The sequence below is a fragment of the Spermophilus citellus genome (genome assembly GCF_964194105.1).
Source record: "Spermophilus citellus genome assembly, chromosome: 9".
Classification (NCBI taxonomy): domain Eukaryota; kingdom Metazoa; phylum Chordata; class Mammalia; order Rodentia; family Sciuridae; genus Spermophilus; species Spermophilus citellus.
The window spans coordinates 9,587,074-9,650,117 of record NC_138191.1 but is presented as its reverse complement, the minus strand read 5'-3'; the positions used below and the strand labels follow the sequence as shown (position 1 = coordinate 9,650,117).

Here is a 63,044-nt window from a genome sequence, read left to right as displayed (position 1 = left end):
CTGGTAGATTTGTTAAAACTAAGACATTAACATTAGCATCTGCTCAAAGTTTTCATCCAAGATATCATACTGCATTTAGTTTGTTTCTCTTTAGTCTTCTCTGATCTGTAAGAGTTTCTCCTCTTCGGTTTTCATGACCTTGATAATTGCAAACAGTATTGGCCAGATGTTGTAAAATGTCCATCATTTCAGGTTAGTCTGATGTTTCTTTCATGATTGGTTGGAAGGAAGAGTGCCATATGCAAACCCTCCCATCCATCATTTCAGAAGCCCGTCACACCCACAAGACTTACCACTGGTAAACTTCATGTCTTGGATTAGATTTCTGTAACAAAGATGTAGTCTTGTTTTCTTGTTTTTAATATATTCATAATTTATTTATATCTGGGAGGACTAATACATATTTATTTTCTACTTTGGGTTTTTCCTGGGTATTATACCATCTGTAAGTCACCTTTTCGCCTGACCATATGAGTGACTAACTTCTCTGTCTCTGTTTATCCATTTCCCTAATTTTCCCGTGCACACTGATTCCCCAAGCCTTGGCCTGAATTCAGCTCTACAGTCATCTCTATCCCTGTTATAACACTATGTGAGAAACTTTCTATAGGAATTGAAACGATAGTGTTAACTAAATTGTTTTTCTCTATATGGATGTAACTAGAGCGGGAAGACCAATTCCAGGATTTTTTTGCTCTCCATATCTGTGAAATGAAAACTTCACAGAGTCATTGTGAAGATTAAATGAGGAATTCAGTGAAGATCACAGAAGAAACATTTAACAATCATGAGCTGCTAGTACCACTAGAACTAGATCATCATCACAGATGAGCTCAGTAGCTCCAGGAAACACTGTGTAATGTGTAATATACCTGAAGGTGCTGATCACTTTCATCTGCTTCTTAGATTACTAAATCTTCAAACTTTCCAGGTCTTGATCCTAATAAATTTTGGCTTTTGGGGGGAAGGAATCCACAAAATTTTAAAAATATTTTGCTTGACTTAATAATAGTTGTATTAATTATGGAGTACATCGAAACATCTCAATACATGAATGCATTGTGGCATTTAAAAATTAGATTAATTAATATATTGATGGGCTGGGGTTATAGCTCAGTGATGGAGCACTTACTAGCACATGTGAGGCACTGAGTTCGATGCTCAGCACCACATAAAAATGTATTTATTTATAAAAATAAATAAATAAAGATATTGTGTCCATCTACAACTAAAAAATATTTTTAAAAAGAAAAAAAATAAAATATTCAAAATATATTCATCACCTCACATATTTATAGTTTTCTTTCTTGTTTATTTATCTATTTATTTTTACTGTGGATTAAACCCAGGGAGGCTTTTCAGCACTATGTTATTGACTTACAATAGCGGTTAAAATTTCACATTTGGCCATGGTGAATAGTATTATTTGGGGAAAACTTTTTTATTGAGTAAAACTAGTAAATATAGATTTTGAAAAACATCATCTATTTTGAAATATCTGAGAGCCATCAAGACAGTGAGGGATTAGAGGTCCATGATTCAAGAAAGGAAAGAAGTCCTGAGGTAAAGCCTGGCATCCGGAACCACATTTCTTCATTTACAGGAATCTGGGAATTCCAAAAGCATAGCAGAGAGGGACGAGACTGAGCAGAACTTTCTGCAGAGCCATGGGACCCAGGAGAAAATAACTAGAATGTGGAGCCTACATAGAAGACACACAATGGTCAATACATTCAGTATGAGGTTGCAACCCTAAAACCTTATATCCTCAATCCCTAGGCCCTAGGACTAAGGTGAATCATCAGTAGAAAAATAAATAATAAATAAAGCAGCCCTAATAAGTGATTAAAAATCCAAATTTGAATAATTTCACTTCCCTATCTGATGAAAAGCAACAAGCATTGCTAGTCACCCACCCTGAAAGGCTGATCAATTGAAAGGACAAATAAATAAAAAAAATAAATATTTACTCTTTGCTGCATTTAAATTCTGTTTAGATTTTTAAATTAACGTAGAACAAAAATTTAAATATCTAACAACCATAAGACATAGTCAGAAGAAGGAAAAATGGAATTAAAAGTGTTCTGTCATTGAGCTAGCAGGAAGTCAGGAAGCACTAAAATATAAATGTCTATTAAAATTTAACATGTAGGATTGTGTAAAACTTTCTAAGATGGCCAATTAAAATGCTAAAAGATCATGAAATCAACAAGTTAAGAAATGAGAAGATGCTGTAGTTAGGAATACTTAATCCGAAATAGGCAGAACAGGGTCAGAAAAAGAGGGATAAAATAGCAAAATGGTAGATGGCAAGTTAATTAGTTAGTTAATTAATTAATTTATTTATTTATTCTGGGGATTGATCCTAAAGGTGCTTAACTACTTACCCACATCCTCAGCCCTTTTAATTTGCTTATTAATTGATTGATTTTTTTTTTTGAGACAAGTTCTCACTAAGTTGCTCAGCCTCCTTAGTCACTGGCACTATATGTGTGCAACACCACACCCATCCAGAGTAGATGGTAGATTTAAAACCAAATATATCAGTAATTTCATTAATGACAATTTCATTAATTGTCTAAGTGAATAGAAAGCAACATACCTATATTATGCTTACAAGTGACAAAATCAGAGTTTTGTAAATTAAAGAGATGGAAAAAGATATACTTCAAAAACACTAGAAACCTGTATGGATGCACTTATTTTAGATAATCACCATATTGGCAAGTAAGCATTATTCAAGTTAAACCAATAAGTGCATCACAAGGAAGATAGAGCATTTCTAAACATGTGTGCATGTGATGATGCATTCTCTAAGTTATAAAACAAAACTATGGTGCACAAAGAGGTGTATTAAAATCCACAATTTTGGTGCATAATTTTTAATAGACTTCTGTGAACAACAAAGTATAAATAAGATTTAAACATTTTTAATAAACATTACCTAATGAAACATCTGGAATTCAAAACTCTTAAAACCGAAAAGTATACATTCTTTTTAAGTAAACATGGGACATTCATTGTCAAACTCTGTTTGTGAAGCAACATGCACTTCAGATAGCTAAAAGTAAACAAAATGTTTCCCTGGCACAATTAAGTTAAAAATCAGTGATTAAAAAATGCAACCAGAAAATTCCCCCATGTCTAGAAATTCTGAAATACAAATTCTGAATACCTAATGTGTCAAAAACAGACGTTATAAGAAACATCAAGCTGACAAAGGCAAACCAGCACATCAGACTTTCTGATATGCACTAGTGCCCTGCTTCAAGGAAGTTTTTAGCATTAAAGCACATATGGGAAACTAATGGCTGAAAATAAGTTACTTAAGCAACTGCATCAAAAAATTAGGAAAAAAGAATACAAAAGCAAATTAAACTCAAGGAAAGTAGGAGGAAGAAAATAACAAAGAAAATGATAAGATCATAGAAACAACCAACAAAACCAAAAGTTATTTCTTTTGAAAACTTTATGAGTCTATACACCCTTGTCAGGATAAGACAGAAAAAAAAAAAAAAAAGAACAAGAGTTAAAGTTCACTGGGAGTGTGACTCAGTGGTGGGTGTTTGCCCAGCATGCACAAGGCCCTGCGTAATTCAATCCCCAGAACCACACACACAAAAAAATAAAAACATAGAGAATGAGAACAAATTTTCAATACCAGATGGAAGGGAAAATAATTATTAATACAGTAATAATAGAAAGAGATGAAGAAGCTGTTAGCAATGAATTAGGCACATTGAATAACTCATACAACAAAACACTTAGAAAACACAATGTACCAAACTTACATAATCATAAGAATTGTAAAATAGATATCTAAGTGATGAAATCTACGATTGATACCATCTTAAAATAGACGGTTTTTGATTATTTTTAATTATGATTATTGTTTGAAACTACGAGAACTATTATTTGATCAAAATCCATGATCACTGGATGCAATGTCATGAGATTGTCAGCTGGGCTAACATCCGAAGCTTCTGGACTTCTTGTACTTATTCCAAATGGGAGAGAAGACATGACGAGGGTTGACAGATTTCCTGATAAGACCTGTCAAAAGAATGACCAAAAATTAGCTCTACATGAGTGATGTATATGGCCACATTCATGGTGCAAAATGACAACTATTGTCATATTGTTAGTCACAATGACAAAATGTGGAAACAGCCCAACTATAAATGAATTGATAAACAAAATGTGGGCAATGATACATGTAATGAGATGTTATTGGGCCTTAAGAAGGAAGGAAACTCTGGCACCTTCTATGACATGGATGAAACTTGAGGACACATTGCTAAGTCAAACAGGCCAGGGGCAAAAAGACAGATATTTCATGATTCTGTGTATACGAGGCACAGAGAAAATACAAACTCGCAGAGATGGAAGGTGCAGCGGTCACTAGCAGGGCCTCGGGAAGGGAAGGAATAGCAGGTTTTTGTTCTTTGTTGATGTTGTTTTTAGGAGACGTGAGTTTCCGTTTTGTAAAAGGAAAGATCCTGGAGTTGGATGCCGGTAAGGGCGCGAGTGGACTTTTAAAAAACGGTAAAGATGGTACATTCGACGTTATGTGGATTTTACCACATTAAATAATAATAATAATAATAATAATAATAATAATAATAATAATAATAATGGCTCCACACAGAAGATGAGAGTTAAGAGGGGAATGCTGGTGGAAAGATAGAGACAAGTGTGCGCTAGACAGATGGAATGGTGGGAGGAGTGAGAGGGTGCAGGGCAAAGAACACTTAGTAAAAACTTACCGATGCCGCCAAAACCACAGGGCAAGGCCCAGTGCAATGACCAGACAGAGCACCATCACCGTCAAAATGATCACAGCAATGGAAACGGAGCCTCCTGCCAATTGGGAGAGGACATGAGATGGTACTTCACATCTCATCCCGGCACCCCTGATTTTCCTTCAGCCAGCTCCCATGTGCCTCATTCTCTTTCTCCTCCTCCCTTTCTTTTCCTCTTTCCCTTTTTCTCCTTCCTCCTCTCCCTCTCCGTCCCCATCACACCACCCTTCTCCAGTCCCTCTGTGCTTGAGCACCCCCTCCCCCATCTCCAGCCTGGGTCTCACTCTTACCACCCCAGTGGAGGACGAGGTCCTGTCCCCCTAGGCTGCTGTGCTTCACCCTGCAGGCCAGGCCAGCCACCTCCCCAGCTGCCACATCCAGGGTTGCTTGGAGATGCCACGTCCCATCACCATTGGGCAGGAAGTCACCTCTCTGAGTGCCCTGATGCTCCTGGTCACCTCGCATCCACATCACCCACACAGGCTTTGGGTAGAAGCCAGACACATGGCACACCAGCAGCAGACGGCCAGGCCCAGGGCTGGGGCCACTGGACAGCCAGGCCTCAGGCTTCACTGGGACAGAAAGGGGTACGGATGGTGTCACATTATGATACTAACCCATAGCACAGGGACTGAGAAACTCACGAGTTTGGGCCTAGGAGAGGTGGTAGAAAGTGAAACAGAGCGGCACTAACCTTGCCTCTGCAGATCTGCCTTCCCCACCTCAAGAACACCCAGGAGAAACCGGGGGCAGGTTTCATACAGCAGCTTCTTCACAATGTGGAAGATGTCTCCATAAGGTCTGAGCAGGGCGCATACGAGCTGTGCCCTGCTGCCCCCTTCTGGAGCAGGCACACACGAAGAGTTCCTGAAGCTCACAAAGTCCAGGCCTCCTAAAGCACCCCTTAAGAAGCTCAGGATGGCTCCCCCTGGGTGCAGCTCACAGCCTGCTATGCCCTGGATCTCAAAGGGGTCTGTGCAGAAGAAAAACAGATAAAATTTACAAACAAGAAATAAAAAGATAATAGGGAGGACCAAGGATTTTTGGATTTGGGTGAGGACAGAAGCCTGGAATCCAAGATAATGAACCAAAGTTGTTACACCATTCACACACTTTCAAAAAGTGGAGCCATGGAAAGAGGGTTGCTTGTTGGAAATGGATCAAGAGCGTAGTAGAATGTGTGGTGGGTAAGAGGGCACAGGAGAGGCAGACGACAAGGAAGAATACCATGGGGTCACCAAAATAGCATTCTAGAGAGAAGCAGAGGGTCATGTGGACCGAAAGTCGAAGGGATGGATAAAAAGAAGAGCCACACTTTAGGTCACTCAAGCAGCCAGTAGCAAAGTAAGGATCCAGTTTCATGGGAAATAAACAAGGGACTGGTCACAAAGTAGCTGCCTTCAACTATCACAAATGCAGAAGCAGCCAGAGTTGGGGCCCCTTTGTGGAGGTGTGGAGGGAGCCTGCTCTATAGAAGAGTGTGCTCATAACTGGGCAAAGAAGGGAAAAGAAGAAAGGGCCAGAGGGAGCATTTCCCTCAACCAAGAGAAAACTAGTAACTGAGAAGCCGCCAGGTCTGAGAATGGGACTTACATTCCAACTGGAACTCATGGACGTGGGCCCGCATTTCTCGAATGAATGCAAAGGTATAGACCCGGAATAGCTCCACCAAATCAGATATCTCCACATCACTGAAATTGCCCTTCGACCAGGGCTTCAGGAATATGGCAGTGTCTGCGACACTATTCCAACCATGAATCTGCAGGTCATCCAACCAGCCTGAACCGTGATATTGTATCCAGGTGCTGTTGACAAAGGATGAGATTTGGATGAGGTGGAATGAGATTGGCTCCTGGGAGGCTGTGAAGAAAGGAAGGAAAGAGAGTGAAGAGAAAGGGAGAGGCAGGAGGGAAAGAGACATCATGCAGCAAACAAAATCCCAGGGTCTGCAGAAACATAACGCTTGGCACATTTGAGAGCCCCCAGGGCCTCAGGCGGCAGCCCCACCTCCAGCAGGTGGAAGAGGGCCAGAGTCAAGAGGGGGCAGGACCTCAGAGTACATGTGCACCTGGGCAAGGCACCCTGCTTTCAACCAGGTCCTCTGCACCAGTTTATGCCACAGTCATGCTTACCTCCCTGATTGTCCCCACCTGGGTAGAGAACTGCTAATACAAGTAGCAGCAGCATGTCACTGAGGGAGGACTTCTGGCTTTCGGCTGATGTTTGAACTCTCATTTCGGAAACCCTGTTGTTTCTCAGCACTCTGTAGTGACTTCCTCTCTTCCAACTGACAAATCTCTTCCTCAGACAAACTGTGTACCAGAGAATTAAAAGTGCCTCCTACTCCACCTCTCATTTCCCCTGCCACCCGGACTTCTAAGCTTTCTCGTACCTCCCTGACTTCCTTCATCTGACCTCAGAAGAGCCCCTGTGAGATTTTGAAACACAATTTCCCTACCTCCCTGAACCTTATGCCCACCTTATTAAATAAGAGGGTAGTACTAAATAATTGCTCAGATTCCAATCTGTGAGGATTCTTTCAGTTTCTCCCTTCAATTCACCCCCCTCCCTTCCCTTCTCAATATTCTCAGTGTCTCCTTTTTCTTAATTGGTCCTCTTTGTCTGGTGTCCCGACCTCATACTCAAGTTTGGTTCTGTGTGTGTGTGTGTGGGGGGGGATGTGTGTGTGTGTTCCTCTGTCTGTGTTGATAGTCACTTACCTAAAGGAAAAACATTTTAAAAACCTCCTAAATCCCAGATTCAAACATGATAAATGCCGCAGTTTATAGTTCAAACAAAATTATCTAATACCATACAATTTTTGAGGGTAAAAATGGCATTTGGTGCTGTACTACTTTCTTCAAGGTCCCTCCTGACCTTTGGAGTAACAAATGTTCATGAGACAAGCAGAACTCTAAGAGCTAAAGTCAAAAATAGCATTTTGAATAACATTCTAGAAGTAGTAGGGTCTTTTCCTTTTGCAATAATTCACAACCTCTGTGACATTTAGGACTTTTCTGTCACCATATAAGTCATTACTATAGGTAGAAGTAACCTGCCACATTTTTCCTCAGTATTTCTTAGATGTTTGTTCTGAGGTGTTAACTCCTACCTTATCTTTGCATGCCTTTGGAAAGTCTTGTCAATATGCTTAAAATATACTGAATGAAAAATAGAGATCCTAAACAACATCTTGGTTTAAGGATGATTTTTAGATTTTTACTAATGAGGAAAAAATACAAATTCATATAGATCTTCACATCATCTTGGAGAGGCATGGTGGAAACCAATTCCAAGTATCAAGGTTTGTCTGCTGCTAACTGATTTTACTATGCAAAATAGGTAATGGACCTTTCTCTGTTCCCAGAAATGAAAGGCTCACAACAGTAGAAAAAAAAAAAAACAGCTTTCATCTACAATCCCCACTGCCTAATCAGAAAGTCATAACTGCAGTCCAAATGTCAGACTATGTATCTCTTAATGATATTCCCAGACTTAAATATATAATGTAATCTAGTCCACTGTTTAGATAAGAGGCACAGACAACAGCATGGAGTTAACATCAGCTGTCATTCACACAGCATTTTTTTTTTAACTTGGTAAGTGTTTCATTTACCCAAGATAGAACACCCAAGATTCAGCTTAATCTGTGTGCTGCAGTTTCACTTGCATGAGCAGAGCTTGGGAATACAGGGGCGAAAACTGGGAGGTGTGCAGACACATGGAATGGACACGTCCTCCTGCACCACCACCTACACTGATAGCCAAGAGGAAGCAGCAAAACTTGGCCCCAAGAGGATGCCTGGGGGATCAGAGATGAGAAGCCAGAGGCACCAGATACAGGGGGGTTCCGAGAGTTCTGCTCCCTGTACCAGGATGCTGTTAGAATTCTCTTCACAGGGCCAGAGCTTCCTGTCCAAGCCACACTCACTCCACGGTTGCTGTTACTGTGAATGTCTCAGCTTGGCTTTAAGCTTGGCTCCAGCTGCCAACAGATTCACTAGGACGAGAAGATGATACCAGACAGAAGAGCACTCAGTACTTCATTTTACAAAGGCAACTACACGCAGCACACGAGGACTCCTCTCTCCATGAATGACACTTTTGCCAAACAAAATCTGAGTAGGAACAAATTTTTCAAAATTTACATTCTTAACTCTCCTAGTCAGGGGAGTCTAGGACTTTAGGTAATACCTATATTAACAAAAATCATAAACAATAATTAAACGTGAAAATTTGCTGCCCTTTCCTCCAAATCCCCCAACAATAAATATCTTAAAATCCTGTTCTACAAGCAAAGAAGGAAAATGTCTTGAATCTAAAATAAAACTTATGCAGAGTTGAAGCCAATAAAGGGCCTTCCATAGAATTGCAAGGCAGTTGCATAAGCCTGCTGGTATCTAATGGTGTCCGAGACCAACACTGAGGTTCCCTGTACAGATTGAGTAGTGACCATAGCATCTAAGAAAGCTAAACTAAAAGCAAATGACTCATGAGATAACATTTTTTAAAAATTTGTGACTTAAACCAAGTAATAATATTCAACAATATGACATGTATGCTTTCAATATCATTTAACATGTTAGTTTATGACAGGTATATTTTAATCTCCTCACTCATTAATGTGCCAATTCATTTACTCATGCATTCAACTGAGATATATAGATATATATATATATATATATATATATATATATATATATATATATATATATTTATATACACATACCTGTATTCCTTTTTATTTCAAAATCTCTTTGGTTTAATCTTCTAATAGCTCTATTAAAGTAAAACTGACATATAAGGAACTATTTATAATTTGATGAGTTTAACATAAAAACTCTCAAAAAAACCTGTCAGAGCAAATTCCATGCAGTAAAATTATAAAATGCAAAATCATTATATAATAATCAATTGCCAGTTGGGGCTGTGGCTCTGTGTAAAGCGCTTGCCTAGCACATGTGAGGCCCTGGGTCTGATCCTAGGCACCACATAAAAATAAATAAATAAAATAAAGTCATTGTGTTCATCTACAACTAAAGAAAAAAATTTTTTAAAAAAATCAATTGCCTTTCTATATACTAATAATAAATCAGATAAAAAGAAAATTAAGAAAGTTATCCTATTTAGCATGAAAAATAATAAAATAATTAAGTATAAACTTAACCACCGAGGTGAAAAATAGGACATATTGAGGAAGTAAATTAAAAGAGAGAAAGATAAATGAAAAAAAATGCCCCATGTGCCTGCATTGGAAAATTTGATATTGTTAAAATATACATACTTACCCAAATAAATTTTCTAATTTTTGTTAATTTGATGTTATCCCCACCAAAATTCCAATGGCATTTTAAAAATGACCTGGAATTAGAAAAAAAATCCTAATATTGCTCATGAAACCACAAAAGTATAATTAAAGTGATATGAATAAAAGAATAAAATAGAGACATCATATTTTCTGATTTCAAAACGTAAAGACCCAGTAATTAAAGGTAACAAATAAGTCAATTAATCTAGCTGAATCATTCTACAATCTGTACATGTATTTAATTATATAATTATGTAAATGCATCTAATTATTTTCAGTTGTCAATTAAAAATTAAGATAATAAAAAGGTATGGCACTGGCATAAATACAGATATACAAATCCAAGGAGCTAAAGAGTAAGACCAGAAATAAAGCTACATGTATAGCATCAACTAATCTTTGACAAAAGAGTCATTGGCTTGATGTTGCCCAGCATCCGGGGGTTTTACAGGTTGTCAGTTAAGTGACCTATATTCAGTGATAATGCACCTGCCCCACCATTTAATTGGACACAGCTAGGTTTAAATACAGGTGAGTTGGACTGATTAGCAAACGCAAGGTTGTCTGGACTGATGGACCAAGGACCATTGTTGCTGTCCTTATAACAGGACCTCATTCTTGCAATTCACTTTCCTTTTAGCTGAATTTTACGCTTTACAAGAGTATACAGTGAGATTCTTCTCTCTGAATAATATGTGTACTTGAATAACAGATTACTTGGAGTTCATATTTTGGTGCCACTTTCTATTTTATTCTTTAAAGAATTTACAGTTGCTGATGAGGAAACTTCTGTAAACTGAGTTGTTACTGTTTTATAGGCATTTTATTTTTCCTTAGTTCCCAAGACACTTTTAGAAATAAACTTTATTCACATAACTAAGGAATACAATGTGATATGAAAGAATATATATTACAGTAAAAAGGATACTATAGTGAAGCAAATTAACATACCTATTATTTCATAGAGTATACCATTCAGAAACTGCTAAAATCTACTCATTTATGATGAACTCCATGTATAGTACAATTTTATCATCTTTTGCTTTATGTGTTTAGGATTCTTTTATATATACTGCTTTGTACAAGGTGTTTTAATCTGTGTAATTGTATCTTTTTAAAATTCTTAATTAAAAATTATAATAATTATCTACTAAACTTTTTCTGTCTTCTTTTGTCATAGAACATCTGTGGGTCAGATTCTGCAGTTTACAATATAGAGTGTGTGTGTGTGTGTGTGTGTGTGTGTGTGTGATAATTTCTCATCTATTCTTTTTTATTGATTTTTTTAAAAAAATGACAGTGGAATGCATTACAATTCTTATTACACGTATACAGCACAATTTTTCATATCTCTGATTGTATATAAAGTATGTTGACACCAATTCGTGTATTCATACATGTACTTTGGATAATGATGTCTATCACATTCCACTATACTTGCTAATCCCCTGCCCCCTCCCTTTTCCTCCCAGCTCTCTGCCCTATCTAGAATTCATCTATTTCTCCCATGTTCCCCCTCCCTACCCTAGTATGAGTCATCCTCCTTATATCAGAGAAAACATTCACCATTTGTTTTTTTTTTTTGGGGGGGGGGTTGACTAACTTCACTTAGCATTATCTTCTCCAACGCCATCCACTTACCCGCAAATGCCATGATTTCATCTAGTCTTAAAAAATAATTTTTTCCTCTACCTCTAATAGATTCCACTTTAATACTCCTCAGTTCTATATATCTCTTTATTGTTACCAGGATAGAGAACATCTTATCTGCTGTATTTTCTTTTAATTTCAATGATTATGTTTCCCATTTCCATGATTTAGTCCAGGTATTTTTTTCATATCAATTTTAATGTTATTTTGTTTCCATTTACTTCTGTTCCACACATTTTCTTCTTTTACATATGAAGGAAAATATGTGTCAGGCTCCATCAAATTATCTAAAACTGAATATCTGAGAACCAGAGAAGTTAAGAAATAGAAATTGAATCTTTAATTTGACATATTTTCCTGCAGTTTTCTTTCTTCACCCAAAACCAATTACCAATCCTTTCCTTTGGCTCTGTCTCTCCACGGCATCATTGGAACATGTAAATCGGTGTGTCCCAGGAATTCTTTTAACAAACCCAAATATCTGTCACAGGAAAAGAGGAATGTGATTTCTGCAATCTGTATTTGGGGTAAAAATGGGAGTTCATAACCCACTTGAATCTAATGTATGAAATATGATATGTCAAGAGCTTTGTAATGTTTTGAAAACAAACAAACAAAAAAACTTGTAAGAACTTGGTGGCTATTACCACCATAAGTCTTTCTCAGGGGTTTGGAGAACTATCAGGAAATGAATTCCAGGAATCCAAGTGATTCATAGAAGAATTATTTACCCCAGTAATCTCATCAAAGTCACTGAGTATTAACTACTACCATGCAGTCTTCAAAGCCAAAAATCATGGTGGTCACATGCCTGTAACCCTAGCAGCTCAGGGGGGTGAGGAAAGAGGATATCAAGTTAAAAGCCAGCCTCAGCAATTTAGCAAGGCACTTAGCAACTCAGTGACACCCTCTCTCTAAATAAAATATAAAAATATTTTTTTTTAATTTTGACCACAAATTAGAGAGCAAAAAAACAAAACAAAAACCTAAAATCTTTCCTCAACTTAATACTATGTTCCTATTCTCAACTTATGAATTCTCAAAGTTACTAAGAGTTGATTTCTTCAGAATCTGCATTGGAGAGATTTTCTGTTGGGTAGATTTTCCATTGAAATTAGAGAGTTCTGGGCTGGGGTTGTGGCTCAGTGGTAGAGTGCTCACCTAGCATGCATGAGGCACTGATTTCGATCCTTAGCACCACATAAATGTAAAATAAAGATATTGTGTCCTCCTAAAAAAAAACCTTAAGAATAAATATTAAAAAAAAGAAGTTAGAGAGTTCTTTCGAAACCTGCAATGTCTAATTGAGATAAAGTAATCTTGAGTGTTCCTCACTTTTTAAACTCATGCAAAAGAATTACTAGAATGTAAAAGATACCACAACACTGGTCCCACACTCATCAAAATTTTAAACAAGTCTAAAATATGAGAACAATAATCTAGTCAAAATCATACTACCAGAAGAGTGTATTTCACATTGCTAAAGACCATGTCAGAAATGCAGTGGTGAGTCCTATCTGATGGTGAGGGACTCCCTGTCAATCTGAATGTAGAAGAGCAATTGCCAGAGTCTGGGAAGGGCAGGGAAGTACATAAGTTTCGTAAACAGGTACCACGTTGCCCAAAGTGATCAGCAGATTCAAAGCGGTCCCCATTAAAATCCTTATTAAATGACATTTCATAGAAATACACAATTCTAAAATTCCTATGGAACCACAGGAGATACAGAATAACCAAAGAAATTCTAAGAAAGAAAAAAACAAAGTCAGAATCATCACATTTCCCAAATTAAAAATCACACTACAAACCTATAGAAATCAAAACAGTGTGATAATTGTATAAATTCAGAATAGAGAGCCCAAAATCAACCCAAAAATATATGGTAAACTAATTTTGTAATGGGGTCACAATGGGAAAAGTATCGTCTCTTGAATAAATAGTTCTGGCAAAACCAAATTCCCAACTGCTAAAGAATGAAACTGCATCCAGACACAAAACCTTAACACTCCTAAAGAAAAGAAGAGACACTTTTGATATTGGCCTAGACTTTTTTGGATATTACACCAAAGGTTCAGACTACAAAGACAAAATGAATGCATAATAACATATCAAACTGAGAAGTTTCTTACAGCAAAAGAAATAGTCTAGAAAATAAAAACATGCATTTTTTTTTTTTTTTTTTTTGGTACTGGGGATTGAACTCAGGGATACTTGGTCACTGAACCACATCCCCAGCCCTATTTTGTATTTTATTTAGAAACAGGGTCTCATTGAGTTGCTTAGTGCCTTGCTTTTTCTGAGGCTGGCTTTGAACTCTGGATCATCCTGCCTCAGCCTCCCAAACCGCTGGGATTACAGGCATGCACCACCACACCCAGCTAAAAACAGCAATCTTTTTATATTAGATACATATTTAATTTTGTTGGGAGCAAGGTTTTCAAGAAAAGATAATTTTCACTACTGTGGGAATATTGTATTATACAAGTGTTTAGTTTAATTGACTGAATTATGCGTAAGATGCATATAATTTTAAACATTGCAAATAAGTAGCCTGTTCCTAAGACATAAAATAGATAATTTTGGAAATAACTTTATTTAGTTTATATTTTGATGACTTAAGTCTGTAAGAGCATTGATCATACTGAAATTCATGATGCTTAAGATTTGTACATTTCAAATTCCAAAACTTGCTGGGTTGCTTTTACATGGTAGAAAGATTCTGTCTGGTTATACATTGGCCACTGTTGTTCTTTTTTTTTCTGAATTCTGTATTTGAACTAGGAATTAGCTAATTTTATGTACTAACAGAATTAAGCATGGAGTCAGATGAGGTTAGGATACTGGGGTTGCCACAGGTAGGAAACAGAAAAGTCAGTGTTTGCATGTACAGAACAAAAGACGCTCATGTATCTTTAATTAAAAAATTGTTGGAAAATGTATAAATAATTGAATAATAATGCAATAATAATTGATTAATAAAAATCCATTTTAGTATAGTTTCAATGACAGTTGTGCCCAGTTCAGTAGTACATTGTTGTGAAATCAGTCTCCAGAATTTCATCTTGTAAATCTAAATTTTAAATCCATTATGCAACTCCTTACCCTGGGGGATGGGAAATTGACCACATATAAATCAGCTCCCGAATCACTTAGTAGTTCGTGTTTTCAAGGTTTGAAGTCATGGTAAACATCAAGTTCCTAAAATTAGAGGGAGACAGAGAATTTTTCCCCCTCTATTCCATCTTCACCTCAATTTCCAATAATAATTGCGCAGGCTTGAAATATCTATTAACTGGAAGAATTTGTTATTTTATTTTGAGTCAGAGGAAGAAAAACATTTAAACATCAGAATTCAGTTTTGCATTGGTACTAAAGCAGGAAGGTAATAGATTTTCACAAGTTATATTTGCCTTGTTGTTAAAAACATTAGCTGTCTTTAAATCTACTTGTAAAAGTCAAATAGCTTGTATTATTCTAGAAATTGAAACCTAGTTTCACTTTCTGTTTATGTTAATAATATAATGATAATAATAAGATCTGTAATAAAAGCCCTACCTACTATAGGACAAGCACAACACTAGATTTTTAAGTTCATTATCACATTCAGTATTTGCAAAAATCCTCTGAAGAGAAAAACATCCGTATCTTTGTTTTGCAATGATGAAACTGATCTTCCTAGGTGACACAGCTGAAAAGGGACAAAGTGAGATTAGGCCCTTGGTTGGTCTGTCGTATTACAAAGTCTGTACTTGTAAGTTCCAGGCCGTGATGGCTAACAGCTATACTTCCTCAAAACATTACATCTGAGTACATTACTTTTAAAGATTTGTTTTGTGAAACTAAAATATATTCCCCTAGAGACATAGAGTCAAATTGCCGTGCTTTAAGTTCATTTCAAACAGCGCCTGTCTCTGTGGTATGTCACCAACTCAGGAAGCAAGCGGTCGTGCTCAATTTACATTCTCTTTACAAGATTTAGGAATTGATTTTTGCTTGATTTAATTTTAATTTTACAAAATATACATTGCAGTTGGACTTCCAGAGTGGCAGAGGAAAGAACAGGTTTCCTTTCCCCAAAACTCAGGGTTAAAACAGGATACAATTCTCAAAATAAGACATCTCAGAATTAAGGAATGAGTGAGGGCAACAACAAATTGAGAAGAGCTTGCTCAAAAATAACTACCAGAGCCCCCATAAGAACAGTGGGCACTTAACACAGGGAAGTTTGCATCCTTCCCCTGGCCAGATGATAAATCCAGCTGAGGTCTTGCTGGCATAGGAAGGGTAGATATAATTTGGAACTCCATAGAAAGGCCCCACACCCAGAGAACTTGTAGAAACAACAGCCACAGTGGTAAAAACCAAAGGTGGACATCACAGCTGCCAGAGGCTGCAGAACTGGACAAAGAAAAGAAATGCCAAGCGAGATTTAACAAAGACATCTGGGAGATGAGACACGCATAGTGGACTCTGATCCACTCCAACTTGTTTCTGGAGATCTGGAAGGCTGCACACTTATGACCAAAGGGGAAGAGTCATCTGCCCAATCTGATTGAACACAAAACCTTGCACAAAGAAAAAGTACAGCCCAGGACAGATTTGTCAACTACTCAAGCAGTATGTGCCGTAACCACATAGGCTTCCTCAGCAAGTACTTACTAGTTTAACTAACAAGGCACAGCCTCTGACAAATCATTGCCTACCACCTAGCTGCACTGACCTAGGAGTGGCTTCCTCGGAGCCTAGGTTAATAACTGGAAAAAAAAAAAAAAGTAAGAATGGAGGCAGGGAGGGAGAAACAAAGGAAGGAAGGAGGAAAATTATCTATCTTAAAAAATAAAAAAAAAAACTGATCAGGAACATCAGTGTCTATAAACCACATGGCCAGCAGAATCTACAAAACTGCTCCAAGCAAGTAACTTAAAAATAAAATATAAAATATAAAAGCAAACAAACAACAACCAAAGAAAAAAACACAAAAAGCATGCATGAGGCACTAATTTGGCTCCCCAAACACTGCAAAAAGAATCTCAAAAATTAAAATAAAAGGGAGAGAAGCAAAACAAAACAAACCAAAAAAAAGTAAATTCTTCGAAGAGTCTACTACTAGAAAAGAAAAAAAAATCATCAAAGAACAGATTAATTTAAAAACTTAAAGTATATACATCCATGGAGTTCTATTAGCACTTCCAAGGAATGGGTTACTGATATTCCCAGCAACCAGATTACTTATCACCATAAGCTTAATGGATATAAAGTCTGATACAAAGTGTACCTCTATTTATTCCTACCTGAATAAACTTAGAAAATACAAATCTAAGCTTCAGAGGCATAAAGCAGATCAGGAGTTGCAAATTGTTGGGTTGAGGGTGGTGGTGGTTTTGACTTACAAATGGGTTTGAAGGGTTGTAGAATTCTATCTTATTTGAAGTCTTGTTTACCTGGGCAAATATATTTGTTCAGATAAATTATGCACTTAAAATACATGTATTTTACCAAAAGGTATACAATAACACAGTTGATTTAATTTTTTTTCAAAGAAGGCAAAAAATGAAAAAGAAAATATTTCAAAGGACAAGAACAGATTGAAGCAGGAAACACTTCATATCAGACAGAGGGACACAGGCTCAGCTGCTTTTGCCCCTGCTAGTTCAGCACCTGTGTGTAACGCTTTCCTATTCAGTGCTGAGCAAATGCTAGTTGAATTAATGATTGAAACCTAAAGGGACAACAGTGTAGCCCAGGCTCTTTCAAAGAACACATTCTTACAGGAAATTTGTCTCCCCTATACCGTGGTTGCCACCATACCAACCCAACCCTGAGAAATTACTGTCTTGCTTCTTTTTCTTAACCATTTTGTGATACTAGTGGCCCATTACTTTTCACACCTGACTTGCATACGTCTATTTGTGTTTGGAACAAACTAGAAGCCATTACCTCCCCATATTTAATGTTTCAAGAGGAAAAGTTATATTTGTCCTTAAAGGTTTTAGGAGAAGACGAGGAAAGTTAAAGGAAGCTGGAATGTTGCAGCTAAATAACAAACACTTAAACAAAAGGGAAGCATCCACGATCCAACAGACACAGCTGTGTAAGAAAAGCATGAGGAAAAAAGAAAAAAAAGCTACCAACATCACCAATTAGTCCTGACATGGATATGGTAATTTTTTTTGTTCACTGTGTCTAGTTTTCCACTAAACACAACATGAGCATCTATTACATGTAGGAAAGGTACCTTGGTCATGGTCATTACCCACAAGGAGCTTAAAAATAAAAAGGAGAAGAAAGATATGCATGGCGGTGCTCAGGTAGGAAGTGAGGCCGGCACGCACAAAAGTCCAGTCCAGGAACTTGCTCAGCTCAGAGGTGGGAGAGGCTGCTTCCCAATCCTGGGTCAAGGAAGTGGCCTCAGGGCTTTGAAATTAAAGTGGGAATGGAAACAAGTGGCTGTCAGGCAGAAAGAGAAAGAACTCAAACGGAGGAGCATACAAACAGTGGCATCGCTAGGTTTTCCTAAGCCCCTGGGTTCTCAGGCTCTTGTTGCAATGGGGAGACGTCGTGAGGCATCTCACAGGATATTCTGACATGAGCTACAAGAGAACAAATGGGAGAAACCATAGATAAACTGGAGATCGTGACTGAGGATAAGGTGGAGTTGTCCAGAGAGAGAAGCTGAGCCATAACAGGGTAGATCTGGGATGAAAGGAAGGAACACAGACTCACCATCACTTCTTACGCCCTAATACAGGGATGATGAGAAGTATCACAGGTACTATCATTGCCAAGAGGACCAAGTTCACAGAAGTGTGGTGTCCTGTGGATATTAGAGACAGGGAAGGATGTTATCTTAAACCCACTGCTGATTCTCCTCCACCCATTGATTTCCTTACTTTCCTTGTGCATTGGGTATGAGCCACATCAGTCATTCTGTTTCAGCCACTCTGTTTCCACCCCTATCCAGGGAAGGATTCCTCATTTGCCCGGAAATCTCTTGGCTGTATGTGTCCCTTACATCTCAGTCTTCCATGTCTTGAATTACCGATGTTCATTTCTTCCTCACACCCCTCACCTACCTTACCAAAATGTCCACATGGCCACCGACTCTCCCTCCCAGTCTTACCCCAGTAGAGGATCATGTCCCGGCCTCCTAGACTGCTGTGCCTCACTCGACAAGACAGGCCAGATGCTTCCTCAGCTGCCACATCCAGGAGCACCCGAAGATACCACGTTCCATCAGCATTAGGAAGAATATCATCTTGCTTGGTGCCCACTTGCTCCTGCTCACCTCGAATCCACATAACCCAGATAGGTTTGGGGTAGAAACCAGAGACGTGACAAACCAGCAATAGTCGACCTGACTCAACGGTGGGGCGACTGGACAGCCAGGCCTCTGGTCTCACTGCAGAAAGCACAAAGGGGATTCAGATGTGGATGTTATGTACAGCCTAGGGACACACATCCACACCAATATGCACAGTTATCTATTTTCTTCCCCAATGGAAACTATCACCAAGTAACCCTTCTCCCTCTTGTCCCCTTCCTCGTCCTAAGTTCACATAGGGTGGCACTCAGACGAAGGTGCAGAACTGACCTTTTCTTTGGAGCTCCCTCTTTCCCGCATCTAGGAGACCCAAGAGGAATCGAGGGCAGGTGTTTCTGGTGAGATTGTACACTATTTCCTTGATGCCTTCATAGCGATTAAGGAGATCACAGATTTTCTGGGCTCTACTCCCACCCTCCGGAGCTGGCACCCATGATATGTTTTGGAAGCTCAGGAAATCTGATCCTTCAAAAGCGGCCTGGAAGAAGCCTTCTGGGCTCTCTGGAGAGTGTAACTCACAGCCGGCATTTGCTTGTATTTCAAAGGGATCTGGGGGAAGGGTAAAATGAGAAAAAGTTTGAACATGAAAACTAGAGCATTGAAATAATAATCTAAAGGCCTTATCAGCAAGTATGGTAAAAGGAAGGATGAGCCAAAGATATGTTCAGTTAGGAACAAGGGAGAGAAAAATGGCTGGGGATGGGAAAAGAGGAAAATATGAGATAAATAGATTGGCAGGAGATTGACCTTAGAAAAGTCTGGGAAAACAACAGGTGAGTCATGTAATGTTGGCTAGAAGTGAGGGGGAATTTTTATGAGGAAGATAGCAGTAGCATTTCACGATGCATGAAGTTGTCATAATCACTGTTGGACTATGGATGTAGATCTTTGAAGAAATCAGGGGAAGAGATCATATTTTAAGGAAGTCAAGCACAAAATGGACAAAGGTGTGCCTCTGGATTGTGGGCCACAGAGGGAGATCACAGGCAGAAGATTAAAAAAAATATATATAAGAAAAAATATTTTAAAATAACGAAAGTCTAAGAAATTTTAAAGAATCAATATTTAGGATAATCTCCTAAAAGATTTACTCATGCCAACTTTTATGGTGGAATGGGATAGTAGAAAATGGCCCTAGGATTAGAGAGTTAACCAGAAATAGATCAATCCTCTGAAGAATTCCCTTAGCTGTGTTGGATGAACTTACATTCGAAATGATATTGACTGGCATGGGTTTGAATCTGCTGAGTTAATCCGATGAAGTATTCACGGAATAGCAGCTCCAGGAATGCAAACTCCTTATTGCTGAAGTTGCCCTTGGACCAGGTGTGCAGGAATATTATTGTGCCTGATTCACTCTCCCAGCCATGAATCTGCAACTCATCCAGCCAACCTGAGCCTTGATGCTTTGCCCAAGATTGGTTGGCGAAGGATGAGATCTGGATGAGATGGAATGAGATCCGTTCCTGGACCACTGGGGATGGAAGAATGTCAAATAGTATAAGGCAAACATGAGTGGATAGCGGGATAGGGAGAAGATGGTAAGTGGTCCAGTTCCCGGAGAAAGAACCTTAGCCTTGACCTTCTTCATACACAGAGCAGCACGCCCTGTCACTGTCCTCCAAAAGAATAAAAGGGATACTCAGATTGTAAGCATCTTGGTATTAGAGTCCATCTTGGTATTAGAGCCCACCATGCTCCACCTGGATCCCTGAGCTGGGCATCTGGCAGGGAGGGTCTTACCATGTGCATTGTCACCGTCTGGGAGGAGGAGAGCCAACGATGCAAGGTACAGAAGCAACATTTCGTCTGCAGGTGTTTCCTTCTCTCTCTCAGCAAGACTGGTGGTCTTTGATGGCTGATGTCAACAAACCTCCCCTTCCATACCACTAGTCTGTCTTCCTCCTCTCACTCGTCATTTTCTGAACCAGTCACTGGTGGCAGCAAAGAAATCTAGATTTTGCCTCAACACTGAGCCTCCTACTCAATCTCTCATTTCCCCTCCTGCTCTGAGCTAAAGTTATGCCCTCTCTCTGAATTCCAGCGGTTCTCCTTTTCAGTAAGCCTCCATCATATTTCCTTCCTCATATGCCCTTGGACAAAGTAGTGTGTGGCACCCAAGGGTCACCTCAAACCTCCGAGTCTTGCATTCTATCTGTCAAATAAAAAGAAGAAACTGTATGGCTTCCTGCTTGTTTGAATGGGTCACAATGTTTCCCATTTCTGCTCTGAGCTAGGCCTCATGCTCCCTCCTGTCCTCTTCTCAACACTCCCTGCTTCTCCGTCCCTTTTCATTGTCCTCCCAGTTTTCTCTTTCCCATTTCACCCTTTATTCCTCCACAATTCTCATTTCTTGGTTTTCACTGGTTCTTTGATGAACTGGAGAGATCGAATCTCCATGGCTCCTAGGACTTCCCCATGCACTCTCCATTTTTTTTTTAAGAGATAAAATTGTAGCCTTTCAAAGTATAGAAGATCTGACTCATGAACTTTAACTCCAATTTCAAGTTCTTATCTCATGTGACTCTCTCATCCTTCCTGCAGCCCTTCAGAGCAAGGAGCTCCATCTCATTGCAAATGGGCAGGTTCTCCATATGGCATTGACAGATTTCCTAGCATAGGTCAAGGTCATAGATGAAAGAGACTTTGGGGACTCAGGCATCAAATGAAGCTGGCTTCCCTTCATATCCTTTCTTTATATTTTCCCATCTAATACACAAAGGACACTTACTTATTTTACTTGCCACTCAATGTGTCCTTGCCGTCCAGATACTAAAATGTGCTCTGAGTCATCACAGCCATGTGGTAGGTTGGACAATGGCATAGTTAAGTGATGGGACTCAAAGTGGGCAGTCGGTCTCTTTATCAAGTCACAGAGCGGAGTAGCAGATTTTGCTGGTCATCTGACAATGTAGTTGGCAGTTGTTTATGGGCATGACATGTGCTACTCTGGGACCTTGTATCGGAAATTTTAAAAAAATTAAATAAAAGAGATTTTTAAAGGTAGATAAGACTATGTAAGACTATAAATACATAAATAAGTCCTTCAATTGAGTTTAATCCATACATTCAGCCACCAAAAAGAGTTTCTCAATATATGATTAGTACCATCAATCACAGGCATGTGAACATACAGAGATTAACAATATAATTTGATATATCAAGGGACTTTAAACTACAGAAACACGTTTAAATCAAGAACTAAAATGTATAAAATTAATATATAGAATTCCCGAGACAAATCTGTTTTGATCAATATTTTCAAAAGAGGCATTTTGCCTGCCTAAACCGTCCATCATTTAAAATTCCGAAGAACATCCTGTATTTCAACCTGGGGGCTAACTACTGTGCAGTGTGTAATTGTGTTTGGGCAGGAAGCTACATGCATGGGAGACCATGAAAATCCATGTTTAAGTTACATTTTGTGACCTAACCAAATTGATTTTTTAAAAAGGCAGTATCTGTCAATGTTTGAATTTATTCAAGTTATTATGAGAGGTACTTAATGATTTGTCAGTAATACTGACTGGTTTATGTGTGTGGACACATGAAAACAAAATCATTGTGAGACCCAGGCAATACAATTATTATTATAATGTCCTTAAAATAATATCCACCAAATACAGGGATCTATTACTTAAAATCCCATTTGCAACATTGTTCTTCTTACAGTGTATTTCATTGTATGTGTTTATCCTGTAAAACATGATGTTTTCATATACATTATGTTTTACTTAGATTTTTCAACACTAATAATGAGGCTGGTTGTCACTCTCACAAACTCTCCCTATCATAGCTACAGATATTTGCAGTTCTATGAGCTACAAACTCCTTTAAGAACAATTTACAGTTGAAGCCCTACCCAAATCCCTCACCAATACCAGCTGTCATCTTGTCAATAGCAAGCAAGCTCTTTGTGGTTTTAGGAAGTGATAACAGATAAAATGCCATGCATATGTCACATTGATTTTCTCTGTGGGCCTTCAGGAGAAGCACAATCCTCCTCTTCCCTTATAATGGAGGTAGAGCCAGGAGACTGACCTTGTGAAATATCCCATCTGATCATCTTGACCTGAAGTACCATCTTCCAAACAGCAGACAAGAGACGAAGAAGGACTCCCAGTTCTACACAGAGTTTACATAATGAGAAACAAACTTCACTGTGTTCATCCTCTAAGACTCTAAAGTTTCTGTGTAGCTTCAACACAATTGAGCTAGACTGGCTAACATTATAGAGCCCTATAAACAGCAACCTTTGCAGAATTTAGAACCAGGTGAGATAAAGATAGCATGAGACAACTGCATCAAATTGCTATCTATTGCTTCAGATAGATATGCTGGAGGATTTCCCTTAAATGTGAAACCCAAGCAATCTTGCTTGTATTGAACCCTAAATGGAATGGTCGTACTCCCTGTGTATGGACTGGGTATGTTAAAGCCCCAATATCCAGTGTGGTTATGGAAGTAATCAAGTTTAAATGAGATCCTAACAGTGGGTCCTTGTCTTATATGATTAGTGCCCTTTTAAGAAGAGACACCAAAGAACTAGTGTTAACTCACTGTGTGTGTGTGTGTGTGTGTGTGTGTGTGTACCTACCAAAGGAATGACCATGTGAGCACACAGAAAGAAGGCAGCTGTCTACCAACCAGGAAGAGAACCTTAGCAGAAACTGAATCCAGAATCTTGATCTTGAACATCTAGTTTCCAGAACTGTGAAAAAATATAATTTCTGGTTTTTAAGCTACCTGGACTATTGCATTTTGTAATAGCAGCCCACACAGACTAACACACTCAGCTTTTGCAATGTCAGAAAATCCCTGATTCTGTCCACCTGACAGGCTATTCCTGTGAGTTTGAGCATGGAGAAGGAGAACAGGATGCACACTCTGGGAGCACCTTGGTTCCCAAGGTAAAGGGTGGAAAAAGGTATATATATATATATATATATATATATATATATATATATATATATACATACCAGTTTCTCTCATGGATTTACCAGTGAGGTAATTCACTCCATTTTCATAAGAGTCAAGGCTGAGAAAAGAAACAACAAATAATTGGGGAAAATTTCCCTCAAGGGAACAAACAGAGTCAGTACCCAGTTCACATGGCAATAACCCTTCAGTTACACAAAACTTGCAACCCTGCTCTCTTGGGAAACTTACCTCTCCTTTACTCCTCACAATTACCACATGGGCTCTCTCCAGTTCTAAAATCTGGTTTTTCCTCTCTGGCCTCATTGACACCCAGTTCTGCTCATATTAAGTGTGACACGGATTAGTGCCCGTGGTACCTTAACTGAGCACCACAAACCTGTGACATTTGAACTATGTTGAACCTGATCAGATCGATCTCATTTTTAAAATATTTCAATTGCTTTCATGAAGAAATTCTAGATTCCTAAGCATATGCCAAGTTTATTCAAAAAGGCTTTTATATATTAATTCCCCCAAAGGGAGAGAATTTATAGATCCAGGCACCTGAAATGTATATAAAATTCCATGGCAAGAGAAGAAAGCAGTTATATAGGCTCTCTGGGCACGCAAAACCCTAACTGGATAATCGGGAAAGAGGGGGACACCCTTCCATTAGAACTCAGCCTAAACCGAGGGTCTCCACTCCCACTGGACATCCCGCGCTCCTCCTCTGTCACAGCTCCCCAGGCTCCTTCCAGTGTCCTGCTGGTACTCAGGCCATGAGTGCTCACCTGTTCCCCTTTGCCTGATCTCCTATGTGACATCCCCCTAACTCTGCTCCAGTGGGTGACTTTTGCCTCCCCTTAGGACTCTGATGTCGTGACCCCATCCCTCACAGCCTCACACTCTGTTCTGTCAACCCCTTCTTCCCCAGAAGCAGAAGTTTTGCCCTCTGCTCACTTCCCTACTAGAGAAACCCACAATCACATGACCCTCTTGGGACCTTTCATTTCCCCTTCAGTCCTCCTTCAAGTTTTTCTCTCCGTTTCCTGGATTCTGGCAGCAGTGCCCATCTCTAGCCCATCTCTTCTTCCCTCTCAGATCTACAACAGTGTATAGGCCCCAACCTGAAAACTAGGGTGTACTCCTGCCTGGACCATTTAATAGCAGAATTAATTCCTCGCTGTAAGATGACTGTGTTGAAAGAACTCAATATTCTCTAATTCCATTTCAGCTTTACTATGCTTTTACTAGGTCTGTGTACCTATTTATTTCTGCTTACACAGTCTCTGTCTCTTCACTGTTTCCTCTTCCTCATTTATTTTCTGTGTTCTTATGTTGCAATCTATCCTTTATTTGAGTTTCCTGGACCTCCTTTTTGCCTAGGTACCCTACCCACTCAAGCTAAGCAAGGCTTCCATTCTGATTAAATTTGGAAACCTAAAGAATTATCTTATCTCTTGATCCTTAGATTTCTGTGATCCTTATATTTCTGTAAATATATGAACCACAGGCAAGACATTTTTTCTCATTGCAAGGTAGAAGATAAGCAAGCAAACAATTTAAAAGCTACAAAACACAAAGAAATACTAAGTAAATTATACTTTTAAAAATTATTTATACATGCATACAATACCCTCACAAGATAAAGAAATATGCAAGAAACAAAATACATTGAAAACTAGAGAGAAAAACAGAAAGCTAAGATTTGAATTTCCCAAGACATTGTTAAGAATCAATTCCCAGCAGCTTTGTCTACAATATCCACCTGATAAACGTGCAAGTTGAACAAGATTCTCTGTAATAACCTTGACAAAATTGGTTTAGGAAAAACCTGTCCATCTGGACAGAAAGATCACAAGGAATCTTGTGATTACCTTAAGCTCTATTTTGAATTTTTCAAAATTGTCCTTTCAAAACTTTTTAATCACAGGCTAACCCTCGCATGCTTTGGGAGCTTAAAAAAATAAATGCCTTAACTTTACTATGTACACATATGAATACACGACTGTAAATCTCCACATCATGTCCATCAACAACATTGGTATCCTAATCAGAATAAGATATTCTCCATGTTTGTATAAGTATGTCAAAATTGACTCTACTGTCATGTACAACTGAAAGAAACAAATGAAAATAAATAAATGAATAACTATAGCAGTATAAATCATAGCAACAACAAATTAGGGCTTTTCTTTGTGCCAGAAATTTAAGGGGAAAAAAAATGACAGAATCAGTAGTCCAAGTGAGAAAAAAACAAGAATTATGTCAAAATCCATAAGATTATACAGAATAGAAAGCCTATAAATTTTCGTATAATACTTTTATGTTGTCTTTGTTTAGAATTTTGTACTGGAGGTGTCCTATGTGGCATGATATGGGATCTGATAACACCAATATTAGACAAGGGTACAAAGAAAAATGAGTGACGGAATCCAAGCAGCATAGTTATGGGGAAAAGCTGTGGGAAAATGTGGTTTGATCAAGGCACCTGTCCAAAAACAGAAGCCAAGATAAGAAGCCAAGTAGAGCTTATCTGAGAAAGCAGGTGAGGTGCCTGGAAACTGCAGATGGGTAGCAATCACTACTGCTGAGTGATAATGTGCAGGTTGGCATCTCTTGCCTCAAACTACTTTGCATGAGCCTGAGTCTGTGGTATCTTACTTCTTTGGCTGCATTGTGGTTTTTAGATACTGCCCAGCATTTACCAGGAGAAAGGTCTCTAAATTTCTGCATCTATTATAGTGTCAGAAAGTCACAACATCACGGAAAGTTCTCTCACTTCTCTTTCACATCAGAGGAACAATGTTTATGCTGTTGAGGTACATTTCATTTAGTGAGTTTCAAATGTTTTAAGGATCTCTTGTGAAACACGATAAAGGGGGAAAAATTCTCTGTGTTCTGCACCTTTGTTGTCATAGAAACTATCACCAAGTGAAATTTAATACCACAATGGTCATAAGAAAGAAGAAAGGCAAATTTCTGATTTTTTTCTTAAGAAAAGCAAAAAAAAAAAAAACAAATTGCAGAAGTAAATATTGAGTTCATTATTTTGCATATTTCCTGCAAAGGCTTTCTTTATACTTTATGGAAATAGGGCTCAAATATTATTTAACTTGAGGAAGAAGAAATGTTTTATTATTTTTCAAATAAACAAGATTTCAATTTAAAAAATAAATGTCTTAAAATATCCAGTCCAAGAAATTAGCAATAAGAAATTGCTCCAAGCTGCTAATAGCATTGTGTCATTCATCAGAAGCAAACACAAAATGACTTTCCAAGGATTCACAATTAGTGCAATCTTATTTTTTTAATATAACAATCTTTACTTTGCAAAGTTTCATTATGCACAAATTTCAGTTGTCATAGCTTAGTTCAATAAAACCAGTCCCCAAACAGTGTGGCTCAAATTTCAGTTGCCCCAGTATGTAACTGTTAGAAATAGCACAATGTACAAATTTTACTATTAGCTCTTTAGTCTATGAATGATTACGGAAATAACAAATGCACACATAACTGGTGATCATGTGCATCCCTATTTTAAAGTTTTCAGGTGACGATTGTTTTGTTCTCTGCAAAGATAACAAACCATGGAGTTGTGTTGCCTCCTTGTATCTCAGTAATAAATATGTGTGACATCTTCCAGGAATGAATAATACAACATAGATTAAAGTGCAGAAAAATGATGATATTAGAAGTGAGATTTTTAATAAAATATAAAATAAGTTTATAAACTTCATAATATTAAAGAAGTTTAGAATAAGTAGCTTACTATAGGAATGCTGATAGTGCCACTGTTTGAGATATGAACTAGAGGAACTTAGTAAAAGCAAACACATCAACCTAAATGAGGAAAGTGTAAAGATATCCAAATGAAGAAATGCTGGAAGACATCTTCACCTTAAAGGAATTCTCAGAGAGTCCCCAGCAATGAAAGCTCAAAGCACAATCTATTAGAAGCTGACCCACACTTAGAATGGGGCACAATGTTACATTTTGAGAGACACCATATTCACATAACTTTTAATACAGTATATTGTTCAATTGCTCTATTTTATTATTAGTTGCTAATTTCTTATTGTGCCTAATTTATAAGTTAAAACTTACCACAGGGATGTGTATATACAAAGAGGCATAGTCTACACAGGGTTCTCTATTGTCTGCAGTTTCAGGAAGCTGGAGGTCTTAGAATGCTTCCCCCATTGTGAAAGGAGACTGGTTGTATCTTGAAGTTTCAGAATCAGCATTGCAGAATATCACAGGTTGAATTCTGAGTAACATAATGGTATTCACTTGACATCTTTATCATATACTCAACTCAATATTTATTATATTTTTTAGTAAAATACAATGTTTTATGGAGATGAAAAAAGTAATATTATTCTTGTGCGGTTCTTTTAAAAACTATATTGAGATAGACTTTTACATTATTTTACTACCATTTTTTTTACCTTTATTTCACTTATTTGTTTTTATATGGTGCTGAGGATGGAATCCTGGATCTCGCACCTGCAAGGCAAGCACTCTACCGCTCAGCCGCAACACCAGCCCCTAATTTGTTTAAAACTAAAGTGCTCAGATAAAAAAATGTAAATACCATATTTTTAAAAAGCATTTCAGACCCTGTCATTATATTTTTCATGAGTGGTGGCATTGTTTATCCCTGAATCCTCAAATCAGTTTCTGCCATATTCATTGCTTGTAATTTGTATATCAGTGATTTATACAATTGAAAAATATACAAAATGTCTCAATGTGGAAAGATAAGCATTTAGTGAAACACAAATTAATAATAAAGACCTGTTTTTCTTGGCATAAATTTTAATCAATATCAGTAGATTCAAGTGTAAATATTCAACATCTCTTACCTTAGTTAAAATTCTTTAATTCATCATAGCGGTGACCATCCTAATTATTTCATTTTGTATAACATATCCTACATGTTATATTACCTGCTATTAATGTTAGTCTTCTATACAAATGCTCTGCCAAGATGTTATCATAATTTGCTGAGATATATGCTCAAAGAGGACAATACTACACATTTTCTTGGATGATGCACTGAATGTTTGACCTTGTTCTGACAATAACTGAATCACCCATTGCCGCAGCCCGGCTGGCTGGGCAAAATAGCTGAGGGGGGGGGGTGACGAGGAACTTGTGAAGGTTGATACAGCAGGAGTGGGAGCCGTTTATTGTAGGACAGGAGGGGTATTTATACATTCCACACAGCTTATCTTAATTAACATAAACTAGATACAGCACTCAACCAATAAGGAATCTCCACACTTAATGGCTCCCTGGCGTCACTTCACAAACCACTCCCTCTGGCAAAATGTCAGGCGCCATCTTGACTTGTTTACAGACCCTAACAACCCATACTGTTTCTACTCTCACATGTCTATATTTTCACCTACTTAATATACGTTAAAAATGCATAAATAATTTGGGACCTAGAATAATGTTATCTTCCTCTTTATTCATTTAGGGCACTGGGAAACCAGAATTACTTTACCATTTTCAGAGATTAAGATAATTTGAAACTATGCTGTAATCTCTGCAAAGATTACTCTCCTGCTTTACATTTACACTTAATTTTTTTTTTAAAGAGAGAGTGAGAGAGGGGAGAGAGAGAGAGAGAGAGAGAGAGAGAGAGAGAGAATTTTTAATATTTATTTTTTAGTTCTCGGCGGACACAACATCTTTGTTGGTATGTGGTGCTGAGGATTGAACCCGGGCCACACGCATGCCAGGCGAGCGCGCTACCGCTTGAGCCACATCCCCAGCCCTACATTTACACTTAAAATGTAAACCTTTAAGTTCCCAACTTGAAGTGAGAGCTCCAATTAGATCTTTGAAAATTTACAAATCTGCTGAAAACTTTGCTGCTCAGTATCATAAGCTGCCTCTCATGGAATCTGTGGTTACCTCTAGGGGTAAAGTAATCCCCAGGACAGGGTTTATCTCCATGAATTTCTTCTCCCTGACATTGGTCTAGTAACTCATCTCTCCTTTGTTGGTTCTTCAATGGCTTGAGGCAGATTTTATTTTATATTCTTCTTGATTTTCCTAATTTCCTTGATAAGATTCAAAGTACACAGTCTATTTCTGAAGGCAGAATCCCTCTTATTTCATTTTTTTATTAGTAGAATTTGCCACCCTTCTATGTATGAAGCCAAAATGTTTATGTCAGAAATTTAAGAAATAATGAAGCTAATATAAAAAAATTGAGACTATCTAGTAGGACATGACTATTGAGCATCTGCACAAGGCACATATATTCAAGTTTAGTCTCTTCACAAGTCTCTTTCTTGACCCTGAAGCCAGTTCAAAATAGTATGAAGGAGAAATAAATCTGGGACATCTCATCTAGCTGCATATCTGGTCTGGCATAAAAGTCAAGGAAAAACTGTCCCTAATTGTTTTGCTACTTAATGTTTTAAAAGAATCTGTGGCTAAGAGATCTCTGGTCCCATACTAGAATCTTTGCCTCAGCCACTCCTGCTGAAGCAGTCTAGATGATGTCCATTGTTTATAGAATCCCACACATTTTGACCTGGTGAACTGTGTTTTCAATACTGACTCTATTTCTGAAGGCTTTGCATTTATTTAAGGTCCGGCAAGTATACCCCCTTACTTCCTTCTGTAAGAACACTTTCGCTCTAGTGGATGCTTGAGTTAGCCATCTATAACCTCTCTTCAAGACACACATGCTCCGTTTCCAAAGCTTCAGGGGATTTTCACTGCTGCCTGCTCAAAATGTGTCCTCTGCAACACTTGCCTTCTGTGGAAGGGAGCTAGTTTTTATAAGGAAACATCTCCCAACCACCATAGGTCCTGAAGGGAGGAGGTCCTGGACTCTACCCTTTCCCATTGCCCATGAATCTTGGAAGGAGAACGTAAACAGTGAAGCTCTGGGTAACAGTGGGTGGCAGAGGAAGAAGATCACAGTGAACTATGGTTGAGTTCTGAGCTTTCATCCCTTCCCAGTAACTATAAGTTTCGGACATTTTTCCTGACTGCCCAAACCGATACATTCTGCTTCAGTCTCTGATGACTAATTCACTCTCACTGTACCCTATCAGAGCCCCTCTGTAACCAGTGGCCATTTTTCTATGCAGAAAGTGAGCCCCTACAGAGCCAAATTGATTGACTCTGCTGCAGAATAAAGGAAAGCTTTCTGACCTGTTCAAGTTCTGCTTCTGTCCCCGTTATTTGTGTTTTCATAATGGTGCCAAAATTGTGTTGGTTATTTTTGCTTCCACAAACTTCATGCTTAGTAATGCAGGCTTTTATTCTAAATGCAACTATGCAGGATTCTCAATTTATTACATAGGTTTGTAAGCACCCTTAAAAGTTTTATGTTGAAGATATCCTCCATAATTAAAAGTGATGGTTGGATGCATGGATTAAAGTAATCCATCCATTTAACAAATATTAACCACTTGCTAGGTACTCTGTTAGGTAAGGACACAGTATACTAACAATATAGAACTAAGGCCCCAAGTGAGTCACTAATGTCAAAACTCAGATTGGGAAAACATCAGTTAAATGTCATCAGTTTGGAAAATATTGTTTCAGCAGGATTTTTAAAACCTAGAGTCTATATGTCATAGTACTCAGCACACCAAGATGCATAGTTCTTGGTGTGTTTTTCTTGCCATGTAGACTGAATGTTCCTTTAATAAAGCAATTTCATCATCGACCACTGAATACTCTTAAGTGTAGCAAGACGCTTCACTCCAGGCATGTGCTAAGAAACCAGTTAGTGAGTAAATAAACATCAATCAAAGCAAAAAAGTGAAAACTTTTCTTTATATATGTCAATGTCCCTGTGGTTTCTGTGATGGCTACTGGCTTTTCTCTAAGAACAATGGAGAATTGGTGGTAGTTGATGTCATTGTACAGGAAAGCCACAGTTGGTTCTAAAAAAGTAAATAAAGCAGCCAACAATGAGTCAGAGATGTGAATGTGGTCAAATGGGGAAGAGAAAAAGTTAGGGAATAATTCAAAAGGGCAAGTAAACAGAGTAATAGAAAATGTTCAAGGCCCTGTGTTCCATCTCCAGACCTGCAAAAAAAAAAAAAAAAAAAGTCCCTGGAGGTAAGGTAGACTTTCAATCCCATGTGAAAATTGTTCCATAGCAGTTGAAATAGCAATTGCTATTTCACATGGGATTGAAAGTATGAATGGGATACAAGCAGGTGACTGATAGGACCTGAAAGCCTTAGAGGAGGGTCAGAACAGGTGGGGAAATGGAAAGCGGAGTAGGAGGCTCAGGGTTCTAGGAGGGAACAGATTTTCTTTGTTGCAAACAGAAGAGGTTTGTCTGATTGTTTGAGAAGGAAGTCAGAAAAGAGGTCTGTGGGATAGGTTTATTTAGAACAGGAACCAAAGACCATCTTTTCCAACAGAAAGAAGTAGCATCTGCAAGGGCCATGCTCTTTCTGCTACTTCCCTTGCTCGCTGCTCTCTTCCCAGACGGAGACAGTGAAGGTGGTGAGAATTAGGGCAACTGACCAATTGGATGTGTGTGTGTGTGTGTGTGTGTGTGTGTGTGTGTGTGTGTTGATGATGTTAGTTTCCCAGGCATATATTTGGAAAGAAAATTCTGGTCCCATTCTGAGTGTCTGTGACTCAAGGGCCCAGCCCTCTTCTGGAGGGTGCTGATAGAGCATGGGACCCTGTGGCAAGCCAATATCTGCTCAAATAACTATGGTTCACCCTTTCTCCCTATTCTGTCACTTTTCCCCCCAATTCTCTCTTCACCAATTTCTCATTACTCCTATTTTGTCTTTGCATAGGATTCAAAGAGTCTGTCTCCTTCCATGTCATCAAGATCATAATCTTTGACAACCATTCATGGGTACAAAATCTGTGCTCAGGTTGGTTGAGTGAGGTACAGACTCGTATCTGGAACAGCCAGGGCTAATACCATCATTTTCCTGTGTCCCTAATCCAAGGGCAACTTCAGTAAAGCGAGTTGATGTATTTGGAAAAGTTTTTCCAGGTAAACTTCATTAGATTTGTTCGGGCTGTTCACATTGGTCAATTACAATTCAAAGGTGAGTTCAGTTCCCTTGAGTGAGAGTGAGGAGGTGAGGGGGTAAGGAGTGTCTCTGAATGAGAGATTCCTCTAGAAAAGAGCCTACTCTCTTTCTGAATCTTACTCCATCCTATGCACCATAAAACTGCAATCCTACTTTTGAGCAGGTGCTATAGACCAGACCCTGAGTCTTCAAACCTTTCAGTCTTCTGCTACTTATAAACTGCTCTCTCATTGACAGCAAGCCTGATTTTTATTGTCTTTCCTTAAAGATATCCTTTGGTCACCCTTTTCCAAGGTCTCTGATCAGGCACCCTCAGCTTCCTCACTCTTCTGCTTGATTCTTTCACCTTGTCTTATCATAATCCCAGCCCTCTCACACTAAGTGCTCTCTCCCCCATACCATTCTCCTCTTCCTCATTTATTCTTCTCTTCCTCTACTTCCAACTCCTACCAATTTAGCTTTCCATGAACCTCTAATCAAGCAGAGCTTTGTCCCATTCCCTTAAACCTCCAAATCTTCTCCCTTTGGTTTCTATGGTCCTTTGCCTCCATTCATTCCATTTTCTCTTTTTTTTTTTTTTTTTTTTGCTTCCTTTTTTTTCTCTAATGAATTATTCTTCTTTCCCTGGACCCTTTGAGATACAGATGGCAGCTGGTTGTGAGCTGGGCTCTGCAGGGGACTTCATAGACTTCCTACAGATAGCTGTTCAAGGAACTGATTTCTGGAGCTTCCAAAATGAGTCATGGTTATCATCTCCAAAGGATGGAAGAAAGTCCTGGTATTTCTGCAGACTACTCAATCAGAACCAAGCCATCACATACAGTGACACCTGTCCACTTTTCACCTTGTCTTCTTAAATGTGAAGCAGTCCCATCTCCAGAGGCAACCTAAGTTCTGTATCCTCTCCCTAAGAATTTTCTATTCTCAAATCAAATCAAAGATAAGAAGTAGACAAGAGAGGGAGAAGACAATAATGAGTGACATTTCCAGGAGATTGTCTACCTAGGCTGATGTGGAGCTGTGAACCTCTAAATCTATATTAGGATCCTTGTCTAAATATCTTTTCTGTCCTCTGCAGTGAAACCCGAGGCCAGGCTGACCAGAGGCCCCAGTTCTAGGCCTGGACATCTGTTGCTGGTGTGCCATGTCTCTGGCTTATACCCAGTGCCCTTGTGGGTGATGTGATCATGAGGTGAGCAGGGCATTCAGAAAAGTGACTTCTTATCCAACACTGGGATATTGTATCTCAGAGCAGCCTTGTATTTGGGAGCTGAGGAAGTGGCAGGCCTAATCTGATATCTAACCAGGTGGAGAGTGCTAGGATTCTATTCCATTCAGAGTTAAAATTTGAATTTTAAAGTTCTAGAAGTCGGGTCAGAATGAATCCTTCCAGTTGACATTGTGCATGCGTCCACAGCTGATCAGGAAGCAGAGACAAATCACAAGTGTTTCACAAGGAGAACCGAGGGATGTCATCACCACAAGGTGTTCAGTTAGACAGCAGTCTAGGAGGGCAAGGTCTCATCCGGTATTGGGATGGTAAGATCTGGGACCCAACTGAAGATGGAGGGAGGTGATCCTATAGCAAAGCATGAGGGCCAGCTAAGAAATTTGAGATTTTAAGAAATTCTAGGCCCCCAAAGAGAGAAATTGGTTAATCCAATTTAAAGTTTAAAATGAGGGATCTGTAGATGCAGAAAAAAATTGTGGGATAGATGGATTCATCTCTGAAGACGTATGAGAAAAAATAGAAAGAAAGCAGATTGGTGAGACAGACAAACAAAAGAAGCCAAGTTTAATTCAGTAATACAGAGAGTAAATGGTAAATCAGGAGATGGATATAAAGCATCCTTGGCGCTCACTTGAATCTGCAGAACATCATAGTTGCCTGGGCTTGATCTTCCTGGCAATAATGGTGGCTCTGGCTCTTGCATTTTGTTTTGCTTCTGACAGGCCTTGCATTTTGGTTTAGGAAGTGCTGGTGAGTTCTTTGTATCCATCTTTCCTGTTAGTCCCTCCTCCCCACTGGTCTTTCCATCTTCTCTGTCTCTTAACTCACCTTTCCTTCTCCCAGCCCCATTCCTGCGTTCTCCTCTGTTCTTGCCTCCAATTTCTGAACTTCTGTTATTTAATCTGTTCTCCTTTGGTTCACTTTAGACACACTGGGAATTTCCCTGCAATGCTCTCCCCTCAAAGTGAGGACCCACATCCCAGGTGCTCATCACACACCTGAACACCTTGAGTGATAACATCCCTCGGCTCTCCTTGTGAAATACTTGTGATATGTCTCTGCTTCCTGATCAGTTGTGGACACATGCACAATGTCAACTGGAAGGGCTTATTCTGATCTGACTTCTGGAACTTTAAAATTCAAATTTTAACTCTGATTGGAATAGAATCCTAGCAGGCTCCACCTGGTGAGATTAATTAGTGAATCATTAGATGCATTGAAGATGTCAGGTCCACCAGAGGCCCTTCCTAATTCACAGTGGGAAGCAATTTGTCACCCATCTGAGATCTCCCTGTATTTCAACTATAGTTTAGTAACCATACTCCTCAATCCCTATCTTTTATGGCAGCTGTGCTTGTTCCTTCCCCCTTTGAATTTGTTAGAATTTTGGGAGCAGAGCACATGCTTTTTTAATATTCATAACCCTGGTGAAATGTTTATCCTTTATAAAAATCTGTGATGAACAGATTTGTGGATTTGTTATGTTCTTTCCTTTCTGATACCTGTGTTGTAGTTTGAGATATTTGATGCTTCTCTTATTAAGAGTGGCCAAAAGAATTCACAGACTATCTTGGTTATATAGCTTCTTCTCTGATCTCTGGGTAGAAGCACAAATTTGCTTCTTGCCACTTTTGTTATTCGTATTGAGAACTATTAGAGTGAAACTAATCCTATTAGTCTAAGGATTCCAAACTAAAAAAAAAAAAAAAAAAAAGCCACATGATAAGATGATGAAGGCCCTTGATATTCAGTGTGGCTCAGGGTCAAACACTATCATATCAGTGCTTGTTACAAATGTAGAATTTGAGGACTGACCTTAGATTTACTGAATTATTTAAAAAATGGTTAATGAGAGTGTTGCTCCTCAGAGTAGAAGTACTGCCATGGAAGAGGAATGTGTAAACACAGCATTTTCATTTTTCCCAGCAATTTTTTCCATACAGTTTGTTATGGTTTAGATAGGAGATGTCCCCCAAAAGGTCATGTGTGAGGCGATGAAAGGATTTTTTAAGGTGAAATAATTAGGTCATAAGAAACTTAACTCATAATAGGTGCATTATTTCACCTATTATTAACTGGGGGGGGGGGTAACTGTAGGCAAGTACGCGGTGGCTGGAGGAGATAGGTCACTAGGAGATGTGCCTTTAGGTTTATGTTTTGTCACGGATGAGCAAAACTTCTCTCTCTCTCTCTCTCTCTCTCTCTCTCTCTCTCTCTCTCTCTCTCTCTCTTCCCTTCCTGATTGCTGTGTCCTAAGTGGTTTTCCTCCTCCATACCTTTCCATCCTGATGGTCTGCTTCACTCTGGGCCCAGAGCATGGGCACCAGCCATCTATAGACTGAGACCCCTTAGACCATGAGGGCCAAATAAACCTCCTCTAAAATTGTCCTTGTCCTAGTGGGAAAAAAAAAAAAAAAAAAAAATCTGACACATTTACTGTAAACACTGGGTTAGTGACATGAACCATGTTCCTAAACCAATAGAGGGCCAGGTTCCAGTGAGTTCCTCCTGTTCATAATAATTTTGTTGACCAATGAATATATAACCTTATTTTATATGTATTTGGTTCAAACCTTCTTATTTAATATATATGCTTAGGAATATTTTATCATAAGCAGTATTTCTTTATACTGAAATATTATATGTGAAGTGTCTGATCTGAATAATGTGTTTGTGAATTTCTTTGAGCTTCATTCTCACTGAAATGATGAATATCATACTTAAAAATTCTTTTGTCATCTCAAAAAATAACATATTTGTTGCTTGCTCTTCCATAATAGCATTATACACATTATTTTATAAAGTAGCCTCCACCTACAACTTGGAAAATTTCCTCTTTTCCCAATGTACTGTCTTGCTGATTCATTAATATCAAACTCACAGCCATCAGCATTACAACTGTAACACAGGTTACCTAAGACACTTATTTATTCTTTAAGTTATATCACAGCATTTTTGAGTTTAAGAACAGTAGATAGCACTTCTGTAGTATGTTTTCGGGTCATTTTAACTGGTAAAATCTGTAACAAAGAGCACAAAAATGGCCAGGCATGGTGGTGCACATGTGTAATCCCAGTAGCTCAGGAGGCCGAGGCAGGAGGATTGTGAGTTCAAAGCCAGCCTCAAAAAAGTGAAGCAAGCACCAAGAAACTCAGTGAGACCCTGTCTCTAAATAAAATACAAAATAGGACTGGGGATGTGGCTCAGTGGTCGAGAGCCCCTGAGTTCAATCCCTGGTATCCTCCCCACCAAAAAAAAAAAAAAAAAAAAAAAAAAAAAGCACAAACATGTAGAAAACATGGCACTGAACAGACCATACAGATCTCTTTATGCTCATCCTATGATGAGGAATGAAACCAGAAGGCAGGGCATCGATTCTTGTAACTGTTGTAGGGAATGTGTCCTGCATGTGTCTCAAGTGTCTTAGCACTTGGCACAAATCCATGAATGACTGAAAGCATTGTGAGTATTGATTTGGAGCTACAAATGAATTTCATTGAATAGTCAAATTAAAAAATACAGAAATCTTGATTATGGAGGTTGATCAATGACCCCAAATGCCAGTATGAGTCAAGATATCCATGATTAAGTTCAATTTCTTAAGAATTCATAAATCGATTCAAGAGTTTTTAGGCACTTAATATAGACTTTTTTCTGCTGCAGGTACATATTGAGTATAAAGTAATGGAGAGATAAAAAGATCATCACTGGTTTCTGAGCTTGAAAATTTTGTCTAACAAATTTGATTTCCAGTTTGCTGGCAGAACAACTTACTTGAGTGAAACTTGGGGAAAGAGACTTAGCCTCATTTTGCTCAGGGAACTGAGAAGAGGGGGGCCCAGGGCAAAGGGAACATCCAGAGAGACCAGGCCTTATAAGACATTTTTCCATGGTTTTCCTCCTGAAAACTCCATCCATTTATTCATTTGTTATGGTTTGGATGTGAGGTGTCCCCCAAAAGTTTGCATGTGAGGCCATGCAAGATGGTTCAAGGGAGAAATGACTGGGTTGTGAAAGTCTTTATCCAATCAGTGAATTAAAAACTGAAGTGGTAGGGTGTGGTTGGAAGAGATGGGAATTAGGGCATGGATTTGGAGTATATATATTTGTATCTGGTGAGAGGAGTTTCTCTGTCCACTTTCTAATCACATGTGAGCTGTTTCCCTCTGCCACACTCTTCTGCCCTGTTGTTCAGTCTCACCTCTACCCCAGAGGAATGGAGCCAGCCTTCTATGGAATAAGACCTCTGAAACTGTGAGCCCTCCAATAAACTTTTCCTCCCCTAAAATTGTTCTGGTCAGATCCTTTAATCACAGCAGCACAAAGCTGACTAAGACATCATTCATCACACATCTGGCTTTTACTATTTGTAAGACAAACATTCACTGAGTAGTTCCAGAATGTAGGAAAACTTTTGAAAAATGAAGTTGTGATGAGAGAAGAGGAAAACGTGAAAAATATGGGATGTGGGAGGGAGAGCAAACAGTGGCACACTTCAGTCTTTCTGCTTAGAATAGACATGGCTGGTTTCAATCTGCCCGGCTTCCAAGTCTGTTTGCCATGTTTATATTGCAGCCATTAGTTTGGTTGGTTGAATGCACTCAACTGCAGCAATCAGCCAAGGGCTCATGAGAACCCATCCTTAAGAAAGTGGTAGGCTAAAGAATGGACTGGAAACCTGTAATGTAATATAATAATTATATAATTCTTACTTATTTTGTTCAGAGGGATGAGTCTGGGTATGCACCTGTTCCAAGGTGGCTCATTTTATGAGAAGCCTGATTCTTGTGTTTGTTGGTAAGGAGGAAAAGAGTCTTTTTTTATAATACTGATTGTTAACATGTGATATCCAAAGCTAGAAACAGTTCCAATTATTTTATCAGCACCAGAGGAGTGAGCCTGTTGTTGAAATCATACAGCCAAAAAGGGCAGAGACAACAGACTCACAGAAGAGTTCATGTTAAACTATATCAAAGGCTGAATGACCCATGTACTTCTCAGTCAGGTCGGTCAGTCCATTTCCTTTATTTTTTCAGCTCATTAAATATGTGTCCTCTTGTGGGTAACTGGAAGGATCCTGCCTAAGGTAAAAAGACATCAGGGGACTCAGTTGATTTCTATTTTCATCTGCAGCTTCCTTTTACTTCCCTCTTTCTCTTCCTCTCCTCCTGAGATTGGCTTTTCTTGAATATTGATTTTTTTTTCCTCACAAGTGTCCTTGTCCTTTTAAACATGGATACTGTTTTGATTTTATTCCTGGCATTTGGATCAGTCTCTCTCCTTCACTCTTCATGCATTTTTGTCAAAATATTTACCAGAAATCAAAGTGGTGGTTGTAGTGCTAGAGAAGAGTGATTTGGAAATGTACCTAGATTTTCATTCTTTTATTTAGTATTTAAAAATTTAGGAAGCAAAATTATGTATTCTCTCAAGGATTTCATGAGAGTGAAAAGAAAAATCTAGCACCAGTATTTAATAAACCGTGGCAGGTTGGCAGGTTATGGCAACAACACTTAGACAATCAACATGTAAGACATTTCCCCAAGGATGTCTGTGGTGTTCCATAACTAAATACTCAAGGTCACCCAAGGTGAACTGGGCTGGCATGAAATAATCACACAGAGACAGAGAACCTTTTTCTTTGGGTCCTGTGATAGCTTCTCTGATCTTAGGTGTCTGTGGAAAGAGAGAGAGGAGCACATGCCGAACCCTTTTATTGGGGAGAAGCCATTCAAATAAGGCAAGGGGTAGGATTACAAAGGAACAGGTGAGTGTAGCTCAACCCCAGCTGGTACACCTACACCTGAAGTCATGCCTTGCTGTCCGAGCTGGGACAATGCCCAGGTCACCACAAAGTGTAGTGATTGGTCAGAGCCTCCATGCTTCAGGACCAGAAGACATGGTCGGTCATTCAGAGCGCTCCCACAGATTTCCTCCAAACAAATTTTTAAAATTTATTCTCTGTTCATTCATTCATTCATTCATTCATCATGCATTCAGTTTTAATACTTTTGTAGCAAACATATTTATACAGTAATTCCAAAATGTAGGAAAAGCAGCCATAGCTCTGATATTGAAAATATATTTAATAATTTCTAACTGCAAACTACTTCCATATTTGGTGCTTAGATTTTATCATGTAGAGTTAAATTTCATAAAGTTTTATTGTCTTCCCCCCCCCCAGGGTTTTACTAAGTAATTTTCTGTAAAATCTCTAAAAAGTTGTTTCTTCCCTTCTCTATTGTTGAGCTTTATTAACATCAACATGGGGTAAATAGATTATAAATAATCTCCCTGATTACTATATAACAGAATAAATTATATAAAATATAATTATGTAATCATATAATCATATAAATAATATAGAGTGTGATAAATACAGAGAGTCTAAATTGAAGGATATTGTTACCTACCTTTCCTTGGGTCTCACCCTAAACTCCTCCCATTACCTGGCCCTGCCTGCCAAGGGGGCCAGCCCAAAGTAACCAGCTCCTCAAATGACCTGGCTCTGCAAAGGCCATATAAAACTCAGACCCTTGAGGTGGCCCACCACCATATTTCCCCCAAAGATATGCCCCTTGAGATATACCTCCATTTTCTTTTTTCTTTTTTTGTATTCTCTTTCATGTGCTTATATAAGTAATCTCTCTGATTATATATTCATGTTCATTTCCCTGCTTCACAACAGTGGGTTTTTGTTTAGAGAACAGAAATTTTCTGTAAGGAGAAAAAAGGATGAAACCTTCAGGTACAAAATATGAAGCAGGCTTGCCATGGCTGGCATGTAAACTTGCTGAGATTTCACAATTGGAAGGAGTTGGCTGTATCCTCAGAATTGCTGGGCAGGCTGGGGAAGTGGGGAAGTGAGTGAGGATTAAGCATCTTCATTTGTGAAGACATGTAAGGAGCTGGGTATTACACTCCACTCTTCCTTGCCCATCCCCTGCATATGTGATGGAAAGTACCTTGAACCTGTTGAAAGATGATATTTTAAAAATATGAACTTGTGTCGAATAATAAAAGAGTGTGTTTTAGTATTTGATATGTTTTTCTAATTTATGGACTAATTAGGTTTTAATTCTGCTCTAAACTATTTAATGAGATGAAGAGATTTCTTTGACATAAATACAGATTGCGACTGGATGGTTAGAGTACTGTTACTGTTAGCACAAAATGATCAAGTTGGGTGCAAACTTCACGGATCAGCACATCATTTATTCAGTGATAAAATCATGCATCTGGTGGACCCACTTTCCTGATGGAAAAATGAGCCACTGGTCAAAGGATAAATCTGTGTTCATATAAGTTACATTGAAAGGTGACTTAATTATTGACAGAGAATGTCAGTTTGGGCACTAAGGAAACAAGTTTGTGAGAATTTGAAATTTATTTTTACTGGGCAGTGTTTTTACTTGGGGAATAATGGAGGTCTGGGGTCAGCATTCACCTTTCCCTTCAGGGTCCCATTGTACTGTCACTGGGAAATAATTTATTTGGGGAAGCATCGATGCTTTGGCTTCCTCCCAGAGACTGCCATTTCAGGCTTGATGGATATCTCCCTCCCAGGGATTGTCTTGTCACTGGATGATTTTTGCTTCCTTTCCAGGGATTGTCTGTCATTAGGAAAGGCTGTATTGGGAAAGGATCAATGTTATCAATGTGTTCCTGCTTTCTCACTCTCTCTTCCCAGGCCAAACTAATTTGGGGTTTATCATTTTCCATATCCTGTAGGTACTGTCAGGTACCAGTGATGAGTTCTGCTTCCCCAAATGTTGAAGTTTGAACACCAAAGAAACGCCAAGGCAAGTGTAGCAAGCAAGTTTTATTTAAAGAATAGTAACACAGTAACTATTATTATATTATTATTATATTAACTATGTTACTATTAAAGAATAGTAACACAGACTTCTCCCAGGGGGAAGAAGGGGCCCTAGCTGATATCCTGGTATCTGAAGAATTGAGAGTATCCTGCCCCTTTCATACATTTTAGATTTTCTTTGTTCTCTTGCCCCCTTCCCCACTATCTCCCCCATCCTGCATAGGTGACTAGGCCCAGGAGATTCCCAAAAGGTGAGAAGCAGATGGGTTATAATAGTGGAGTGATCCCGCAGTAAGGGAGTGGCACCCAGGAAGCAGTAATTACAACACCTACAACTCCCTGCAGAGAAGAATAATTCCTGGGACAGGTTACCCTAGCAACAGGTTGAAGCAGGAGCAGGGGGAAGTGTCGCGACCCCCTTGCCCGCAAGGAAGACGCAACACCGGGAATCTTCTTACAGCTGTTTATTCAAGCTCTCGAGAGTTCTTCTAATCTCCCAGAAGCCCCTCCCAGCCTTAATAAAGTATCCAAACACCCAATGCGAAGCTGCCACGTGGAGCTTTCTCGTAGGGTGTCAAAGAACCATGTGCCAACTCTCCCAAAGAAGGAGTTGTTTATCACAGACCACCACAAGGCCAGCGCCATCTTGTAATGGCGACCACAGTCCGCAGAAGCGGCTCGCCACAGTTCCCCCTTTCGTTTACTAAAAACAAAACAGGCAAGAGTAGAGGTGAATCGCCATTACTCATACGAAGCCTTCAACCAGGAACCTCATCAGACCCAAGCAGGTCAGGACGTTCCCACATGACCGTTATTGGCTGAATATGAAAACAGACACCACAAAGCTGTTAAGGCCCTGTGAGCTGGCCTCCTTGACGTGCATACAAATCAGGGCTGGATCCAAGCCCTGGGGGCCGGGGGGAATCCACTGCCAGCAGTTTTTTCCTTCTGTTTATAGCACGTCAAAGGGAATCAAGTAGCCCCTGTCTTAGGTCGTTCACTGCCCTTACATTGCTTACCCGTCTTTGGGGAGGCCCCATTCCCCTGTCTTAGGTTGCAGTGCAAGCGTGAAAGTTGCCCGTCTCTGGGTACTACAAGATCAGCTCGTTGTTGCCAAGGCGTTTAATGGTATCTACTCAGCCAGTCATGATTAGGTCTCTGAGGCTGAACTGTGGCTGTATAGAAATACAACGACAAACAAGTTGGCAACACCCTAAAAGAAAGGCACGGGTCATAGAGCGATAGAAAAGTACTAGCGTGGAAACCCATCTGTGTGCAATGGCAGTAAAGCCGGCAGAGTGCAAGGGCTTTCCAACACTAGGAGAATAACAAGGAAGGACATGTCGTTCCCAGTGCAATGTCCGTAAAACTTGGGGTGCAACGACCATGTCAAAGGTTTACTGTTTAATTTGTGCAAGCCAAACTTGAGGTGAGTTGCCAGTTTCCAAAGCTGCAAGTGCTTGTATAATCATAGCTTTATCGCGAGCATTGCGGGCCTTAAGGCGGCAGAGAAACCACAAGCAGAGAACCATACCGAAGCAACACATTGCGCCAAAAATGCCTACCCCCACCCACTCTTTAAAAAAGGAAAAGGCAGAAGATATCCAATCAGTGAATTGACCCAACGTTATGGGATCAACGTGAGTACTATTCAAGACAGCTATCTGGGTTAGTTGAGACTGGATCATGTCTTCCGCTGCCATGGACCAATTTCCGGCCAAGTATTCTCCGATGATACGGGAGGCATTCCTGGAATCATTAAATCTGACAGAGGTTATGCATAAATGTGCACGTTGATCAACACAGCCCAAAAGCACCAAATCAGCCAATTCTTCTACCTGAGCTTGGAGTAAATCTATTCTTTGGTTGGCAGCTAAGATCCCTGACAAAATATGTTGATTAATTGCATTTTGGGACTCAAGTATCATAGAAGTTTGTTGAACAACTTGATTAACGGAGGCAGCAGTCTGCACTTGATTGGCCATGGCCACTCCGGCCGCGACCGCTGCAGCAGCAGATACCGCCACGGCTGTCACTATAGCAGCTGTGATTCCAAAATCCCTGCGGACTCTAAGTAGCTCAACAATGGGGAATTTATCAGGGTCCGCAATAACTGGGATTGGAACAAAGGTTGGAATTTTCATAACCACTGCTACAGCCGAAGAACCATCCCAACATTCAGATAAGAAACAATTAACATTAAAACAATCCAGCATTTCTGACGAGGTGTCATTAGCCAAAAGGAGTAAGAACGGAGATTGAACACAAACCGCTGCAGGGGGCAATGTGGCATTATCCAACAGAGAGTTGAACGAAACAGATGTGAGTCTACTACCTCGCTCACTCTCGTAAACAGTGCCAGAAACATTAGCCAACCAACTTTTGGCTCCCAGCAATTGAGCCAGTGCAGAAATATCAGCTGAAGCCCCCTTTGTGTTGGAAATCAGCCATTGAAACCAGGACCAACCCACTCCTGTAGAGGAGTTGGCACTGTTGCTAAAGTCATAAACATACCTCTTAAGAGAGGGGGAAAGGGAGAAACCTTTAGCAACTTGACGTTTCTCCCAAGAATAATCCTGACAAGGCGTGAATGTTGGGGGGAAACCAAGATTAGGGGTACAGTAAGGAGAAGCCTTAAAATGAGTGGCATAAGGAAGTCCACTAGAATATGGGGGCATTGGAATTAGTACCTCGGAGATACTAGCCAAGGTAGTTGTGGTTAAAGCAGAGCTATTTACGGAGGTTCCTGAGCCTGATTGTTCCCCTGAGACTACTTGGCCCAATACAGTACTGAGAATGCTCCCTGAGACTTGACTGGACTGCAATGGATTGTCCCAGTTAGTCAAATTCTTGGTCTTAAGACGGATACAATGAGCGTTCCCAAGGCTAAAACAAAACACTCCTGTGAGATTAACTTGAGATTGATTGTAAATGCGTTCCACGTCCCCTCTAGGAGAGGCACAGGGCGCAGACATCTCACACGAGGTAGAGAAAAGAGTGGGAAGGACACTGGAATTACCGTGAACCGGCATCGGCATTGGCCAAGCCCGTGCCACCGCCCACCATTGCATTGGTGTCGTCTGTGTCATCGGCATCAGCACCAGAGCCAGAGCACTCAGCAGAATGAAGATCCTCATCACGGGATTGCTGTGGTAATTCTTGTTGCTGAGTAGCTGGCGTCAGGACTCTTCTTGTCAGGCGTTCAGGGACCCACAATGGTTCCGTGCGATCCTGGGGAAAAACACATACGGATCCTCGTGCCCATGTCAGCACGGGGTCGGGGCCGTTCCATTGGCCCGTAAGAACATCTTTCCACTTAACATAGCCAATCACAGAGGGCTGAGGGAACACATGTCTATCGGCCGCAGAGCGACCATGAATATCCAAATTCAAAAAATTAATAGTAAAGAGAGCTAAGGACAAGCATTCTTTAGGAGTATGTCCAGCTCCTATTCCCCCTTTTTGTTTTTGTAAAGTTTCCTTTAAGGTGCGATGAGCACGCTCAACAATGCCTTGTCCTTGAGGATTGTAAGGCAGACCATGAGTAAGTTGCACTCCCATAGTAGAACAAAAGGACGTGAATTGTCTGCCAGTATAAGCAGGTCCATTGTCAGTCTTAAGGGACGTGGGCGCACCCCACGCCGCCCAGGCTTCCAGGCAATGAGTGATGACATTACGTGCCTTTTCTCCTGATAACGCAGAAGCATGAATAACTCCAGAGTACGTATCAACAGAAACATGGACATACTTGAGGTTACCAAAGTCAGGTATATGTGTCACATCCATTTGCCAGACAACCAGTGGCTTCAACCCCCGTGGGTTCACTCCATAAGTAGGGGGATGAAGAAATGTGACACAATGGGGACAGTGCAATACTATCTGCCGAGCATCTGCTCTAGAAATGGAAAAACGCCTGCGCAGTGTTAAAGCATTAACATGGAAATTTTGGTGAAACAATTTAGCCTCTTCTAAGGAGGAAGCCAAACAGATCAACTGACCTCGAGTGGCTGAGTCCGCACAGGCATTACCCTGTGATAATGGACCAGGGAGAGAGGTGTGAGCCCGGATGTGCATTGGATAAAAGGGAGCAGTGCGGCTACAGATAAGCTGTCGAAGCTGATTAAAGTAAGCAGATACATTACGGGCATCACTAATAGCTCCCACAGCCTCTAGGATTTTTAGTGCTTGCACCACATAGATGGAGTCCGAAATGAGATTAAAAGGAAAAGAACACTGTTTAAACACCTCAATAACAATTTGCAGTTCTACCCATTGTGGATTTCCAGGAGCAAATTGATGCTGGACAGGGGGAGAATCATTAATGACATAAGCTCCCATTCCAGACTTGGAACCATCAGTAAAAATATTAACAGCCCCCGGAATTGGACTGGATGAAGTTACTTTAGGGAAAATAATAGGATGTTCCTTAACAAAATGGAGTAACGGATGAGAAGGGTAATGATTATCAATATCCCCTTGAAACGAACAACATAGAATAGCCCAGTTATCCAGAGTAGCACACAAAACATTAAGTTGAGCTTTAGTATAGGGTATAATAAGAGAAGAAGGTGATTGTCCGAAAAATTGAATGCTTTGTTGAATCCCTTTAAGTGCTAATGCTGCAACAGCATCAGGATAATATTCTAAGGATTTTCCTGGGGATACATGTGGGTGTATCCATAGCAAAGGTCCATCTTGCCATAGTACTCCAGTAGGCTGCCGCATAGTGGCAAGCACACATAATTGAAAAGGTTTATCACTCTGGAGCCTGCATAAAGTGGCATGTTGTATAGCTTCTTCTACTGTCATAAGGGCCGCTCTAGCCTCTTTGGTGAGGCTACGAGGGGAAGTAAGATCTGGATCACCTTTAAGAGTAGCATACAAAGGCTGTAGTACAACATTAGAAATATGTAAATATCCTCGTATCCAATTAATATCTCCCAGCAGTTTCTGAAAATCATTTAGAGTTTGAAGATCCTGAGTTCGTATGGTGATTTTTTGTGGTTGTAATTTGTCATACCCAATTGTTGCTCCCAAATACTTAATAGAATCTCCTGTTTGAACCTTTTCAGGTGCTATATGCAGCCCACATTGTGCTAACAACTTCACGAGGTCGTCATAGGCCTCATGAACTGTTTGTTCTGATTTAGCAGCCAATAATACATCATCCATATAATGAATGATCTTGATGGAGGAGTACTTTTGTCTGAGGGGCACAAGTGTCTTTCCTACATACATCTGACACATTGTGGGACTATTAGCCATTCCCTGCGGCAACACTATCCACTCAAACCTTTGATCTGGTTCCTCGTGGTTACACGAGGGAAGGGTAAAGGCAAAACGCTGCGAGTCTTTAGGATGTAAAGGAATAGAAAAGAAACAGTCTTTAATGTCAATAACAATAATGTGCCAGCCTTGAGGAACAGAAGAGAGCAGAGGCAGCCCTCTCTGAATGGGCCCCATAGGTTGCATTTGAGCATTAACCGCTCGTAGATCATGCAGTAGGCGCCACTTCCCTGATTTTTTCCTAATGACAAATATGGGAGTATTCCATGGAGAAGTAGAGGGTTGGATGTGACCCAAGTCAAGTTGTTCTTTAACTAGAGCATGGGCTGCTGCCAGTTTAACCGAGGGAAGAGGCCACTGAGGCACCCAAACAGGCTCCTCGGTGAGCCATGTTATGGGTATTTGAGCCTCAGCGGCCCCTAGGAAAAACCCAGACCAAATCTGTCAAGCTTTTGATGACCTTGTACAGGATGCTTACGTCCCTGTAAATGTTTTCCTAGTCCTAAACCTGGCCTATACCCCATATTGTGCATAATTTGTTGGGACACTGGGGAATAGTCATTACTAAGAGTGAACCCCATGTCTTTCATCAGGTCACGGCCCCATAAAGAGATAGGTAAATTAAGTACATAAGGCTGAAAAGTACCATGATGTCCTTCCGGGTCCTTCCAGGAAAGATGTCTACAGCTAACCTGAGGAGCCTGGGCATATCCAAGTCCTCTCAGAGATTGATCAGAAGTCTGCACTGGCCATCCCTTAGACCAGTCCTTAAGTGCAATGATGCTACGATCTGCACCTGTATCAAGTAAGCCCACAATTGATTTACCTTCTATGCTTAATTCCAAAGTAGGGCGATTACTCATATCTAGTGACAAATAAGCACAATTCCCTCCGGTGGTACCAATCTCATTCCCTGTCCGTGACTTTGAGTCTGCAGGGAAATGATCATGTAAACTAGGCAAAACCAGTAATTGAGCAATCCGATCTCCTGGGGAGATGGACACAATGCCTTTTGGAGCTTCCACCATAACCTTTACTATCCCTACAGTATCAGGACTTATGACTCCAGGGAAAACATGAAGACCTTGCAAAATGGAAGATGCACGTCCAATTAGCAAACCTACAGTGCCAGGTGGTAGAGGCCCTTTGAACTCAGTTTCCACCAATTGGACTCCCATCTTAGGTGTTAACACGAGTCTGGAGGTGGAACAGAGGTCCAATCCCGCGGCACCTGTAGTGGCTCTCCGCGTTTCATGGGATGGCGTAGAGATGGCCATGTCTCGGGTTCGGGTGTGACATTCTCCACTGCCCCATATATTTGCGGGCCCTGGGGTCGGGGGCCCCGTCGGCCGTTTTTTGGCCCAGCTGAAATAAGCTGTCCATGGATGTCCCTCACTGATGTACACTCTTTTGCCCAATGCTTCCCCCTTTTGCACCTTGGACACAATCCCGGTGATCGAAGGCCAGTGGAAGGGCCACCGTGAGGAGGTCCAGTAAAATTGACATTTTTGGGACACTCACGTCTGATATGACCGGGTTGACCACAATGGAAGCATGTTCTGGCGGCAGGATTGCCCCCTTTTGCAATCCGAAGGACAGCAGCTGCAAGACCTGCATTAGTTAAAGGCCCTCCAATCTCTCTACACACTTTCATCCATACTTCTATGCCTTTGTTCTTATAAGGAGCGATTGCTGCTTTACATTCCTTGGTGCATTGCTCAAAGACCAATTGCTTAACAAGGGGCATGGCTCTATCAGGATCCCCAAAAATCTTTCCAGCAGCATCCACCATCCTTGCTACGAAATCTGAAAAGGGTTCTGTAGGGCCTTGTAAAATCTTGGTCAAATTACCAGACACTTCTCCTCTATTTGGAAGTGACTTCCATGCCCGAATGCAAATGTTATTAATTTGATCATATACCTCAGGAGGGAATCCTGTCTGTTGATTAGCAAATCTACCTTGCCCCAAAAGCATGTCCTTATCCCAATGAGGATGTCCTGCTGCATGGTTTTGGGCGGCCTGCTCTATTGCGCCCTCTAGCATAAATGCTCTCCAGTCCAAATACTTGCCCGGAGAAACACAAGCCCGAACAAGGCTAGCCCAATCAGAGGGAGTCATACAGAATCTAGACAGACTCTCCACCTGAGTTAATGTGAAGGCGGCATCCACCCCATAAGTGCGTACAGACTCTGCCAGGGTCTTCACAATTTTGAAATCTAAAGGCTCCGAAAATCTTCCCCTATTCTCATCCTGAAAAACTGGATAAGCAAGACCCATCTCAGCGTTAACAGCCTTCCATGTTTGAGCATGGAAAGCCCTCCCCGAAACACCCCCACCATACGGCGGTGGGTCCGGAGGATCACATTTCTTGAGCCCCGGTCTATCTTCATTCCCTTCTCCAGCAGCTAAACTCCCTAGCTGGCGAGACAGCCTCCCAAGCTCCTCCTCCTCATCCTCCTCTTCTTCTGACCCGCTTCCACATGGGGGTGTGCGCAGCGCACTGAGATCTGGATACAAGCGTTTCCTCCCCTGCTTCTCGCTCCGCACGCTCCCATCCTCCCGAGATACCTCACCTTTTGTCAGAGATAATCGTCTCCTCCCCTGTTTCACGCTCCGCACACTCCCATCCTCCTGAGATATCGCACTGCCTGCTGTCTCCGATTTCTCCTCATGTAACTTTTCTAAAACCTCCTGTCCTTTAGCAAGTGCGTCATGACATCTGCCATCTGTGAGGCAACTACGGACTATCTTCCAAAGGGGAATCACCCCACCCTCCAATATGCCCTGCTCACAAGCAAAGTCAAGATCCTTGCCCAATTTATCCCAACAAGGCATAGTAAGGCTGCCCGAATATGCAAACCACGGTGCAGCAACATCTACTTTCTGCAAAAATCTCTGTAAGATACTATGTTTCACTTTCAGGCCTTTGGAACGTAACAGGCCGTCTAGTGCCAGAAGAAGCGGGCTTGAAGATGTGACACCCATGACACAGCAACAGAACAGATACAGAGGACAAAACGAAAGTACACAGAAACAAAAGAAAAGTACACAGTGCAGCTGCAATAAAATATGAGGCTCTCTCTGTCTTTGTAGAGGAGCTGACTCCGCTTTGATTGCGGGTCCCACTAACCGGGACTATCAGGTCCCGCCCACTGGGACTATCGGGTCCCACTCACCGGGACTGTCGGGTCCCACCCACGGGACTGTCGGGTCCCACTCACCGGGACTATGGGGTCCCACTTACCGGGACTGTTCAGTGCACCACCTCTGACGACTTGCAAGTTTTGATTTTCCCGGGTCTCGGCACCACTTGTCGCGACCCCCTTGCCCGCAAGGAAGACGCAACACCGGGAATCTTCTTACAGCTGTTTATTCAAGCTCTCGAGAGTTCTTCTAATCTCCCAGAAGCCCCTCCCAGCCTTAATAAAGTATCCAAACACCCAATGCGAAGCTGCCACGTGGAGCTTTCTCGTAGGGTGTCAAAGAACCATGTGCCAACTCTCCCAAAGAAGGAGTTGTTTATCACAGACCACCACAAGGCCAGCGCCATCTTGTAATGGCGACCACAGTCCGCAGAAGCGGCTCGCCACAGGGAAGGGCTTTGGAAGAAGGAGGAGGGAAAGGGCACTTGATTTTCTTTCCAAATAGCCTCCACCTTTGGATCAGACCCAATTGTTTATAACATATATTGACCATCTTTTTGTCCCTGGGACTCAGGACTTAGCTTTGTAAATATGAAATTTAACAGATCATTGCATAGACAAAGGACACACTGAGTAATATTAATAAGAAGACATCTAAGAAATGGATTTGGAATCATAAAAATGAAGTTGGTAAATATGCACACACTTTTATGGTACTTTTGTGTATATACAATACACTATATATACAATATATACAATATTTTATGCTATATATACATATATACTATATACAATTTTTTTTTAGAAAGAGAGAGAGAGAATTTTTTAATATTTATTTTTTAGTTTTCAGTGGACACAACATCTTTTTATTTTATTTTTATGTGGTGCTGAGGATCGAACCCAGCGCCCCGTACATGCCAGGTAAACACGCTACCACTTGAGCCACATCCCCAGCCCCATAATATTATATATACAATATTTTACACCATATACGCAATATTATATATAATATATACACATGTGTATAATATATATTAATATACAATATTTTATTTATGTAAATATGTATATAATACAAACATTTTAAAATTTAAATTAATAGGAAAAAGAGAAAACACCTAAAAAATTACAAAATGAACAAAGTATGTGTGCAAACCTTTCACAGATGATAAGCATATGAATGATACTCAAACCCACTAGCAATTCAAGGAAATCAAATTAAAACAAAATAGCTCAGCGATACAGCACGCTTTCCTCATATGTGTGAGGCACTGGGTTCGATTCCTAGAACCACATATAAATAAGCAAATAAAATAAAGATCCATCAACAACTAAAAAATATTTTTTAAAAAATTAAAATAAAGTATCTTTTTTTGGTGGAAGTTGGGTACTAGGAATTGAACACACAACTGAGCCATATCCCTAGCACTATTTTGTATTTTATTTAGAGACAAGGTCTCACTGAGTTGCCTAGGGCCTAGCATTTGCTGAGGCTGGCTTTAAACTCACAATTTTCCTGCTTCAGCCTCCTGAGCCACTAGGATTTCAGGATTGCACCACCACACAGCACCAAAGTATCATTTTATATTACCTACGTGGCAAAATCAGAAAGCTGGAGGGTCTGCGGGCAAGGGGCATAAGAGGAAATCTCTCTGATCTGATGGTGGTGAAGTGATTCTGGAGAGCTTGTGGCAGTGTCTCATCTAAGTATGTACATGTTGACCTTGCAATTCCAATTCTGAACATATCTGCCAAAAATATTTACACAGTTTCATGAGGAAATATACCTAATGGTGTTTATCATTGCAACTGAATGATACTAAGGTGTTAGAAACACAAGATATTCACTCCTATGGGAACACATTCATAAAATGTGGTGATGTTCCACTGTGGGATCCTATGTGGAAGGTAGATACAGGTGAGACATTGAGTGATATGGGAAGGTCTTTAAGGAGAGTCCTGAATGAAATGCATTGTGCATGAAAGAGTATATTTCTCTTTTTGCAGTTAAAGTTGTACACAAAAAGCAATACTGTAACTTAGAATAACACATAGAATAGAAAGATAATACATTAATGAATTAAAATGTGGAGAAAGTAAAATGGGGATAAAGAAATCAATTGACACATTAAATAGTTTGATCAATCAAATAGAGGAAGCCCTATCATCCTAAATGATATCTATAAGCCACCGATGGAGAATGATTAGCTCAGAAATCTGCACTTAAGGCCTCAAAGACAGAATGCAACACAACAAAAATAAGAAGATAGTTACACTTTATAGAATAGAGACTGAAGTAGGATAAGGTTTTGCACCATGTGTATGTTCTCAGGGGAAAAAAATCATAAAAAATGTGCAAATTTGTTTTAAAAAATTAGATTCTAAATACAGAATAAAGACATCTGCAACACCAAAACTGCATGAAACTCCAGGGTTTTTAAGATTATTATTGAAGATGGTAGAGTGGGATAAATTTTTATATTTTACCATGTGGTGGCAATAGAGATTATAACAAACTTTTAACATTCTTGTTATATAACTTAAAAATTCAGTTTTAGGCTCTTAATTCTTCATGTAGCCAACATATCCATGCTTGGATTTACCATACCTTATAGTTATTTTTTTAAATTGTAAATGGACACAATATCTTTATTTTATTTATTTTTTATGTGGTGCCAGGGATGGAACCCAGTGCCTCACACATGATAGGCAAGTGCTCTACCACTGAGCCACAACCCCAACCCAAATTTATAGTTCTTAAAGTAATTTAAAATTACTTACAAAAATTCACATAATATTAAAAATATACCAATGATAATATAAAAAAGAGAATTCAGGAGAAAATATGGTCAGTAAAATAAAAACATAACTAGAGGAACCTAACTTAGCATCTGACAGCCATCTTAAATGTTAGCCGCCATCTTATGAGATAAGTTTCGCTTTCCCATCCTTTGAGCTTCTGAGAAATCTGAAGTAACTTGAGACAGCACCTGTTTCCCCCACTCCCATTAGTGACCTACCCCATGGTACTATAACCCTAAGCCAATCCCATGCTATTCCTACCTGCTTAGCTCTGACACAGAGGCTCCTGAGCCTTTCCCATAGTGCCACAACTATATCTCTGAACCCCTACCCCACAAAAGCTTAGCACTCGAACATTTGGAGGGGGGATCCTCTCCACTCCATAGAGGGATGGCCTTTATTTGTCAGCTTTGACAAATAAACCTTGTGTGGATCTCTGCCTGGTCTCCACCCTTCATTTCTCATCCACCTGTCTCTGGCTTTCTCACTTTCCTTTCAATAACAAAAAAGGCCCAATATTCTATATGTTGGCTACATGTGAGTCACGAATTATTAGAGGATCATAAGAAGATTAAGGTAAGTTCAGCTACATAAGCAGAATCCAGAAGAAACAGATGATGAGTTGTTCAGAAAAAATACAGCTTCCTGGTCCTGAGGCCACAAGGAGATTTCTACCATCAGTTTTTATACAGGAGAAATTATTTGATGCAGTGAACCACATTCTTAAGAAAGTTATTTCAGTAAATTTTATGAGGTTTATAGGCTTGTGTGTTACTGTTTCTTAAATAAGATGATCATATCAACCTGAAGCAAACATTGGGAAAAGTGACTATAGCACACAACAAGACCTGGCTGGTATACAGCTCTCTCATGTTATGGCAAATTTAAGGATAGATCTTATGTTATTTAAAGGAATCTATAAACTACAAATTACCTGTATGATAAACTTAAATTTTTTTGACCAACAGGAACATTATATGTTATATATTTAACATGTACATATTTTAGACAGAGAAAGTATTTAAAACAGGTATGAACCCCACAATGAAAATAAAATGACCTGAAAAACAAAAACAAAAACATCCATTGGTCTTTGAGCTATTATATCCAAATTGCACATTCATGTGAAACTTGCTCCAACTTTATAGGTATAAATGGATAGATGGCTTGGAATATGGGCTGATATGGCAGAGAATATTGGAATGTTTTCCACTTGCTCTAGAATAAATCCTTTCCACCCACTCTTATTAGCTGAGCAGATTAAAACTACACTTCTCAGTTTACTCAAAAAGAGAAAATCTTTCAGCTAGCTGTGCTCATGTGACTGCAGTCTGGTCCAAGGAGTGTATGATTCCTGCAAATTGCTCTGAAGCTGTGGGAGGTGGCTGTGCTCATAACTTTTCTACTTATTGCTGGTTGAAAGGGATTTTCTTGGAAGAGACTCTGTAAACATCTCCAAGCATGAGAAGACCTTCAGAATGAGGACCAACCATGGTGAAATGGGAAAAAAACCCAAAACGATCAACATAAAAATTTTCCCCAAACAAAAGGGAAAATTGGGAACCAAGTTCCTGAGACAATGAAATACTCTACCAACCCTTTCTTACCTACTTCCTGTATTTTTACATAAATTACAATTTTTAGAAGATACCACTAGTTTGAATGTTCTGTAACATGCAGCTGAACCTAATGCTAAGAAATCCAGAATGTCTGACTTCTCACAACTCAATTTTTCTAAGCTTGTTATCTCTGTGTATAACACATCTATTCATAAAGAAGAAAAATTTACACAAACATTGCTGTTTCATGACATCTCCATCATTCATGAATAGGCTTGAAATTTTGGAACATTCATCTATTCCTCAAAAGGAACAAATAGATATTTCAAGAATTCTGAAGACTATTCTTTTATTTCTGTCCCTCAGAAGGCAAGAAAAAAATACAGCTTCTCATAAAGAAAATGATTCTAATAGAGATAGAGTGTTCCAGGGGGATCTGGTTGAAGACACTTAAAGTCAGCTATGATAAAGTTCCTGAAAAGAACCTTGAGAGGCGACTGCTCATGCTTTACAGAGACTCTAAACCTTCCAAATATGCCATTATCATATGGTGAGACAGAATAGGACTGCCTTATTGAAATCTCAGCAAAGTAACCTTAGGGTGACAGTGTGTGTGACTCAATTTCCTTGCAGGTAAAATGGAAATCATAATAGTATATGCTACCTAGTACTGATTTGAGGATGACACTAAAACCATGTGTAAAATGCTTCATGTAATAATGTTCAAGTTATGGAAGTTATTACAGTAGTCCCTGCTGACCTGCAGGTTTGCTTTCTGTCATTTCAGTTACCTGGGGTAAACTGTGGTTAAAAGCTTTAAGTGGAAATTCCAGAAATAAATGATTCCTAAGTTAAAAAAAAATAATAAAATAAAAAAAGAAATCCAGAATGTCATCTGAACATCAAGGAATGCTGATGGGAGGATGGAAAGATGTCAGAGTACAAGAAGGGCCCACTTTCCAGTTGTTTTGTGGCTCAGGATTTAAACAGCATGAGTGCTGCTTCCCAGGGAGGCAGGTGGCAGGGAATTCACTGATATTCAATATCAGACACAGAAATTTGGATGTTTTGTCAAAGGAATGGAAAGAATGTCTTGGGAACTCAGCCAGTGATGGCAGGGGCACCCATTCACCACTGAGGGGTGGGGTGACAGGCGGAAAGAGAAACAACTGTGAAAAAATATTGGGATGGGGAACCCATGGAGCAGAGACTTTCTGATCTTAACTGATTCCAAGGCAGAGCATCGGGTTGGGGTGTGAGACATGCTCAACTGGAGAGCACAGAGCAGAGGTCGGGAGCCATCTTGAAATGGCCTTGAGGCCACTTTCTGTGGTTGAAGCCCAGGAGTTCATAACAGGCATTATCAGACTGTTCCTGCATGTGCCTGCTGTGAGATCTAGAGTGTTCCTGGCGGGATGCAAGTGAAATGGGCACAGAAAAGATTGTAGCCAAGGGGACCTAGGCTGGGGATATGAAGCAGAGTGTGGCTCTCTCTCTTTTATGTCTGGCAGTTCATAGGACTAGCCAGACAGAGTCCAGAAATTGGACAGGTGGGCACATTTGCACTCAGGTTCTGATACTGAGAGGCCCATATTTGTGGGCAGTTAGGTATGTAAGAGCTGCAGAGATTTGGTCACTTTGCTCTAAGAGTAGATCCAGACAACCAGCAGGGATCTACCTAGAAATAGGGTAGGGGGCTTATTCTCTGGAGCACAGAGACCATCCAGCAAAACTCCAAATGTGGATCAGAGCTCAACAACAGCTGTCAGATCTTTACATCTAGAACTCTGAATCAGCCCTGCCCTGGGAGTACATCTTTCTAGTTTAAACAGACAAAACTCCAACTATCACTACTTCCCATTCTGTCCTACCCAACACCACTTGAGAAGAAAAGCTTAGAGATATGACCACCAGATATGGTTCCAGGATACTCCTGCTGGCAGCTTAGTGAGCGAGCAACTCAAAGAGGATGGGTTTAAAACCCCAGTTCTTGCTCTCCCTGAAGAGTATTTTTCCAAAGAAGAAACATAAAGTAGGATAGTATGGTATAGGCAGAGGAGATTGTTCCTTCTCAACAGTTCTGATCACCTCTGTGGAGATGATCCTGAGACAATGGAATACTCTACCAACTCTTTGTTTCCATCAAGATTTTTTTCCATGGAGTGTGTACGTGTGCATTTTTACTGTGCTGATTTAAGATATAAATAGATAGATATTCATCTTTTTGTCTTGTTATCAAATTTTCCCTTTCTTTACCCATTTGTCATTTTGCCTTGTTTCAATTTTAGATAAAAAAAATGACTATAATAACCAATTGGATTTCCTGGAAAATAAGATACAGTGAATCAAAGTAAAAATTAATTTTAAAGTATCACCAAATGATTATATTGCATAGGGAAAAAAATGATCTCAAAGATAGGGTATTTGAATTGAAACAGTAGGACCTTAAAGAAAAAGAAGAGAGACCATGGTAAGAATATTTATATATACAGAAACTCTGAGATTCTTAAGAGTCTTTATGAAGTCTTTATGAGAGAAAAGGGAATAGAAATTACAGGTTGATGGCAGTAAGAACCATCCTAGTGACGCAATAGCAAAAATAAATAAATAAATAAAATTTTAAAAAAGAAAAAGAAAAAAAAATTCAAAGCTTAGAAAAGGAATAGACATCCTCATATGTGTTCATGTAGAACTCCAAATAAAAATGATCAAAAATAACATAAGACATATCATAACCAAAACATCTCACATAGAGAAAATGTCATAATAGTAAAAGTTTCAACAGAAGAACATCAGATAACATTTAGAGATATACCAATAAGGTTCAATCCTGACTTCTGAAGTCAGACTCTGAAATACAGGAGGGTTTAGAATGAGATAATTCAAGCTGTGAGAAAAAATAATTGCCGGCCAAGAGTGCCAGCAAAAAACGATTGCCAGAAATATTAATTTTCCTAGATAAGGATAAACTAAAAGTATTCATAACCACTAAATCAGCACTACAGAAAATATGTAAAGGTAAAGAAATACTAACTACTACACAAGGAACTAAAAAACAAATCCCAGAGCTCTCACATGAATGAGCATTTCACAGCAATTAAGTAAATGAGAATTAACAATGAATAAAATATATGAAAAAAACCCAGAATAGTTAGAAATAATAACTCTGAATGTAAATGGATCATTCCAGGGATATAAGGTTGGTTTGATGTACATACATAAATCAATAAATATAATACATCATATAAATAGAATCAAGAACAAAACAAGATATCTCATTAGACGCAGAAAAAACTTTGACAAAATTAAAAACTCATTTATATTGAAGAGTGAAGAGTGATGGAAGAAACTTACCTCAACATGATAAAGTCTATATGTGACAAACCAAAATCAAAGGACACTTTAGAATAGGAAAAGGCCAACTATGTTCATAAATAGGCAGAATTAATATCTTCAAAATGGCCATAGTACCCAAAGCAATCTACATATTTAATGCAATCCCCATTAAAATTCCAATGACATTCCTGACAGAACTAGAAAAACATAGTCCTAAAACCTATGTGAAAGAATAAAAGACCCAGAACAGTCAAAGCAATTCTGAGCAGAAAGAACAAGAATATCGGTATATAATTTCAAATTATACTACTGAATTATGGCAACAAAATTGTATAGTATTGGTCCAAAAACAAATATGAAAGTCAATGGAGTAGAACAGAAGACAGAAAGACAAACTCACGTAAATATAGTCATCTGAACTTTGACTACGGTGCCAAAAATATGTTGGAGAAATACATAATTTTTAACAAATGACACTGGGAAAACTAGATAACCATATTTAGAAGAATGAAATGATCCCTACCTCTTACTCTGCACAAAATCAGCTCAAAGTAGATCAAAGACTGGGAAATTAAACCAAAAAAAGTTAAACTTCAAAAAGGAAAAATCAACACAACCCTTCGACTTATTGAGGAACTGACTTCCTTAATAAGACCTCTAAAGCTCAAGAAATACAAACAGAAATTAACAAGTGAGGTGACATAATTGAACTAAAAGTTTCTGTACAGCGAAGAAAACTTTTCAAAGCATGAAAACAATGCCTACAGAATGGGAAAAAATCTTTACCAGGGACTCTTCCAGCAGGGGTTAATAGAATATATGTAACTCAAAAAATAACAAGCTAATGACCCACTCAATTAATGGGCAAAAGATCTATATAGACAGACATATCTCAAAAGAAGTGGAAAGGACCAGCCAATACATGGAGCCCCCTGTGTTCCTGCTTTGCTAGGGAAACAGACTTCTTTTTCCTTCTTGATTATTGGATTGGCATTGGGGACAAGAAGAGAGGTTTTTGTATCATACGTACTCTTATAAAATCATATTTGAAGTCAGTGTAAATGTTTACCTTATATCCTTGGAAAGTCCAAGAGCTTTCATCAGAGCAATTATGTCAGCTTTCATGTCTGATGTCCCCAGGGCTAAAGCTTCATCTGCCAGCACCTGTTGCTCTGTGACCACAGTTTATTTGGCTATCCATGGGCCACCCTCCATGAAGCTGTTCCCTTCTATGAAGAGGTCCCAATATGAATATGTGATAGGCTGACCAGACAAATCTGACCTGATAACGTCACCAAGATCCCTGAGGAGTCATATTTGCATTGCCCATTACCATGTGCTGACAGCAGAGATGTGGGATGTAAGATGGACATAGTTTTTTTTTTTAACTGATATAAATCTGCTTATTTTTTTTTAAAGAGAGAGTGAGAGAGGGGAGAGAGAGAGAGAGAGAGAGAATTTTTAATATTTATTTTTGAGTTCTCGGCTGACACAATATCTTTGTTGGTATGTGGTGCTGAGGATCGAACCTGGGCCGCACGCATGCGAGGCGAGCGCGCTACCGCTTGAGCCACATCCCCAGCCCCTGGACATAGTTTTAAGGTTGTTAATATTTGGGTTGTCCAGAGAATGGCCTGGTATGGCTTCATATCTTCAGCAGTCAGATAATGGCCACCCTTCTGTTTTAGTAGGACTTCCTGAGGCACATCACAAAGGAAATACCTAAACCTAAGAGTTGGGCAGATGTTAAGAAAAGCCTTCTGACACACCATCTTCAATCTACAAGCTAACTAGTGCTAGAGAAACTCGAACACTTGAAACAAAAGCAAAACACCAACCAAGTTAACTGTAGAATAGATTGTTCAAGCATTCACATTATAAGCTTAGTAAAAGAGAAAGCATATTTCTTTCCAGGCCAAAAATGAAGTAAAACACAATTCTCATTTATACAATTCAGTCTCTATTAGAATTATGACATCATTTGCATCGATATTATTTATCATCTAACATGTCTGCATTTGGGCACATACCAAGAAAATCAAGCTTTGTTCAAGAAACTAAAATCAATAGAGTTAAAATTAGAAATGCTTCATATGTTGGAAAAATCAGAGGGAGTATTTTAAGTACTTTTATTTAATATATTAGTGGTTTCAATGAAAAAGAAACATTCAACAACAGGGGGAATTTTAGCAAACACATGGAAGTTTTTATTAAATGTTAAATAATTGTTTTTTAAAGAGTTATGATCCAACTATCAGTAGAATTCTGAACAGAAATCCTTCAGGCCAGGGGATAGTAGGATGATATATGCAAAGTACTATGGGGAAAAATATTTAAAAAAAAAAACCCAATCAACTACTAACCAAAAATGCTTTGCAAGAAAATTTGTCTTTGAGAAGTAAACACCTTCCCAGACTAATAGAAGTTAAGGGAGTTTGTCATCATAAGTCTGCATTATAGGAAATGCTGAAGGAAATTCATAAACTAAAACATAAAGCTGCCAATTAATAATATAAAACTCTGTAAAAGCACAACCTAGCAGTATAAATAATGCAGAATAATATTCTAAACACTCCAGGACTATAATGGTGAGATGCAAAGAAATTTTATCCACAGTGCAAGGATTAAAGGACAAAACCATTCATAATAACTACACCTAAAATAAACTGTCAAAGGATAAGTACAGATAAATTATGTAAATTCAGACACCAAAACATCAAAGGGGGGAGGCAAATGTGTAGATTTTTTTGTATGCAGTCAAAATCAAGCTTATGTCAGCTTAAAATGGACTTTTAAAAAGGGTAAGATGTCCTAAGTAAGGACCACAGTAATCAAAACCAAGTCTATAGGAGAGACATACAATGGCAATGAGAACAAAAGGATCTAAAGTACCACTTAAGAAAATAATCAAATCACAAAGTAAAACAGTAAGAGAAAAGAAGAAGCAAAGCACGGAAAATGAAAGCACCAATTCAATGTCAGTAGTAGCTGTTCCCAATCATCAATCACTGTACATGTAAATGGATTAAATTCTCCAATAAAAAGATACAGATGGAATAATTGAATAAAATAAGAAGGGCCAACTGCATGCTACATACAAGAGAATGCATTCCCTTTTAAGAACCCACGGAGACTGGAAGCAAAGGATGAGAAAAGATATTCTATGCAATTGAAAACTGGTTCTGAAATTTCAGCCCTTGTTTCAGATGTCCATCCATTAATGAGGACAAAGTTCAACCACCACCACCACCACCAAATAGAAGTCTCACAGCTTTGCTACCAAAGAAGAAAGTCGATGAACTAACATCATAGAGGCTGCCATTCTAACTGTTAGGGTGAACAGAGAGCTATAAAGGGGGATACCAGAGCATTGTTATCAATATATTTAATTATTTTTTAACTAATGTCCTTAAAAAAGCTGTTTTTTCCAATTTTCACATCCAGAGTTTCTTTATTCTTATGAACAGCAAGCAAAAGGGCAAATACCTTAGGACAGGAAACATGTTAATATTGCTTCCACTCTAGTTGCCAAGGGGAAGAGAGAGAATAGGAAAAGGTGGGGAAAACAAAATCTCAGCTTTGGAAAAAGCGCCCCCCCCCACTTCAAAAAAAAAAAAAAGTGGTCAAGCAGCAAGTGTCTATTCAAAGCATAAAGTGGACCATGTTACATGAAAGGGATCCCTGCTACATTTTCCCTACTGGCAATTTCTATTTTTTATTTCGGTGGAAAAAGGTTTGATGACATTTCCAAACTGCTTGCTACTGAGAATGGGCAATGAAAGGGGTCCCTAGAATGGAAGAGTCTTAACCTGTTTTTAATTTTTCTTCTGGGCTTTTATCTAGAAGAGATAAAGAGGTGATTTCAAAGTTGGTAGAAACTGCAAGAAGCATAGGCACATTCAGCAATTAATGTTTGACAGACTTATTGTACATACTGCTTTAATGTAGCTCTTTCTACAATACCAGACTTTTCTCTCTCCCTCAGACTACCCAGAAAGGTCTCCCATATACTAGTTTTATAGGGGCCAATTTAAGCCCAATTTTGAGCTCTTCCCTCTCTGGAGGAGAGCAATTAGCAACACACTATCTCACTGCAAGTGGGTTTCTTGGTAGAATAGACTCAATTTCTTTTTAAGGTAGGATTCATCTCTTCCATATTCCCTGTGTGTTGGGGTCTCCAGTTTCCATTAACTTACATTGTATATCCAATGCTTTGCTTACTTGTTAATTCACATTTGCAGTCAAATATGGTCAATTGTCACTTTGCTTTGAGGAGGGGTGTTTATATCTTGGGATCGTCTCCTTCAAGAGGATTTGAGTTATTTTCAAAATTTTTTTTCTTCTGGTGCAATTAGATTCACCCCCCCAGAAGATATCTACTAGAACAAACAAATATCTGAAGTTTTCCATGACATGGAATATTTGGATGAGATCTATTTGCCAATCTTCAACAGATTTTATTCCTACATGTTGTGTTCTTTTTGCGGTAGGCTGCCTTTCTGTCTTCAGATTATTTCTGGTGCAAAATACGTTCTCTTGAGTCACCATCAGAATAGTGTGTTGGAGGCATGGCCCTCAAAATGGGACTTGGTGAACTTTACCAAGGCATCCCTCCCATAATGAATACTCTCAAGGAGCACCAGACCAGTTCTTCAGACAGGAAAAAGAACACATGGGAATTCCATCTCCACTAGACAGTGCCATCCCAGGAGTCAAAAGTCAAAACTCTACTCTTTGTCATATTTATCATCCACTGTCGCTGCCCATGAGACTTTTCTTCAGTTTCCTGAACAGGGCAGAAAGAGGATTGGAAATA

At 39.4% G+C, this 63,044-nt stretch overlaps 2 protein-coding genes across 2 annotated transcripts; both read right to left on the bottom strand.

Annotated features, from left to right (window-relative positions):
- Positions 1-3,998: 3,998 nt before the first annotated feature.
- LOC308655153 (T-cell surface glycoprotein CD1b3-like) lies at positions 3,999-7,052 on the bottom strand (the record flags this gene model as incomplete). The annotated part of the gene is made up of 6 exons (XM_081305001.1): positions 6,935-7,052; positions 6,396-6,662; positions 5,497-5,775; positions 5,093-5,374; positions 4,767-4,860; positions 3,999-4,053 (listed from the first exon to the last, which is right to left on the bottom strand). Exons 1-6 carry the CDS (start codon positions 7,035-7,037, stop codon positions 3,999-4,001), a joined length of 1,080 nt encoding a protein of 359 aa, XP_081161127.1. The 5' UTR covers positions 7,038-7,052.
- Positions 7,053-18,114: 11,062 nt separating this feature from the next.
- On the bottom strand, positions 18,115-20,959 carry LOC308655149 (T-cell surface glycoprotein CD1c-like). The gene is made up of 6 exons (XM_081304998.1): positions 20,825-20,959; positions 20,289-20,555; positions 19,352-19,630; positions 18,881-19,159; positions 18,484-18,574; positions 18,115-18,350 (listed from the first exon to the last, which is right to left on the bottom strand). Exons 1-5 carry the CDS (start codon positions 20,883-20,885, stop codon positions 18,486-18,488), a joined length of 975 nt encoding a protein of 324 aa, XP_081161124.1. The 5' UTR covers positions 20,886-20,959; the 3' UTR covers positions 18,115-18,350; positions 18,484-18,485.
- Positions 20,960-63,044: the final 42,085 nt, after the last annotated feature.

Excerpts from the sequence above, each read along its gene's own strand:
- LOC308655149 (XM_081304998.1), bottom strand. The coding sequence starts at position 20,885 with ATGTTGCTTCTGTACCTTGCATCGTTGGCTCTCCTCCTCCCAGACGGT. Across the intron at positions 20,556-20,824 it reads AGACGGTGACAATGCACATG|TGGTCCAGGAACGGATCTCA; the intron begins GTAAGACCCTCC and ends TTCCATCCCCAG. Across the intron at positions 19,160-19,351 it reads GAGGGAGCTCCAAAGAAAAG|TGAGACCAGAGGCCTGGCTG; the intron begins GTCAGTTCTGCA and ends TGCTTTCTGCAG.